General features: G+C 36.2%; 3 protein-coding genes and 5 non-coding genes across 9 annotated transcripts; 2 read left to right on the top strand and 6 right to left on the bottom strand.

The window, feature by feature from the left end:
* Positions 1-7,422: 7,422 nt before the first annotated feature.
* LOC127648934 (lactosylceramide 1,3-N-acetyl-beta-D-glucosaminyltransferase B-like) lies at positions 7,423-16,629 on the top strand. The gene is made up of 3 exons (XM_052133772.1): positions 7,423-7,636; positions 10,968-11,026; positions 13,647-16,629. Exon 3 carries the CDS (start codon positions 13,866-13,868, stop codon positions 15,006-15,008), a length of 1,143 nt encoding a protein of 380 aa, XP_051989732.1. The 5' UTR covers positions 7,423-7,636; positions 10,968-11,026; positions 13,647-13,865; the 3' UTR covers positions 15,009-16,629.
* An 87-nt stretch (positions 16,630-16,716) lies between these two features.
* Positions 16,717-30,801, bottom strand: LOC127648933 (eukaryotic initiation factor 4A-II). The gene is made up of 11 exons (XM_052133771.1): positions 30,706-30,801; positions 29,889-29,946; positions 26,708-26,840; positions 26,470-26,609; positions 21,725-21,893; positions 21,190-21,299; positions 19,832-19,975; positions 19,390-19,527; positions 18,915-19,004; positions 18,682-18,761; positions 16,717-18,600 (listed from the first exon to the last, which is right to left on the bottom strand). The coding sequence occupies exons 1-11, from the start codon at positions 30,732-30,734 to the stop codon at positions 18,456-18,458; spliced, it is 1,236 nt and encodes a 411-aa protein (XP_051989731.1). The 5' UTR covers positions 30,735-30,801; the 3' UTR covers positions 16,717-18,455.
* LOC127649881 (small nucleolar RNA SNORD2) lies at positions 19,078-19,147 on the bottom strand. Its single transcript, XR_007971367.1, has one exon. It is a non-coding gene; the product is annotated as a small nucleolar RNA SNORD2 (small nucleolar RNA).
* On the bottom strand, positions 19,604-19,789 carry LOC127649876 (small nucleolar RNA SNORA81). Its single transcript, XR_007971362.1, has one exon. It is a non-coding gene; the product is annotated as a small nucleolar RNA SNORA81 (small nucleolar RNA).
* Positions 20,975-21,152, bottom strand: LOC127649875 (small nucleolar RNA SNORA81). Its single transcript, XR_007971361.1, has one exon. It is a non-coding gene; the product is annotated as a small nucleolar RNA SNORA81 (small nucleolar RNA).
* LOC127649880 (small nucleolar RNA SNORD2) lies at positions 21,405-21,476 on the bottom strand. The gene has a single exon (XR_007971366.1). It is a non-coding gene; the product is annotated as a small nucleolar RNA SNORD2 (small nucleolar RNA).
* On the bottom strand, positions 21,985-22,056 carry LOC127649882 (small nucleolar RNA SNORD2). The gene has a single exon (XR_007971368.1). It is a non-coding gene; the product is annotated as a small nucleolar RNA SNORD2 (small nucleolar RNA).
* Positions 30,802-39,195: 8,394 nt separating the features above from the next.
* LOC127648709 (coiled-coil domain-containing protein 39-like) lies at positions 39,196-54,450 on the top strand. 2 transcript variants are annotated; one of them, XM_052133429.1, is made up of 19 exons: positions 39,196-39,404; positions 39,512-39,631; positions 40,051-40,197; positions 41,542-41,700; positions 42,248-42,340; positions 42,441-42,569; positions 42,858-43,049; positions 43,410-43,513; positions 44,478-44,610; positions 44,952-45,146; positions 45,283-45,447; positions 47,652-47,789; positions 48,530-48,738; positions 49,527-49,650; positions 50,612-50,771; positions 51,550-51,656; positions 52,349-52,489; positions 52,670-52,849; positions 54,027-54,450. In XM_052133429.1, the coding sequence occupies exons 1-19, from the start codon at positions 39,315-39,317 to the stop codon at positions 54,234-54,236; spliced, it is 2,796 nt and encodes a 931-aa protein (XP_051989389.1). In that variant the 5' UTR covers positions 39,196-39,314; the 3' UTR covers positions 54,237-54,450. The 2 variants fall into 2 exon arrangements, with proteins under 2 accessions (XP_051989389.1, XP_051989390.1); XM_052133430.1 differs by having other exon boundaries at positions 53,470-54,167.
* Positions 54,451-55,918: the final 1,468 nt, after the last annotated feature.

Below are 55,918 nucleotides of genomic sequence, written 5' to 3'. Positions count from 1 at the left end.
CAAAAATAGTTTTATAATTCTTTGTTGTTATCACCCCCAAGCAACAACACCTACATGGGCATATCAAAACATCCTTGACCATGTAAATAGTTGTTCGGTGTCTGTACCCTTGCTCTCTTTATCCTCCTGTTTAGCTCACTCTTTAGCATCACTTACTGCGATGTTGATTTGACTGTTGTGATTTGAGTCAAATCAAAAGTCCAGAATAAAATATATTTTGATAATAGTGTTGGTCTCTTCTCCATCTGCACAAATGATCGATGAGGCAGGTTTTTTTATTATTATTATTATTTTATTGCATTTAGATTTGTCTTGTGTCCGATTCTTTTTCGCGAACTAGTTCTTTCGGACAGTTTGTTTCAATGAACCGATTAAAAAATCCATTCACCAATTCGTTTACGTCATCACGCTATGACGTCACAAATAAGTATAGAGACAGAGCGCAACGCGTCATAATCTGAAGACCACGCCCACCGGGGGGGAAACAATCCAACAGTCTCCATTGACTTTGCATTGCGAGAGGCTGCCTCCTTGTCATTTATGGCATATAACAAAAGACAGAAAAATGCCTAAAAGCTGCTGTGTGACAAGGTGTACTGCAAACAAGCTAAAAAAAAAAACAGAAATAATTTTTTTATAAGCTTCCGAACCGTAAAAGCCAGCCTTTAAGGAGACAAAAGTGGATACAGGCAATAAGACGTGAAGCATCAGCAGGAAGAGTGGGTAAATTGTGGGATCCTGACAATAAAATGTAACTTCTCAATACATCTCCTCCTCTCAGCTTCACGTAGGGTGGTGAAATAATCAATCGACATCAATTATTACATCAATAAAATAATAATCAATTAAAATTATGAATGTTTTTTTTTTTTTTTTTACAATATCATGTCGCGTTCCAGTGAGCGTAGTTCTCAGAGTATTTCGAGAACTAGTTGCGCTCTGTCTCAGTTGATCCACTTTTATGTCCTGAAACAAACCGTTTTTTGGGGTCAACAGCTTATAAAAATGTATTTCTGGGTTATTTAGCTTGTTTGCTGTACACCTTGTCATATAGCAGCTTTTAGACATTGTTTTGTTTTTTGTTATATGTCATAAATACGGTGGCCGACAGAGCTCAACGTGCTGCAACCTAAAGAAGACGCATGCAAATAAAAAAACACCCGCAAATTAAGAAAACATCTTCATCAGTTTCACAGCACACGTGTGCTCCAAATACTCACAACAAAATACAGAAACGCGCTGCAAAAGCTCACAACACAACCAAATACAGAAACGCGCTGCAAAACTTCACAACACAACCAAATATAGAAACGCGCTGCAAGTAATACAGACCACAACGGAAATGTTTCCGGGGGAACCAAATAAGTGAGCATCCCTATGCCCTACTCCCTTCGAAGGGCAGAAGGCAGAGCTCTTCAAGTGGGACTTTGGAGTGAGCATGGCACTAGTGTGCCATTTATGTAGCCGTTTGGAACGCACTTGATGAAGGGAGCAATGAAAGACAACTTCCAACGTAATTATTTTCACCTGGGATGTTCCCATGACAACGCAGCACGTTGTCCATCAGCTGAATAGCTGTTCTGAGGACAGAAATATAATGCTGTTAACATAACGGTTGCAAATAAATTTATTTTTACTTTAAAAAAAAAACTGTTAAAATATGCGTTTTATATATCCGTTATATATATCTGTGTGTCAGTGTCTCAACTTTAAAACATTGGACCCTACGTTACCTAGACCTTCTTATGAAACTTTTCTTTATGAAAATTAAACATTAAACATAACATGAAACAATTTGTATAGTGTAACTCAGAGCCATGGAGAGAATGGCTCTGGTGTAACTGATGTAAAGATTAATATCTTTCCTTCATGTTCTTCTTCACTATCTTTTTTATTTATATTAGTTTTCAGCTCATTGTTCTTTTCTCATTTCTGATGACATTGAACATATTGTTAATACATTTTGTATATTGTATACAAGTTGTATGTCATAAAAAAATTAATCTCTGTATGTTTTGTGGAAAAAAAAAGTTAAAATAAATAAAATAAAATAAAGTAGAATTTTGAGCTGTAAGCAAAGAGTAGAAGAACTATAAAAAAGTATAATATTACAATATAATATTATAATATTATTTCTATATACAATATATTACAATATTATTTTAATATTATAGTTTATTTATAAAAAAAAAAAAAACTATATTTGGTTCCCCCGGAAACATTTCCGTTGTGGTCTGTGTTACTTGCAGCGCGTTTCTGCATTTGGTTGTGTTGTGAGTATTTGGAGTACACATGTGCTGTGAAACTGATGAAGATGTTTTCTTAATTTGCTGGTGTTTTTTTCTTTTTGCAAGCGTTTTTTTTTTTTCTATTTGCATGAGTCTTCTTTAGGTTGCAGCACATTGAGCTCTCTCGGCCACCGTACCATAAATGACAAGGAGGCAGCCTCTCGCAATGCAAAGTCAATGGAGACGGTTGGATTGTTCTGTCTCTATTGCTATTATCCCGACGGATGGAAATACACGGTGAAAACACATTCAAATAAAGCCGTGTGTACGCGCATATAGCTGAGTTACATTTTATTTAATTACATAATTATAATAATATTGGATAAGTTTCCTACATTACAGTTCTCAACTAAAGCACACAATAGGGCTATGATGTGCAAACGCGGATATTTTAGCTACATGACTAAAGTATATAAAGTAAAAAAAGTCTTCTTATTTAACTCATGGTTTCACAGAAATCACAAAGAAACTTACATTTCGCCCCCTCATTCAAGTCTATCGGTTCACGCATGCTCGTTATCATCAGCTCGTCGGTTATCAGCGGACATGTAGGCCCTACTCCGAGTCCGTACTGTTCTCAGTTCAGTGTGTACTGGCTCGCGAATGTCAATTAATTTTTGCGACCATATAATCGTAGATAAAACTGACAATTATGACAACTAATTTCAAGAATGTTTTAATATGTCTTCCTTATATGTGTCTGTGAGTGAGAGCGCGTGTACCTGTTTATTTTTTCATCAATTACAAACCCTACTTTAATAACTGACCCGAAACCCAGCTTGTTCTCGGTTCCCGGGTCGGGTTTCACACCTCTAGTATGGGTATCACCTCTTTCCTTGTAATCTGTTTTTACACCATGTTTATCAAAAAGGATTTACCATAGTCTAGAGTTACCATAGTCTTTCTGTCAGCTCAAACCAGTCTGCCCATTCTCTGTTGACCTCTCTCTTCTTTCTTGTACCCAATTAACAATTTAGCATGATTACTCAAGAATAAGGTGTTGGAGTGATGGCTGCTGGAAATGGGGCCTGTCTAGATTTGATCAAAAATGTATTTTTCAAATAGTGATGGTGCTGTTTTTTTACATCAGTAATGTCCTGACTATACTTTGTGATCAGTTGAATGACACTTTGGTGAATTTAAGTACCAATTTTCTTCCAAAACAGCGAAATCTGTACATTATTCCAAACTTTTGGCTGCCAGTGTAGATATAAAGACTAGCTACAATGACCTAACCACAGCAATATGGAGCAATCTATGGCCTTACCTTTCCTTGTATGGCATTGCATTGTAAATATAAGGGCAAATTTAAAGTCTGGACCTCCAGTACTTATGGACAAAGTGTTCCTCCCATTTAATATATTTTTTCTGTTTGAATGATTTTTGATATTAGGAAATAAACTGGATAGGCCTAATATATAAAGTAGAGAGAGAACATTTCCTGTTTTTTGTTGTTAACATCAACAACAAAATAAATGCACTTGATATATAACCTTATTCTTGAAAACCATGAAGAAAACTATCTTAAAAGGAAATTCCACCCAATATGTATGTTCTGTAAATATGTTTATATTATCTATTTGTATTTATGTTTAATACAAATAGTGCAATTTATTTCCTGCATTGAGGCATTTCATTATTTGACAGATATTACTACAACTATCCTGTTTCCAGAGCCCTTCAACTGTCAAAAGCACACACACGACAAGGCAAACATGAATAACCCATAATGCTTCAAAGGTCATTTTTAAGTTTTTCCTCCACCAACACTTGTAAATATGGGTCTGGCGTTGTAGGATTGTGGAGAAAAAAAATTCAAGGTGAACATTTTTTTTGTAAACATTTATTGGTGTTCCTTTGCTAAGAAAGATATTTTACCAAAAAAAAAAAAAAAAAAAAAATGCATTATTTTCTATTAAAACCAGTCTATAAAGTTTGAACTCAACCCCATTACACCAACCATTTTCTGTCCATAACATTTTTTGATCCACCATATGTGACATTATTAACCAGAAGTGACATCATTCAGATTTCTTCAACAGCGTGGTGCAGAAACAGGTATGACATTATTAAGTGTATTATGGGTGTAGTCAAGCTTAACTCAACCCTGTCACATGAAATTAAGATATTAAATCAGTACTTTTCAAAATAATATTTGAATCCATAAATATATATATAATTTATTCTTTTCATGCATGCTGTTTGTTCTTCTGTCCTACACCACACAAGGAACAGAGGTCATTCTGAGCACAACACACAACACAACACACACAACTCTGTCACAGATTTCACTATAAACCTGTGATGGAGTTATTCACTACATTTATGAATATTGGGACCGAAATATGGAATAATCAATATATATTATACATTACAAATTCTATATATTTATGTAAAACACGGTGTTCAAACGATGTGGGTGCAAGTGCTGTGAGTGTTGTGACGGTGTTGAGAGGAGAGTGACAATATTGAATAATTAATGGAAACAAAATGGAAACGCAATTAAAAATCGATGTATTTTTTGTTGTGCACAACCTGATGTTAACGGATAGCACATCAAGTGTGTGTTTTAGTTAAATCTATTTAAAAAATGCTTAGCATTTGAAATGATTTGTCAGATTTGTTTTTTAATATAGCCATGACAACTTCCTCTCCTGGTCTATAGATATGTATATCATTACAATTAAGCACATCAGATACAAAATGAATAAAATATGTTTGTCTTTTGTTGTTGTTTTTTTCTCCAAAAACTAATTTTATTGTATAACTTTTTTATATATATACACCAAACACTATAATGATGTTTAAAAAAGAAAAAATTGAAATTATGGCTGATTTTATTTATTTATTTATTTTTATTAGAAACAGAGGCAAATGGGCCCTATCACAGGGCCCTATAAAAGCTGCCTTGTATGCTGTGGAGCCCATATATTCAAGCATATACATATATACATTTGTTTTCAATGTTGATGCGACCTTGCAGCATAAGGCCCCCATGGGCCCCTAGTAATCAATGGCCCCTGAGCACTGGCCCCATTGGCACAGTGTGTAATTCACCTATGCTAATGGAGTACAATGGTGGGAGGAACACCTTAAGGAAAATTCGCTTTTTTTCTGGTCAAAGAAAAAAAGTTTGGTGTATATATATATATATATATATATATGTATAATTTTTTGTTTTGTTCAAGGTGATTAAATGAAAAGTTTTTTTTAATAACAGGTCCGATAAGTGAAAGGCTATTTGGTGTAATTTTTGTTTCTCCCCAAATTGGAATGCCCAATTCCCAATGCGCTCTAAATCCTCATGGTGGCGTAAGTGACTCGCCTGAATCCGGGTGACGGAGGATGAATCTGCGGCATCCACGCACATCTCACCACGTGCCCCATGGAGAGCGAGAACCACATTATTTTTTTATTTATTTTATTTGGTATCAAAATCACACAATAATCAAATACAGAATGACAATAACAATAATTGCAATAAGAACAGTATACAAATAAAAAATAAAACAAAATTAATACAAAATATTACAAGCAAATAAAATAAATTAACAACAAATACATAGGGGTATTAAAATCAAAAATATATCTCTAATTACAAAATAAATACAAAAATCCTTAAAAAGGATAATATTTCAAGGCTTTACAATAATCTATAGTCTTTTTAGCTTTAGTGTTCCTTACATCCTCCAATGCTTTAAGATACTGACAAAGCTCAAACTTAAATTGTACAAAACTAGGTGTACATTTTCACCAACGACATTTATGAATGTGATATTTCCCTAAAATAATAAACAAATTAAGAACAAAACAAACTTTCTTATAAAAAGTTCTTATACATATATTTGTCCTCCAAAGTAATATCAGATCCAGAAATCTCCTTAAAAAAGACCTTAAAATCACACCAGAACAATCTAGAGCAAATGCATTAAAAAAAAAAAAAGATGACAAATACTCTCTTCATTCAAATTACAGAACACACATTTCAAATCAATATCTTTCTTAAATCTTTGCATAACCTTATTTACTGGATCAATACAAAGAATAATTTTAAATGATATCTCTCTAATCTTATTGTTACCTTATCTCCTGGAAACCATAAAAGCCTCCTCCCACTCAATGTCATGGAAGCATGATTTCCTGAAACTTTTAGCTGGGGGTCCCGTAAAAGACTGACAGATCTGTCTAATGAATTTATTGTTGCATTTTTTATCAACAATACTTATACCATCCAATTTTAAGTTAAAGTGAATAGTTACATTCAAATCAACAACACCAGCAACATGCAACAATTGAAGGAGTCCAAAAGGTATGGCATCAAAAACAATTGCATAATCCTTTGCAGATATTGGAAGTTTAAATCTATCTAGAAATTCTCCATATGAAATTAAGTGACCATCATGCCGAAGCAACTGTGTCACCAATAAAATATGCTCCTTTAGCTTTATTTTCAAATATTTAATCCAATTCTAATTGTAATTGAACAAAGATGTCTTTATCTATCTGAGACAAATTATGTTTTCCATGTATAAAAATAATATGTTTAATGACGGAATCCTCCTTAACCCTTCTGCAAGCGAGAACCACATTATAGTGACCACGAGGAGGTTACCCCGTGTGACTCTACCCTCCCTAGCAACCGGGCCAATTATGGTTGCTTAGGAGACCTGACATGAGTCACTCAGCACGCCCTGGATTCGAACTCGCGACTCTAGGGGTGGTAGTCAAATACATATTTTTGGTAAAAAAAAAAAAAGGTTGTTAAATTTAGGGATTCTCATTAGCTACATACATTTGCAACATTTAAAAAATGTTTTCCTCTATTTTAAATCGCCGGATGCAAATCTTAGCGCTAAGATGAAAAAGTGATGTTTAATATGAGGATCAACATTCATTCCGTGTCCACGCCGACATCATGTAACTTTCTTTGCGAAAAGGTCAATATGTATACATTTGTTATTTAATGAAATCGTTTAGGAAGTTTACTACAGTCTGGGTGTAATTATGACGCTAAATGGAAGAATGGGAGTTTTACCGCGCTTTCTATGGTGTGTGAATGAATACACAATACGTGTGGTTTACCATCGATATGACGAATACCGTGTGTGAACCGATGGACACGTTCCTTCAAAACAAAACGGAAGTGTCACGAGTTACTCCACACATCCATTCTCGATTTCTGACTGTAGAGGAAGTCACAAGCACATCAGGGCAGTGTGTTGGGTTTTCTGATTGGTAACAGATGTCCAAACCTAAAGTTGTGAGTTTAGTCACTGTTTACGCACTTGGAAACATGATTGAATTTGGGACTGTAACAACATTATTTTCTGAATCGACGCGGTCAGTGGGTAAGAGCTTCCTTATTTTTTTTCTTTCTTTCTATATTTCTTTCTTTTTTTGATGTTCGCTGTTCAATAACAAATTTGTGTTACCAACTCGTTGGCACAATTACCTTGCCATTCCATAAAAATACACGTCAATACGTGCTAAGTACAAGTGAGAACCTCAGCGAATAATAGCCTAAATACAATCATATATGAATAAGTTACAGCTTTTCTCAGTTTTTCTTTTCTGAAACCGTCTTAATGGTCACAAATGTTTAATGGGACATCACAACTCTATTGCATATCTGCAGTGCAATGTAGTAACTCACCCAAAACATTTAATTCATGCTTCAAACTCTATTGTGTCAGTAAATTGGCCAATGCTACCTAAATTAATAGTTTTGTCATCGTGTGAGCCGTACTGGTCAAAATGTATATTTAGATGTTTTTTCACCATGGCAGTCAACCCTGGAAATGTTTGTATGTATACAAATGTAAATTTTTGGTTGACATTGACTGCTCACTGTACTATACAGTAATGTTAGTTTGTCTAGCTGAATGCTATTGTGTATCACACTGAGGTTTTTAGATACAGATTTCAACAGTAGGTAAAAGTTTACTGGGAAAAGTCAATACTGTGGTACACAGGAAAAGGATATGAACATTTGTATGTATACAGTAAATGCATTTTTGTAGCAATCTTTGTAGCATATAAAGTCATATATAGTGAACAGAAAATTGCGACATAATGACATCCATGCAAAGAAAATGTAAAAAAATCCTACAGCAATGTAAAAACATTTAATGTCATAGATATTTATGGAATATAATTTATTTGTATATGGAGTATACAGTTTTTGATAATTGAATGGATCATTTTGCATGTGATGGCTCACGCGATCAAATAATATTTAGAAGCTGTGAAGAGTATGACAATTTCACTGAGAATCAACTCATCAGTTTTGATCAGCAAGCCATGTGCATTTAGTTATTGTGCAAATTGTAGACAATGGTAATCACTGTTTTGCACACATGTGCCATAACACATGCAATTTGCTTGAATAATAAATTCAAATCTGGTGTGAACAAAAACAAATTGTTCAGAGATTTGAACTTAATGTTTTGAAAAAAAATAATTCTCATTCAAGAATTGAGCCAAAGTGATTGAGAAAAACTGAAATATTATACATTAATATTTATTATATTTTAACCCGTTATTAAATTAATTTAAAAAAGAAACTCAGGGGAATATGCTTTGGCCACAATTAAATTATCCATAAGAAATTGACACGTCATTACACGCTAAACTCAAGTGATCATGAACTAATAAATTGCCTGAAAATGTATAAATGAATATAAGATTAATATTATTGCATTTCATGAAAATACATAATGCTTTAAAATGCTAAAACAATTGAAAGTACTGTTCAAAATGAATATGAAATGTATTTCATAAACCATTTATGATGAATAATGACTATGACACTAGCCATTGCACTCAATGAGCAGCAACAGAGCCAAAACGGTCACAGACCGGTAACTTAATACAATGAAACTAGCCAACAGGGTGATAAAACATTGAACACACACCCCTTCACATTCAACATAATGTGATGCGAGCAAAGGACAAGATGGTCACAAGACCAACAGTTTGAACAAACAATGACACTAGCCAACAAGGATGTAAAACATTGACAATAAACTGGGAAGAGTTAAAAGACAGCATGGTCAAGAGGCTAGGCAATCATATAGACAATGCCCACTAGCCAACAGGGTAGTGAACCATTGAAATTAAGTACTTGTCACAAACATAGTGTGGACGAGAGATGACATGGTCACAGGGCTGGCTCCATGGCGGGACGATTGTGGGCCTAGCCCACCCAATCAAGAAACAAGCCCACCCTAGTGGACCGGACTCCAAATAGGGTTCATTCGGCCAGTGCCTTGGAGAAGTAAGCATGCAGGACATGCCACAGTGCCGGCACTCCTGTTATAATGAGCAGAGTTTGTGTGAGAATGCATGGAATTGATTTATTGGTATTTTCATGTATTCTCTTGTCCTGTCATTGTCTGTAGACATGAGTGCATGTTGCTTGTGTTTTCCTGATGGCATGTGCTTGTGTCAGTTGACTGTGTAGGTACATGTCTTTGTTTGGTTTCCCCATTTGCCACAATCTTTTACAATCTACCCCACCCTCTCGTATGACTTGTTACCTGTTTTACCTGTTCTCCCTCATTAGTCTGCTTATTTAAAGGGATAGTTCACCCAAAAATGAAAATTATCCCATAATTTACTCACCTTCCAAGCCATCCTAGTTGTATATGACTTTCTTCTTTCTGTTTTTTATATAAAAAAAATATCCTGGCTCTTCCAAGCTTTATAATGGGAGTGAATGGTACCTTAGATTTTGAAGCCCAAAAAAGCACATCTATCCATCAAAAAAGTAATCCATACAGATTCCAGGGGGTTAATAAAGGCCTTCTGAAGGCGAGCGATGCATTTTTGAAAGAAAAATATCCATATTTATAACTTTAATCAACTATAATCTCTGGCTTCCGGTAACGGCCATCCACGCGTTCATGAGAGAGTCCAGTTCTAGCGTATGACGTAGGCGTAGTGTAAACTCCGGTGAGAAGTGACGAATGTGGAACTTTTCATTTTAAATGGATGGGGCAAATTCTTCAACAGTGTAAGTATTCAACTCATGGTATGGTTTTACAAATAGTTGATCATTTTTGGTTTCCCATTTAAGACCTACTTAATGTTCAAATCTCACAAATTGTGGTTTCTCTTCAGACTCTTTAACACACATTAATTAATTTTAATGGTTTGATCTGCCATTTGGTGAAAATGCTGACTCATGAAAGTCTGGCTCAGCATATGAATTAGTACAATATTATTATACTGATTTAGTCTATTGTTGCAGAGTATGCAAATACTTATGCAAATGTTTATATATATATTTATGTGAGAAGTCATTTTTAACACGATTCATGTGTTGATGATAATTTTCTCTCATGAAGTTTTGCATTTTGTCAAACTGTATTGATTTAAAATAAACCTCTTCATTATTAAGGAGGTTCTATTTTACGCATGTGATTGTTGCTGGCAAACAAGTTAAGCAAATTAAATCTCAGGATCTGAGCCAGGGACATCAAAGTTACTACAAAGAAAAATAATGAAACATTAAGTCAAGTCTCAGAAATTAATGAAAAGCTTTCTTTTTCTCTCTTATTTAGATTTTTTGATTCAACATACTCAATCACACTAGCTATATTTGGCAAGACCAGTTAATCAGTGTTTTGAAATCCAAAACAACCTTTAAGTCTAAGTCTTCTTTTATGCTTTTCACAGGTATCAGGGATTTCATTAGGGCTGTGTACGGAAATCCCAATGCTATAAAGACCCTTCAGGTGTGTTGTCTTCTATCATTTGCATTTACATTGCATAACATTTGCATTGCTGTTCCTTGGATTCAAGAATATGGTGTGTTTTCTTTTAGCATTGCATAGAGGAATTGTCGGTCAGAGAAATTGTTTAGTCAGAATCAGAATGATCGTTCAGCTTATTATTTCATTCAGATTGATGTGATGTTATTTACTGGTGCAAATGAAACCATGGCTGACAGTTTGACAGACAAGTCCATGCAAAACCTTTGGGGTTTCAAAATGAGATGCAATAGAAATAACCAGTAAAGCTTGAAAGACTGTGTACTTTGAATGAGAACTGAAGGTTAACCCCCTTTGTTGGACAATGTTGCACTACAATGTTATTGGAACACAGTCGTTTTTTTTTTTTCCACCTCCAGTTTCTTTGTTTTTCTTTACTCTTTTAAGATTAATTTAATTTATATTTAATTAAATGTAAGTAATATTCATTTATAAATTTGAATATTAAGCAAAAACAGGATTGGCTATTCCAGAAATTCCAGTGAAGACCAAGTTAAAATACTTTCACCTATCCCAGTTTAACATGCAGAGACAACTAAACGTAAGGAGGGGCGTTGAATTCCATTCGGTGGCACTAGTGGACAGAAGTTAAACACTTCATCTTTAATATTACAGTATTCAATGCGTGAAAATATGTAGCACATTTCCCGGGTATTCTTGTCATTTACAGAAAGCTAGGCCTAATGGGCACTTCCTAAATGTGTTCACATAAGATAGATATGTGGCTCGGCTTACCCACAGACCATGGTGGTGGCCCTGGAGTAGGATATGTTCCTGGTTCAACATCCTTACTGATTAGGGTTAGGCTATGTTTTTTGGTTAGGTTTACGGTTAAGCCCAAAGTGTAGTTTGTTTTTTTACTCGTGCGTTAGCATATGCTTGCAGTCGAACGTTCTAACCTTTCAAAGTGTATCACATTTGACCATGCGGCTTACACAGGTGGTCAGCACAGGCACACTAAGATTGCTATGCAATACTTGACCATTTCTCTACTAGTTTAGACACAAAAAGATGTATTTATAGTGATTTAGACTTGAGTTATACAAATGCAGGTATCTCCTGACCTCCTCACACACACGGTCTTGACATGCACATACCCTCGTTGTCGTTGTTTCCACTTTTGTCTCCGGATGTGCACCAGCTTTAATGTCATCTTCTTGCACTACTTCTTTAAAGCAATGGCCCAGCTGTGTCTGTTGCCACATTGTGGGCCAACTTATTAGTGAAAACAGTTCCAGGCAAATGCGCAGACTATTCCACCAACTTGGCCACAAGAACCATTGGTCTGAATCAAATTGTTCATTAAATATTTGAGATTCTTTACAAACCCTTCTTTTCCTAACTAGTCCTAGGTTGTTGGCCCATTTGGAACCAAATAATTGAAGAGAGATTCTCTGGAGTCTCAATATCAATAATTATCAATACAAGTTTGAAGTTTTGATTTGTTGCAACAGTATGCCAAAACATACAAAGCGGGCATGGCCACTTTTACTTAAATGGTTATACATTTTGAACGTAATTAGATATAGTCACAAATCTGGAAGTCTTATGTAAGTGGTCAATCTGAGGGCAAATTTCCCGCCTCTTAGTGGCTCTATAATAATTAAAAATATAAAAATGGCTCTAACTATGGAACCGTTGATACTATCTACTTGAAATTTAGCTTGCAGTGTCTTTGTCCAAGGTGCCATCAAGGTCTATGTGGACGCTCACAAATCTTGAAAAACATGGCCGCTATTGACCAATCACTTTTAGCAGCTGAAAAAAAAAAATTTTTGAGCTAGTCCTTGGCCATTCACCCGATTGGAATCAAACCAGTGCAGAAAGGTTCTCTGGAGTCCTGATATCTATAATTATCAAAACAATTGGAACTTTCAATGCACCGCTGTAACAGTATGACAAAACGTACAAAGTGGGCATGGCCACTTTTTCTTGAATAGTTAAAACTCTTGAACAGAATGAGATATTATCACCAAATTTTAAACCCATACATAGGAGATCAATCTGAGGACACATGAAAACAATGCCTATCTATGCCTCTTGGACTTTAATAATATTTTTATAAACCAACCATTTCCCTCTGATTTTAGAGGTAGTTTATGGTTATAGTTGGAGTTAAGGCCAATGTATACTTCGTTTTCCGTCTAATGCTACATCTCGCGCAATCTGTGTGTGATGCAAATTTCATCATTAGCATAGTACTGTCTGCATGCAACTCAGTTTTTTAAGACCTAATTCAATGCGTGTCGTCTGCCCATGCATCTGGCATTGACAGTACTTAAGCGTATCACAAATCAGTCTAAGTGTTCATGCGCTGAAAGCATCCATATGGGCTAACCGAGTGCTCGACTGTGTGCGCGAGGCAAATTGGCACATGGAAAAACTAAGTATACCCTCCTAGACTTTAGGCATTGTTGGACAGGAATGTTGTTCCAGGACCAACAACAGATCTTGAACTAGGAACACATCCTAATTGGCAAAGTCATGGTCACCCTTGCGGATCTTACCCTACTTTCTCACAAGCACCTATCTGATTAAGGACTGTTACATAACCACTAAAGTTGTCTTTACATTTCTCTTTCAGGCATTTTACAAGAAGATATCCATTGGTCTATAGTTATGATGAAGACCTCAACATCAATGGCAGCTATATCTGAACAATCATCAGAGACCCAGATCAGTTTTTCTCGTCTCATAATGTAACTCAGACTCTAATAAGTTTTAAAGGCTTTAAACTAAACATAGCCAGGAATCTCACATTAACCAGGAATCTAACCAGGAGACAAAGTTCTGAGTCATCATAATGTTTGTAAACATGCGTAGAATCAGAAAATACCAAGTTCTACAGATAATGATAATGTGCTTTGCTACCTTGATGATCATGGTTCACTGGGAACAGCTTGACAATAAAATTGTGTCCCATGTAAAGTCTATCACATACCGCTACCTTCTCAATAACTTCAAGTTCATTAATGCAAGCTTTAGAATCAGCCCTGAAGAGGCTACAAAGTATAGCAATCATAAATACATAATAAACCAAGAAAAGAAATGTGGCACAAGAGACATTCTGCTCTTGCTATTTGTTAAAAGTTCCTCTGAGAACTTTGAGAGAAGGCAGGCAATTCGTTCTACTTGGGGAAATGAGGTGTACATTGAAAGGACAGTGGGTGTTACGGTAAAGGTGTTGTTTGCTCTTGGCCTTCATCCTGAACCACAGCAGAGGACAAAACTTCAGCAGCAATTGTTCTTTGAGGACCAAACATATCATGACCTTATCCAGCAGGACTTCATAGACTCTTTCCACAATCTGACTATCAAGCTTCTTCTGCAGCTTGGCTGGAAAGATACCTACTGCCGTCATGCCCATTTCCTCATGTCTGCGGATGATGATGTCTTTGTCCATATTTTCAACTTAATTCACTATTTGCAAGGGATTTCCCACAGTAACGTCGAAGACCTTTGGGTAGGAAGGGTGCACCGTGGATCCCCACCGGCACGAGACAAAGAGAGTAAGTACTATGTGTCCCGAGACATGTACCCATGGTGTTCTTACCCAGATTACACCCCTGGGTCTGGCTATGTCCTCTCCAAAGATGTGGCTACCAAAATCTATCAGGCTTCACTCACCTTAAATGCTTCCCTTTACATTGATGATGTCTTTCTTGGTATCTGTGCCAAAGTGTTGGGCATCTCTCCCAAGGACCATCTGTTTTTCTCGGGGGAGGGAAAAGCCGCTCATCACCGTTGTATCTACAACCAGATGATGACTTCACATGGACATGTAAGGGACATCTATGAATTGTGGAAGCTTGCAACAGAATATGATGTTGGTCAAATGTCCTCAGGACTATTTTGGAGGCTCTACTGTACCATGGTGAAAGTGAGGCTCCTATGTATACCATTTTCTTCAGCCTCATACCCATGCATGGCAGCTTTTTTGACATGACAATTTATTGAAACTTAAATGTTTTCTATTTTACCCTTAATGTGTTGTACTGTATATGTATCCAAAAAGTCCTATTTTACTTCAAAATTAAAAGAAACAAATAAGAAATTATATTTTGTTAATAGAAATGAAGGCCTATTTAATGAAGGCCATTAATTTATTTTTACATTGTGACATTATTTTCATGACAGTTGAGAGCATTTTACCCTCCAATTCTCATTACCGCGTGAAAAAAGATGGTCATTACAATATTCTCATCACTGCAACATGATAAAAATTGTAACGTATATATACATCATAGTACGCTTTTGGTACTGCTTTACATTTTTGCTGATTTTAATTATAATAAAAACATTGTACAACAGCATATTTTTTAACTGTTATTTTGACATAGAACTGGCTAATCCAACGGGAAACTGGCTCCCCCAGCTGAACCCGATTTCTTCCAAGATATATATTTTTATTTTTCTCCATTAACATATTGAGTTTTCACTTCCTTGCCACAGTTGTCTATGGTCGCTCACTGGGGGCCTAAAGACAAATAATTTTTAATCATGTTTTTTATTTCATCAATTCTCAGTGAGGACTTCAAGACATTACAGCATCATTTTCTGTAAAGCTGCTTTGAAACTACTTGTTGCAAAAAGCGCTAAACAAATAAAAGTTTACTTGACTATTACAGTAAAAAAAGTGCAATGTTATGTAATGAGAATAATCATTGCAAAAAAAATAGGAACAATAAAAGTACAGTAAAGAGAACTGGGGGCTACGTGTGCTTAAGTGTCCTGAAAATAATGCAATATATATATATATATATATATTCTCAATATTTCTTTTACAGTTTCTGTGTTATCACCCCTTTGATAAGTTTTGAATGGTAATACTACAGTAAATGTTCACTCATTAATCTAAATGAAATAACTTTCTTGGTTGGCAAAATCTAATGACATATTTAAGGCTTCATTTTCCTTGGGTCCTTTTGTTCAAATATACACTTTCTGACTTACAAAATTCATATGTATATGCAATTAGCAGGAAATCATATTTTAATGCCTTATAATGACATTTAAAAACATAAGAGATCATGTGGTGCTTCCAGTAAGAATTTTTGCCAGAATAAATATACTCTAGATATCAGACATTTTTTTATTTTTACAAAGCTGTAGAGTGATTTTGCGAATCAAGACCAGCAACTACACATAATTTCTGCCTTTGAAATTAGCCTGTCAAAAACAACACCCGAGCATGCCAAACTTTCTTCTCCCTCGAGGATGATGCAGGTCAAGACAATGTGTCAAGCTATCAAGAGACATTCACTGTCAGTTCTATGGTTTGATTGCAATGTGCTGCAAAATTTTAACTTTACAAACTGTATTGCTGCGTGCCTATTAAAATTGTTTGCTTTGTTGAATGTCTTTGTATTTGCTTCCTTTACAGTAGAGTAATATGAATTATAGATTAGCTTACTAATGTTGTCTTGTTGACATTAACTAGTGGGGCGTATATGCCCCAGGTTGTGCACGGTTAAAGGGAGGGTTGTTTGTATAATTCATTACATAACTGAATACAATGATATGAATTAATGTTTAGCTATGAAAATTTCTAGTAGGCCTATTAAATATTTAGGGTTCATGTTACATCCTGATGCACCAAAACACTCTCAAACAGACCATCAAATCAGCACAATTAAAAACACCAATCTCAAAAGTATAAAAAACTTGGGAGTTTAATTTGAATGAATTGAGGCAACAGGCAAATTGAGTGTCAACATAACATTTGATTAACCCTTGTGCTGTTTAAATTTTTTACCTAATTTGATGTTCCCAGTCATGACCGGTCAAAAAAAAAAAAAAAAGCTTATAAATCTCTCATTATGCTACATCACAAAATACTGGATACATTTTTTTTTTGCCAACTTGTTTTCTTTCAATTAGTAGTTTTGGTATTTATTTTTGGAGCTTATAGTAGGCTTCTTTGACCTGAACTCATGCGGTTTGTTGTAAAAAAAAAAAAAAGCATGTGTGGATAATTTTGGCAATAATAAATAATGAAAATATTCTTTATGATATATCACACTAGCGAGCTTTAATGTTTAACCAGGAAGTTTTTAAATGCTTTTATTTTGAAAACATTTGAACAGCCATTGAAAATGAATGGGGGGAAATCCTGATTGTTCATGGTTCAGGTTCACATGTTTGCATACAGAAACAGATTAGAAAATATAACAGAAATATTAAGTGTTGGTATTTTTGTTCCATGATATGTTCTTTGTATGACAATGTCAATGAGCTGAAGCCAGTTTTCTATCACAAAGGTCAGATTTAACAGGAAACACAAGTGTTACTTGGTGCCCCTTTTAAGAAAAAAAAAAACAAGTCCTGTTGTGTGTGATCTTCCCCAATCATTTTCAATTGTTGGTCATCTTTGTCAGGAATACCACAATTCTATTGGAGAGGGATTACTGTGGGGGCAATGTTCGATGGATGAACGTTCGATGCATTTCAGGGTGAGAATGTTCAGCCCAGTACATTTTCATATTTAATTTAATACTGCCAAAATTATCACAATGCTTTTTCACTCAAAAACAGAGGGAAAAGAGAAATACCAAATCTGTGCAAATTGAAAAATGTATTTGACCAGGAACACTAAAAGGTGTCAATTCCTATATGGTCATTTGGGAAATGGGTGCTGATTATTCCACACACACACACACACACACATTATTGTACTGAATCTACAATTATAATATAAATAAATCTCTCTTTTAATTTATATGGACCATATTCAACTATTTAATATGTAAATTTAAACATTTAGCAGACACTTCTATACAAAGGAAACACATTTAAAATATACATTTTCATGACCTTGGGTGTTGCTAGTGGCCTGCTCTACCAAAAGATCAACTCTGTATCAAAGACACAAGACACAATCCTCTGTCAAATGGGCCCAAAGCTGGAACGTTTAAGTTAAGAGCCAACTTTGAAGATTTCACTTGAAATTACTTTAAATAACAATTTACAATTAAATTAGCACATTCCACAAACAAAAAAGTGCCTTTATCTTACGGAAAAATGGGTGAAGTGAACCAAGTTAAACTACACACATACGTTAGCATAACATAATTGGCAGACTTGATGCAGCACTTGTATCGTTTAGTCCACAAGTAAATTACTAAACGATGAAGAACATCGAAGACACACATTTTGTACAAACTAGTGAAATACCTGATAAAGAATATATGTAAAGAACCCATGTTTTGTAGCCACCACCAGCAAAATAGTGATACGGTTGGAGTCTACAACAGTCCACACAGTCACGTATTGATTTCCCAAGTCAGATCCGAGGTCAGCATTTAGGGGAGTAGTTTTTTCCTCCCTTCCAATAAAATAAGCACAAATGGTATGGATCATACAACGGCTATCCCCGTGTAAAAATCTCAGAAGTTTAAATCAGGTCGGCAACATTCATGGGCATCTCCTCAACAGTTGTGTTGTAAAACGTCTCAATGTCTCGAAGAATCCTTTTGTCTTCTTCAGTCACAAAATTGATGGCAACACCTTTTCTGCCAAACCGACCCCCACGGCCAATCCTGGGAAGGAAAAATGATAATGGTCGGCATTAAATTAATCACCATCGGAGATAAAGTTACATTGTCTACAATTTTACTCACCTATGGATATAGTTCTCTCGATTTGTAGGCAAGTCATAATTGATGACAAGTGAAACTTGTTGCACATCAATTCCACGTGCCTGAGGAAGAAGTTTCAGGTGAGTAATGCTTAAGAAAATGTCCATATATGGGTATATATGCATTTAACGCCCTAAAAGCAACTATGAAGAAACAAGTCTAAACAAAATTGCACAACTGTTGTGACAGATTGCTAACTAGCGTGGCCTACTTACCAACAAATCTGTGGTTATGAGAACTCTGCTGGAACCAGACCTAAACTCTCTCATGATCACGTCTCGCTCCTTCTGGTCCATGTCTCCATGCTGAAAAGCAGTTGCATTACTTTAATTTATAAAAGCCAGCTTTAAGCCATTCTCACTGATAAACTCTGGACAAGTATGATCAGTAATTTTAAATCTCTCCATGAAAAGTCAGTCCCGAAAGATAGTAGACCATCATTTCATACTTGATCCAAGCTAGGCCATAATACACATTTCATGTCATATTTTCATTATTAAAATCAAACATCACTGATTTGGTCAAGGAACAAATGCCCTGATATTAATATTCATAATCTTGAAACTGTCTCTAGAACAGGCCTACCAATAAAAAAAAAAAAAAAAAAAAAATCACTAAATTATAAAACTACAGTTTACATTGAATCTCTTGACAAACATTTACAGATCTGCATGTACTAATATGGATTACCAGAGCAGACACAGTAAAATCTCTTGCATGCATCTTCTCAGTCAGCCAGTCGACCTTTCTCCTTGTGTTCAAGAAGATAACAGCCTGGGTTATTGTAAGGGTCTCGTAGAGGTCACAAAGTGTGTCCAATTTCCACTCCTAAAGGATAAGACATTTAATTAGCATCAGTTAAGCAACAGCGCAAGTCATCCTACATAAACACTGTTGGTTCATTTAGTGTGGCACAGAATCTTGAGACCCAGGACACTGGACATTAAGAAAGAGGTCCTTCCTGAACTCATTTCCGACGTGTGCTTTTGCTCTTCCTTCTTTGAGATATACCAGTACTAGCATTAACACCAACGCTAGACCCGAAGGTCTTGAGCTGATGATTTTAGCATGGTGCTTTTAAAAAGAAGGGACTGGGATTAACATGCATGAGAAATCTTAACCAGTGCCTCACCTCTCGTTCCACATTTATGTAAAACTGCTTGATACCCTCCAAAGTCAGCTCCTCCTTTTTCACCAGGATGCGAATGGGTTCACGCATAAATTTGGTGGTCACCTCCAACACGTCGGCAGGCATGGTGGCCGAAAGCAGCACAACCTGATCAAGCAATCATTTAAGCCTGATTACCTCAAATACAAGCATGCATAATAAAATACATGCCACATGTATATTAGGGCTGACAATCAATTTAAGAGTCCATTACATATGCCAATTAGCAAATCAATTATTTGCATACATAAAATTTGCTGAGAAGGGTACTCAAAATAACTAAGGTTTCAAGATTAAATAACTAGTTATTCAAATAATTAACTACACACACACACACATATATATATAATATAAAGATAATTAGGATGCATTACAGTGGCAGTTGAGTAAAGCATTATGGCAATTCAAAAAGTGGCTTTAGAAGATAATACACATTGTATACTTCTATATTATTGAACATAAGACTATCATTGGCCTACAGTCCACAGCAAGGCACATTGCTGTGGACTGTAGGCCAATGAAAGGGCATTTCTAAGGATGTCAATGTACACATGCCTCAAAAGGACATTTTAGGAGCATAGATCTTATTTTGGTCGAGTCATAAACAATGCATTTAGACTGCCATGTCAAATTAAACGTAATTTATAAACAGGTCAAGAACTTGATGCATTGTCTGCCATAAAGTGTTGTTTGTTGCAAGGAGCTCCAAAATAGGTTTGAGTGTACAGCTGGAGTTGAACTTACTGCGCCCGCTGAAAGGTGTACTTAAGCTTGAAATGCTCCGATGATAATATTTTTTATTTCAAGACTAGGAACATGCTCAATTTTGTCATTGAGTAGAATTGAGTCAATTCTTATTTACATTCCATTCCTTTGGGTATTTCAGTTATAACACCCATTTTACTAACATATAAAATAAATAATCTCTCAGCTAATGCTGTTAATTATACAGGGGACCTTCCAACTTTGCAGATTACAAGAATATTCATTTGACATTATCATTAGTTTTTCATTCTGGTCACATTTAGCTCTTTACAAAATGTTAAAATCCATATATTCCATCAATAAATAGAATTTTGTAAATATTGGAGAAAATATGCATTGAATTAATGTTGCTCTGGACCTTGAAACACAAGCCACTGGACATTAAGAAAGAGGTCCAACCCGGTTTCTCTTCCGGTGCAGTGCTAGTGCTCTTCTTCCACATTATACTCTGCTAGCATGATTGCATATACCAGGAGGACCTGGACTCTGCAATTTTAGCACAGTTCTTTTAAGTGGAAGACAAATCAATAAATTCACATCAGGATCTTCCAACTTACTTGAATGTTTGTGCTTAATTTTTGGAAAATCTCATAAATTTGATCCTTGAATCCACGGCTCAGCATTTCATCAGCTTCATCAAGGACAAACATCTTGATCCATTTGGGAGCTGTATCGAGAGAGAGAGAGAGATATATAAAAAAAGGGTTTTCTGTATATAAAATTATAAGACCAGCTATTCTTGGCAAGCAGCTTGCAATCAATTTGGTCAAATGTATGATCAGTTAAGTTATAAATATCTCCATAACAGGTCAGTCCCGAAAGATGATATAGCATCACTTCATACTTGATACCAACAATTACACTTTAAAGCTGAAGTCTGTCATTTTTTCTAGTTAAACATTCTCCTACCCAAACTAATTTAGTAGAAAAAAATATTTAAAAAAGGAAGCAATCTGTAGATTAATTTCCACAAACTATAAAAATCTGGTTTGAAAAATCACATCTCACCATTCTTTTCAGGGAAATGGCACACTTCAGCCTAAAATGCAAGCTTGCATGTTTCAGCCTAAACCATTTGTATGGTCTACTTACACAGGTACCTCCTGTTTAGCATGTCAAACACACGACCAGGTGTGCCGACGACAATGTGCGGAGCTTCGGCCTGCAGTTTTTGCATTTCGTTCCGCACATTGGTTCCTCCAATGCAAGCATGGCAAGAAGCACCCATGTAGTCACCCAAGGCCAGAATAACCTTCTGAATCTACAGAGAAATGACAAGGTAGATGGGGTTAAAAAGCTCTGTATCCTCATATACAAAACTGCTTGCTGCCAAGTTATGCAAAAGTGGACAAGTATGATCAGTTGAAAAACGGTCATCTCCATAACAGGTCAGTCCCGAAAGATGGAATAACATCATATCACATTTGTCCACAAATCCATGTAGTTAATCAGCCTCTGCAAGTCATTAAGCTACCCAACACCAAACCATTCAATTCTAATTTCCAACCACTTACACTAAATAATCCTGGCAATTACAGAAAGATTAATGAATCTTCCCAGCAGAAGTGCCAGCTAGATCAGTGGTTACCAAACTTTAAACTACAGATTAAGCTTTTGAAGAAAAAAAAAAAAAAATAAGCAAAAACTTGCAACACTAAACAGTCCAATTTGTATTTTCTTTTACAATAAACTCTCCTAAATCGCACTTGGGGCTACATTGCTCAATTCCTATATAGGTCAAATGGAATCAGGGTCAGAAATAAACTTTGATTTTGGGGAAATATTTGATTTCCAGGGGCATTCCCCCCCCATTCTAACCTTATAAAATGACAGTTATCTTTTTATTTTAGAATTTATACAATTAATTAAATTTGAAAAATTGCATGTTTTAATCGTTACAATATTACATGATCTGTACATTGCATAATTCAAGTTTTATTTCACATCAAATATGTTTATTTGTATTGTATGCGGTAATTTTTGTATTGTACATTTTACTGGGTGGCTGCCAATACATCGTTATTTCCTACACAAGAACAATAAATTCAATCCATCAACAGGATCAGCTGTTGATCCATCGAAGGAAGATCTTGTTAACAAAAATGCTTCTAATTGTGATATTTGGCCATCATCCTCAAAACCATAATCAATTACAGATAGGTGGGGAAGAACAATAATTGCCTTGCCATAATTCTGTGATCATTAGTTCCGAAGCTTGTCATTTTTAAATGCTGTTATAGTACATAATGAATGTTTATGCTTAACCGAAGTTCCACCCACAAAGTATCATGGGACTCAGGAATATTGGGGCTAGAGCAGGTGCAGACATACACATGAGCATTTGAAAGCAGCCAGCAGTAGTAGCCCAGTTACCAATGTGAGTCAATGAGTGCATTGCATGCTCGTTCTTACAGTGATTATGCTTAATTGGCAGACAGCATGTGTGGTCATGTAAATGCAACACTGTAAAGTTATAAACGACAAAAGAATAAACCGGTCATGGGTAGATTTTTGCCCATTTCACATGGCTTGTAAACACTGCTGTATAACAAATTTATAAAATGTTAAATCTAGGTTCAATACAATCGTATATAAACTGAGAAAGCAGAATAGATTGCATTTAGCATTTGAGGTATAGATGCTGATTTTATCAGCCGTTTAAACAGTTTTCCAGCAAGAGATTCCTGCCAGTCCTGTTCTCTCTACTGTTAAGAGTCAGATTACTGAAACTCTCACCCATTGTCTTTAATGGCTCTTGGAACCCCAGCCCCAGTTGTTGAATAGTTAGGATGATTGGATTAGGATTGTTAACACTCTAGAGTCTAGGGCGGGTTCCTAAACCTGTATACTTAATTTGTATGCTTTAAGGTCGTCACCTAGGTGCTTTGTCTCCATTTCCAAGCACTGCCCTCTAAATGTATATAAACTACAAATGTCAAGTTCCCTTGCTCAGACGTGACAGCCGGTTGCTCATTTTCTACACCGCTAATAAAAAGACGACCAGTCAGTCTCAGTTTAGGGAGCAGACCGACACTGAAATGGTGGCCAGAAAAAATAACACTGATAATACCGCGGCGATATATCTTTATTTTATCCTTAAAGTTCATATAATATGGGAGCGTGCCATGTAAATAAACAAACTCAAAACACATTCTCTGTGCAGTCAGAGCCGCTTCTACCAGTCGCGGGAGACTCCATCTGAGCTGCGAAACCGGGAGAGATATAAAGTTCTGCCGGGTGATGCGCACTAACACAGAGACGCTCGTCTCTGACCGCCGCTTGCAACATGTAGCATCATTGATGAGATCATAAGACCAATCTTATGTGAAAAATAACACTAAAATGACAATAAAATGTCTGATATATATATATATATATATATATATATATGACATGAATGACAAAAGCTTAATAATACTCTTATGGATAAAATATCAATATGACTAAATTTTACTAAAATATCAAGTTTTCATTGACTAAAACTACATTAAAAAGCCCAGTAAACAAAACACTGTTGACAAGTCTTCACAGAGATATAGAAAATGCACTGTTAGCAAAGTGGGATTTCAGAAAATGATCCACACACTGGACAAGAGGTACCAGCTATAAGTAGAACTTTTTAGAAAGAGGATTTGGAAATACCAGTGTCATTTATAGAAGGAAAAAAAAAAAAAAACAGCAACAGTTTTAGTGAAGCACACTTTTATATCCAGTTACCTTTTCAAAAGAGTTTATAGAAAGTTCCTTACATCTTCATTAAATGTCCCTGTTTGTTTGGACAATCTTATTTATTGTTCCATTTTATTTCGGTGTAAGTTTGAGAAAATAAGTTTGCAGTAATGCAAATATGTTATTTAATTTAGTATTAATTTGAAAACACTGCATTTATAGTTGTTGTTAGTTTGTATGAGTTGAGAAATACACATTTCAGCATTATCAGTAATCTACAGGTCCTTCTCAAAATTAGCATATTGTGATAGTTCATTATTTTCCATAATGTTATGATAAAAATTAAACTTTAATATATTTTAGATTCATTGCACACCAACTGAAATATTTCAGGTCTTTTATCGTTTTAATACTGATGATTTTGGCATACAGCTCATGAAAACCCAAAATTCCTCTCAAAAAAATTAGCATATCATGAAAAGGGTCTCTAAACGAGCTATTAACCTAATCATCTGAATCAACTAATTAACTCTAAACACCTGCAAAAGATTCCTGAGGCTTTTAAAAACTCCCAGCCTGTTTCATTACTCAAAACCGCAATCATGGGTAAAGACTGCCGACCTGACTGCTGTCCAGAAGGTCATCATTGACACCCTCAAGCAAGACACAGAAAGAAATTTCTGAACAAATAGGCTGTTCCCAGAGTGCTGTATCAAGGCTCCTCAGTGGGAAGGAAAAAGTGTGGCAAAAAACGCTGCACAACGAGAAGAGGTGACCGGACCCTGAGGAAGATTGTGGAGAAGGACCGATTCCAGACCTTGGGGGACCTGCGGAAGCAGTGGACTGAGTCTGGAGTAGAAACATCCAGAGCCACCGTGCACAGGCACCAGAAACAGCGGCAGAAGCGCCTGACCTGGGCTACAGAGAAGCAGCACTGGACTGTTGCTCAGTGGTCCAAAGTACTTTTTTCGGATGAAAAAAGGGAAGACTGGGGAGAAGGAAATGCCAAAATGCCTGAAGTCCAGTGTCAAGTACCCACAGTCAGTGATGGTCTGGGGTGCCATGTCGGCTGCTGGTGTTGGTCCACTGTGTTTTATCAAGGGCAGGGTCAATGCAGCTAGCTATCAGGAGATTTTGGAGCACTTCATGCTTCCATCTGCTGAAAAGCTTTATGGAGATGAAGATTTCATTTTTCAGCACGACCTGGCACCTGCTCACAGTGCCAAAACCACTGGTAAATTGTTTACTGACCATGGTATTACTGTGCTCAATTGGCCTGCCAACTCTCCTGACCTGAACCCCATAGAGAATCTGTGGGATATTGTGAACAGAAAGTTTAGACGCAAGACCCAACAGTCTGGATGAGCTTAAGGCCGCTATCGAAGCATCCTGGACCTCCATAACACCTCAGCAGTGCCACAGGCTGATTGCCTCCATGCCACGCCGCATTGAAGCAGTCATTTCTGCAAAAGGATTCCCGACCAAGTATTGAGTGCATAACCGAACATAATTATTTGAAGGTTGACTTTTTTGTATTAAAAACACTTTTATTGGTCGGATGAAATATGCTAATTTTTTGAGATAGGAATTTTGGGTTTTCATGAGCTGTATGCCAAAATCATCAGTATTAAAACAATAAAAGACCTGAAATATTTCAGTTGGTGTGCAATGAATCTAAAATATATGAAAGTTTAATTTTTATCATTACATTATGGAAAATAATGACCTTTATCACAATATGCTAATTTTTTGAGAAGGACCTGTATTTGTGCATTTTCCTTGATAACCAAGCAAGTTGACTCATGATCCCATTTGTTTATAATATTGCAAATCACAATATTAGCCCCAATAATCGCAATATGACATTTCCTCCAAATCGTGCAGCCCTAGTGTGCATGTAAACATGCTAAATACTTGGTACTTTTAACATCGCTGGGTATTTAAATAATCAGAGTAGAGAGATTCCACAGCATCCAGTTTGGGAAACACTGAGCTAGATAAAGACTTCCTGCCAAATAGTTCATGAAATTATATAAATAAAGTCCACATTTAGAGATTGATGAAGCAGGAAGAATAGCAAAAAAGTACCTTGAATTGATCTACTTCCAGAATATGCTGCCTTGGTCTGAGACACACCTAAGTTTATCATGACCTCAGGTACAGCATACCTGCTGAGCAAGCTCTCGGGTTGGTGCCAAGACCAGAGCCTGAGTTTCTTTCTGATCAATCTCCAGATGCTGCAGGATGGAAATGGCAAATGTGGCCGTTTTTCCAGTTCCCGACTGGGCCTGAGCGATAACATCATAACCTATGGAGAAATTAAGGACAGTTTCACACTACTGCACCATGCTATTGGTTCCAAAACAGTAGACTATAAACAGACAAGAACACCCAGGCAATCTGTACCTTTTATGCAAGGAATTATAGCTCTCTGCTGGATTGCAGAGGGTTTCTCAAAACCATAGGCATAAATTCCACGAAGGAGAGTTTCCTTCAAGTTCATATCATCAAAATTGTCTGTAATCTCATTCCAGTTGCTCTGTAAAACAAGATGTATACGTTTTGGTTCATCAGTCATTTAAGCTCTTTTCTAAAGTGGTAACATGTCACTACATTCCCCTGAAGGTTCCCAACCCTGTTCATGGAGGCCTCCCAACACTACACATTTTGGATATCCCCATAATCACACCTGATTCTACTCATCAGCTCGTTAGTGGAGACCTGAATTGGGTGTCAGGAAAGGGAGATATACTAAAAATCAGCAAATTAGTTGTTAGATTACTGGACTAATCAGAAGAATTGTTAGATTAATCTATGGAGTCAATTCCACACCACATATATTTGCAAAAAGAAAGTTTTGCAAAAGAAAATAAGTATTGAGCAAAAAAAACACAAAAGTAAAATAAAGTATGGAGAGAAAAAGAAAGTTTTGTAAACAAAAATAAAGAATTGCAAAATATAAATAAAATAGCAAAAACCAAGATATAATTAATTGCAAAAATCAAATGACTGTTGTAAAAGAAACTAAAATAACTTATCCTTTTTATCTCTGCAACAGATTTTTAGGCAGCAATGATTTTGCCACAGCTTTATCTTTGCAATGCCTACTAATTATTTTGAAACGCTCTTTTTAATCTGCATTTCCATGTGTGAGCTCATGATACAGTTTTGCGCTTCACTTTTCTGTGCATTTCACTTTGTGGCACTGTTTTGACGTGGGGGTGGAGTCAGGGGATTGGGGCGTGTACAACGGGCTCAGTGATGCCTCTCTGGAAGTTACGTCATTAGCTTGAGACACAGATCAAACATCATGGCCGAGCAGAGGCATGAAGGTGGATCTCAGGTATGTAAAGCTGATTGTTTTCTTTTATTTAAATAGTATTAAATGTGTTTTAACAGCGTTTGCTTCGGATAAAGAAGTTGGAGATCAGTTAAAGCGGTGGATTTATTAGCCATACTCGCTAACGCGTCTGAAATAGCAGTTAAAAAACAGCATCTGCAGTTTTTTTTCTCTCTCGATTGGACTATTGATTGAGTCTTATGATTATTTTATAATTGTCTATACCATAGTATGTTGTCTTCTAAAAATTTTTTAAACTGCATATTTAAAAATATATAAATAGATGTTACATTATCACTGTTAAAGGAGACAATGAATAGATTACAAAAAAAGAATAAGTTATTTTGTTTCTTTTACAACAGTCATTGATTTTTGCAATTAGATCTTAGTTTTTGCTATATTTATTTATATTTTGCAATTCTTTATTTTTGTTTGCAAAACTCTTTTCTCACAATACTTTACTTTTGTGATACTTCATTTTTGTTTAAACTTTTTTGCTCAATACTTTTTTCTTTTGCAAATATATGTGGCGTGGAATTGACTCCATAGATTAATTGATAATACATTTTTTTTTTTTTAAAAAGAGCAGCCCTAAATTGAAGCTTCTATAGATCTCATACCATTGCCATTTTAGTCAAAGGTCTGGCTACAAGAGACTAGTTTGACGGTACCTATACACATCCAGACAAGTGGTTCGCTATGCAGTTTTGTGCCCATTAAACTGCGAAAGGTTGCGATTTAATTATAAATACAGTCTGCATGTGATTCAATGTTAATCAGTGCCTCGCTCTCTGTAATCTTCCACACACACTTCTCATGTTCAGAGACTATCTAGCCTTGAAAGGGACCAATGCGGTGTTGTCAATGTATGAGCGGCTGGCTTAATTATTTTGAAGCATGCAGCACATGCAGACAGTATATTTAATTGAATCACAGGCTTTCGTGGTTTAATCATTACACTAGGAGGACATAATACAATTAAAATTTATTTTCGCAATACCAAAAACGTCAAATTCCGTGAATTACGCTTTTATGGCTGGATTCCACAATTCCATATGAGTTTTCCTCATGTGGAAATAATAGGGCCCTGCTGAGGTTTAGGGCAAAATGCTGCCTCCACCTGTCCAAATGATTGCATTTTGAGCGCATATGAATGCCACCACTAATGTGGTCACGGTACCAAAATTTCTGTAGTCTGTGCCAATACCAGTGAAATTTCACAGTTCTCTATACCAATTTCAGTACCACAGCATAAATATGCTAATATGACAATGTGCTATTGAACACACCTGCCAATTTAAAAAGTTAAATTTCAATGTAAATAATAAATAAAAAGAAATCCATGTTTCCTTAGTGTTTCTCAATAAAGGATGCATTGCTTAAGTGGCGCCCTACTGAAATCGGTTTTATTTTTCACCAAATCACGTATTCCTTTACTATTTTCCAGAACTACATGTTTTAGTTCAATCAAAATGTCTTAATTGTATTTTCACTTGTTAAAAGATTTTATTAAGAATGAATTAAGATTTTTTTTTTGCCAAACTTTACCATCTTAAATTGCAGGGCTCTAGCTTATATTTTGAAATGCGCTATTATTTGCATCTTTTGCCTGAATCTTCACTCCCCAGATAAACAGACTAAAGTCATGTCTGAAGTCTCATCTCTTTACACTGGCCTTAAGTCTGACAAATGAAATGTTGGACAATTTTAACTTTGACCATTTCAGTGTAAGGAGAAAGAGCAAAAATGAGCATTTTACAGTCATACTACACGCTGGTATCGGATTGGGTCGGTGCTCGTACTACCGGTACTGCAGAAACACTGGTATCATTACATTTTTTATTTTAGTATCGACTTGTACCGAATTACTGGTACTTTTGACAACACTCACCACCACAATGTTGTAATTACCATTAAGAAATTTGAAATATTCTTTGTACAATGACTTTACTATTCCCTTAAATGTGCATACTTTGCTAGCTGTTCATATTGTTGCATCAGTGCAAAAAAAATAATAAATAAAAAAAACAAAAAGCTTCCACACTTTAGAAGTGTGCAAAAGACAAAATTTAAAAGAAACAAAACTGACCAACACACTAATTCTTTCACACTTGTATGGAAAAAGATTGGAGGATCTAAATGGGTTGCAATATTTCATGTATAATTTTTGTGTGGGTTGAACCAGCAATAATTTTTAGCGCAGGTATTATGAATGAACCACATTACTAACGGTTTTGATTTACAAACCTCGATGATACCATCAGGCTCCATTCCTTCAGGCCCTCCATGGTCTCGATCTCGTGAGCTAAAAGAAAAAGTACTAAGTTTCAATAAACATTGAGTATGGCAATAACTCTCATATGGAGTAATTACACACAGAGTATTGCATAATTCAACCTTCCAAAAGACTCGGTCGCCGGTGAGTCCGGATTTTAAAAAACACCACGTGGATGACCATAATGATCAGAGCGGGAAGTTAAGAATTTGAATAACGGATGAATGCATTATAAATGTTTGAAGCGTAACTTCAAGTGCAGTGTACACCCAATGTCGAAATTTACTCCGAAATATTCACCGTGCAATGGTTTTCCACTTAATATGCTAAGAGCTAGCTCGATCGCAATTTTACTGAATTCATTAACACATCTCTAATAAAATCAAACAACTTCTGACTTTAAAACAACTCACAAAAGAGTTTAAAAGGTACATGTAATGAGGGCGTTGACCGCAAGGCCTCAAGCATGGAGGCCACGCGTTAGATTTCAGGGTGGTCGTTCATATTTCCAGTCATTAAGAATACCAATTGTCTTGAGCATACGAAATGGTGTATAAATTAGCCAGTTTATTAGATGTACGCGAGCACTAAAAGCTTCGTAATAACCATTAACAGAGACGCGGATAACGGGCGTTTGCCAGCTCTGCGGCCTGGCTAATATCACACGCGCCAGGTCAAAATCCACAACAACTGTTACAATCAGCCCGACTAAACACTAACTCAACGACACACATATATGAACGGTACCCGAAATAAAATTAATCTTTGTTGCGTCACAGACGATTTTACCTGTTGTAGTCAGCAGAACCGCTAGACATGGTACTTTCGCGACTTCAGCGTTCACTTGAAAAGGAAGAGCACGTGAATCTCTGGCGCTTTTATCTAACCGGAACTACTTCTGGACAGTTCTAGTGAAACTGCGAAAACATTCAGATCTCTCCGTATGATGTCATCTTTAAGCGTTGAAGTTTAATTTAAATACGTAAATACATATACATTTAAATATGTTCATGTTAGGAGTGTTTATTTTAGTTATGTCGAAGTTAACTAGAACTGTTTGCAGTGGTGTGGATTTATATGTAGAAGCGCAAGGATATTGCAGCATTGGCAGGAAGTTGTGAGGTCGCTACGGGGTCTCCACATTTCTGGCAATGAAATTTGCCTTTAATACTTGAGGGATTTCTTTCCTTTTAACCTCTTTTTCTCTCCATTGTTGTTTAGGATAATTTGTTGGCGTGATTTCTTGTAAATTAATGTTGAAAATAGTGCATTCACATAGTGTGTTTGCCATTCTGAAAAACAGTTAAATTATTTATTTTGGCCAAGTTTCACTCACGGTTTAGTGATTTCAGTGAAGTGTAAATGTTCCTATCAAAATGGCATTTGTCAACGAAATTAAGTAATAATTTTTAAAACTCCCTCTGTCTGAAAACAAGTAAGCTAGGAAAACACTTTTTAATGCATTTCAAGTTTTTTTAAATACATTTATCGCCATACTCAAACTAGCCCACCTGGCACCAACAAACATCCATTATTATCTAATCAACAAAGCATGTGCCAGCAGTGCATAAACATTTTTTTTTTAAAAAACGCAGATGCGGGACAGGAGCATCGGTTAATGTTCACATCAACCATCAGAATGGGGGAAAAATGTGATCTCAGTGATTTGGACAGTAGCATGGTTGTTAGTGCCAGACGGGCTGGTTTGAGTATTTCTGTAACTGCTGATCTCCTGGGATTTCACACACACAGTCTCTACAATGTATACTTAATGGTGCCAAAAACAAAAAACATCCAGTGAGCACCAGTTCTACAAACAGAAATGATTTGTTGATGGAGGTCAACAGAGAATGGCCAGACTGGTTTGAACTCACAAAGTCCGCCCTGTACAATTGTGCTGAGAAGAATGTTACGCGGGTTGGCGCTGTTTTGGCGGCACGAGGAGGACCTACACTATAGGCAGGTGGTTTTAATGTTGTGGATGATCGGTGTATAAAATCAGTTTAATGCGCAAGTGCAACAACAACCAAAAAAATAAAGATTTAGTGCATAATGACTTTAATACACTTGGGACTCTTATTTTAAAATGACAGAGACATACTCTGTATGTAAGTATTTACCAAATTAAGCTTTTTATAGCCTATATACAGTATATATATATATATTCACCAGATAAAGAGTTTAAATGTATATATTTCAACAGATGAGGTTTATTGATGAGGAATAAAAAGGAAAAAAAAAACATTGGTATAACATTTTGCTGATAATTAGTAGTTCCAAAAATGCAACTATCGGCACTGATTAATCCAACCCGATCTCATGAAAATTCTTACATATTTTACAAGTTGTCTATTTCTTATGATTTCTTTGTATAAATTTGAACGATTTCAACAACATGAGCAAATTCCCGGATCTCTAATGTGGAAGTAAGCGGAAGTTCCGCACACGAGGTGATAAGGATATTATTAACAATATTGTACCCTAACCCAGTGGTGTAGTAGTGTCTGAAGAGGTGGGCATGTTGGCTGATGTAATTATAGTCCCACATGAAGTTTCTTGCTGGAATGGTACAGTACCATACTAAGAACCATGGTATGGTAACTTGATGTTAATTCAGAAGTTTACATCCACCTTCTCCAAATAGATTTGAACTCAGTTTTTCACAATTCATGACATTTGATCATAGAAAACATTCCCTGTCTAAGGTCATTTAGGATCACTACTTTATTATTATTTTCATTTCACATTCTTAAAATAGAGAGCATTATTTATTTCAGCTTTTATATCTTTCATCACATTCCCAGTGGGTCAGAAGTTTACATACACATTGACAGTATTTTGTAGCATTGCCTTTAAATTGTTTAACTTGGGTCAAATGTTTTTGGTAGCCTTACACCAGTTTTGCTGAGCAGCCTTTCAGGTTATCTCGACATAGGGCTTGTTTTACTGTGGATATAGATACAGAGGCTAATTGCCTAAAGGCTTTAGGTCATTTTCCAAAGCTGCTTAAAGGCACAGTTAACTTGTAAACATGTACACTTCTGACCACTGGAATTGTGATATAGTCAATTAAAAGTGAAACAATCTGTCTGTAAACAATTGTTGGAAAAACTACTTGTGTCATGCAAAACTCTTGCCAAAACTATAGTTTTCTAAAATGAAATCTGTGGAGTGGTTAAAAAATGTGTTTTAATGACTTCAACCTAAGTGTATGTAAACTTCTGACTTCAACTGTATATTTACATTTAGCTGGAAAATAAATTTACAGTGCAAATTATGGTTACTCCAGGGATGCTTGTTAGATGCTGTCCCGGCCCTTACTAAAACTATAAAATATTATTGGTTTGCAAATATCCAATCGCATCTGAAATTAACGTTCTGATTTGTGGATCCATGCACATTTAGAGAGAAGCTCTGTACACACACAAAAAAAACAACAACATACAATTCACTCAACGGTGCTGCAGCATCGCATTAGAAGATTGAAAAAGTTCTGGGTCAAAAGACTATTTGTTGTTCTGGTGGCCATACATATCATCACTTATTTTAGGTGGACCTACACAAAATGCTAAGAAAGATAGGTGGGCATATGGCGTATGCCCTAGGCTACACTACTGCCCTTACCCAAACCCCTTATCTAAACCTAATGAGAATGAATTGCAATTTTGAGGGTACATTGGCAAGTCTATTGACAAAGTCTGATCTGATAATGTAGTCTCCACAAAATGCTGAATATAACGGAAAGGTACAGGTTGTATATTAGTATTTTATTGCAAAATATGAAATATTTACACACATGAGGAACTGCACATGCATGAAGGATTTACATTCAAAACAACATCACCAAAAAAGTTAAGTGTTATAAGAGATAGAGCTTCTAATGCTCTATTAGGTGAGTTGTGCTCATCTCAATTCTATTTTATATTGGAGAATGTAAGGCTAATTACTACTACTCAAGTTTTGTTTATGGCTCTTTTCATTTACCTTTTCCTTGCAGTAGAGTTGGCTTATTGATTTATGAATTGTTAGACAGCTACACAGAGCAGGTAGTTTTGAGCTTGTGAGGTCAAAGCTGTGAGTGAGCAGGATTCACTAGTAGTTCATGTTACAAATAGCAAGCAAGAGTAATGGGCCATAGTGAAGGGATGTTTGTATGTTTATCTGTTAAAAGACCTTATGCAAACAGTGTGAAATGGTGCTGTTAAGCAGTTGAACAAGCAAGGCATCCATTTTGTGTGCAGTATTCGTATTATATAACTTGTATTTATACATGAACAAGTTTATTATTTGAATTGCTTCTAATTAAATAAAAAATATTCATGCCACTGTCAAATGTTTTAACACAGCCAGTGAATGTACACAATAATGCTTTATTAGTTGGACACTTGCTGTTCTTTCTTTACTTCATAAAATGCATTTATTTAACTGAAAGTCTCTTTATGCTATTTCCATCCAGAACAAGCTGAAATCATCTCAGAAGGATGAAGTTCGCCAGTTAATGATCTTTACCCAGTCAAATGAGAAAACGGCATTGAATTGTTTGTCTCAAAATGATTGGAAACTAGATGTTGCTACAAACATCTTTTTCCAAAATCCTGACCTATATGGACAGAATTTATATGGAACGTTAGAACGGAAAAAGTTGGAACAGCTCTACAATCGGTACAGAGGTAAGACTTGTTTTGGACAAACAATCTTTTGTGTTTTTATTTTTTTAAATATGCCTACCCATATTAGTAGGTACTCATTATAAACACACCATACTATACTTCATATGTTTCCTCTATAAATTAGATTTTCTTCTGTATGATGCAGTGTGAGAAAATGTGATTATTTTTACATGTACACCATACATATTTTCATTCATAAGGTTTACGATTTAGAAATATTGGCTGCACAGATTTAGTAATATTGATGTAATTTTGTAATGTTTATTTAAAATATTGTTTTATCCTTGTGTTTCTTGGATTATCAGTCAAACGGATATTTTTATATTATTTGGATGAATCCGTTATTCATTTTAATGTAATTATTTGGGCTTTTCTGAATAGGGTATTTGGCCTCATGAACATCCCTAGTGCACACATCAAATAATGTGCTATCTGGCTATAACATAGTAGCTTTCCTGGATCAGATGACTTCATCGGAAATCATGTAGTACGTTGTACAACGTCATGGAACTCTAATCCAATCGTGTTAGGATTCAGATGGGTAAGTCATCCAAATATGAGCAGAGAGGACCATTCATTGCATATGGACACCGGGTGATTGCACCAAGTACATGACACAATGATGGTTCAAATGACACAGAATGGAACTGAATAAAATCTCATTATTAATGCCTGCATGCTTTGGAGAGAGAGCATACCTTTAGTCATTCTGTTTGCATGGGTAATTAGTTCTTATGTACAATTATTATGTTTTATTTGTTTGGAGAGGCTTTTGGACACTGAGAAGTTTTTGGACACTTGGATAAATTATTTTTGTAATGCTATAACTTTTGATTTCTTTGTTGTATCAATCAACACAAAAATGTACTCGGTTACAGGTGACAATTGGGAACAACACAAAAGCAGTTTTTTTGGAGCCACAGTATTTACACCCTGAGAATATATAATGTAAAATCAGGAAAAATTAGAAAAAAGTACATTTTTTGCTCAAGTTTTAGTAGTTTCTTAGGCTGAGAGTCTAAGGATTTATCATAATCTATATCATTAAAAAAAACTGAATTAAATTTGGGCATCATGCCACTGAAACAGGAATTCTTTAAAAACATATTCAGATCTTAAAGGGTTAGTTCACCCAAAAATGAAAATTCTCTCATCATTTACTCACCCTCATGCCATCCCAGGTGTGTATGACTTTCTTAATTCATCAGAACATGTTTGAAAAAAAAATTGAGAAATAGCTCAGTAGGTCCTTAAAATGCAATTGGATGGTAATACAACCTTTGAAGCTCCAAAAAGAACAGGCATTCATTTAACCAGTGGAGTCACATGGATGATGTTTATACTGTCTGTTGTTTTTGGAGCTTCATCATCTATATGACACCACTGGTTAAATTCATGCATTCTAAAGCAAAACAACCACTTTTGCTGTGAAAAATATAAATATTTAAGGCCTTTTTTTAACTATAAATCATTGCAGCAGTATGTGCGTGTGATACAAACATGTTGGCATGTTCACTTGAGAACTGATGCACATGCAACAAACCCAGAAGAACTGCACTGAGTAGGAGGAACGCTGTACAGAAGCTTAATTGGTTTTGGATTAGATCTGTTTGTTTACTCAAAATGAGGCATTTGTGTGCTCATCCTGGATGTCTCATCCAAGAGAAAAACATGACATTACACCCATAACATGTCAACACGAATACGTCACAAGAGGCCAGTAGAACTCAGCCCTCTTGTGAATGGGCATACGACTGCTGACAGGAAGCAATGATTTATTATTAAACATGACTTGTACATGGGCGACTGTGGCTCAGATGGGAGAGGCCACTAATCGCAGGGCAGATCCCGGCCCACACGACTCCACATGCCGAAGTGTCCTTGGGCAAGAAACTGAACCCCAAGTTGCTCCCAATGGCAGGCTAGCACCTTGCATGGCAGCTCTGCCACCATTGGTGTATGAATGTGTGAGTGAATGGGTGAATGAGTCACAATATAAAGTGCTTTGAATACCGTTAAGGTTAAAAAGGCGCTATATAAGTGCAGACCATTTACCATTTATCTTTTTGCAGCAAAGACGATCGTTTCACTTTAGAAGACATTAATTTAACCAACGGAGTCAAATGTTGTTTATGCTGACTCTGTTCTTTTTGGAGCTTCAAAGTCTGTATCACCATCCACTGACATTTTTAAGGACCTGCTGAGCAAGATATGTTTCTATTTTTCTTCAAATGTGTTCTGATGAAGAAAGGAAGTCATACACATTTGGGATGGCATGAGCGTGAGTAAATGATGAGAGAATTTTCATCGCTGGGTGAACTTACCCTTTAAAGGGTTAAGTTTTATTTTTATTAATTTTTTTATTTGCAAAAATTACTGGAAATGAAACAACTCTAATGTAACTATGAAAGATATGAATTCATACACTGGATTCATTGTTTGAAAAAAATTGCATTTTACAGAGCAAATTTACCAAAAAAACAAATGTACCGAAACACATCATAACAGTATGTGAAAGGGTTCATACATCAAAAAAATCCAAATGTTTGGGTAAAAACGCATGTACGTGATCAATGAAAGGGAGATGTAGCATTAGTCCGCTAGAGCAACTGGCCATTCTGGCGACTGACCTGAAACTCTCACACTGGCTGCTGGCCATTGGACTGTCCTTATTGTTGAGCCTTGCTTAGTCATTTTTAACAATCATTTCTCATCTAATGATTTACAGCATGCACTGCTTGAATAAACTTTCATTAAATGTTTACAAGGTGTGACGGTATAGAGAATCTCAAAGCAGTTCAAAGTTCAGTTTTGCTAAGAATCCAGGACAAAAGGGCTTAGGCATGTGTTAAGTTTGTTCTACATTTACATTTATGCATTTGGCAGATGCTTTTATCCAAAGCAACCTACAGAGCACTTATTACAGGGACAATCCCCCAGAGCAACCTGGAGTTAAGTGCCTTGCTCAAGGACACAATGGTTGTGGCTGTGGGGATCAAACCAGCAACCTTCTGATTAACAGTTATGTGCTTTAGCCCACTACGCCACCACCACTCTGTTCTAGTTGTACTGTTCTGTGTTTTTTTTTCTTTTTTTTTATCAGGTTTTATTTCGTTTTTTCTTCTTCTCTCCACCAGACCTAGAAATGGCAATTGCATACTGGAATTTAATATTAGCTGAGCATTTTACATTTCTAGATCTATAGAACCAATGTTATTGGTGAGTATCATGGTGGTAAGTTATACATAAATGTCATCTAATTGGTTAAAATAGTGTTTAAACACAATATGTTTTCTTCCAGTTTTACAGTACGTTTTACTTGTACATTGCAGGATCATCATAAGCGATCCATTATGTTGAATGAATAGGCTTATACCTGGTGTTAAGACAAATGTTGTTCATGTTTAATTTAGTGGGTAGAACCAAGTTCAATGAGACTCTCCTATTTATGAACGGTGTTTGATTCTTTTTTAGGTGCGAGGCCAGTTTTAATTGATGACTTTGTGGACTTTGCGTGGCCATATATTGGCCGTACCAAGAGTACAGCTGTATAAGTACATTCCTTCTGAGGGATGTCTGGACCTCAAAGATAAGACACAAAAACATACACAGCTTCTGCTGAATTGCCTGTATTGCCTTTTCCAAGCCCTCAGGACTGAGACATTTATACAAGCCAGAGACATTGCAAAGGCTTTTTTTTCTCTTCAGTCATTAAATGGTGGTTTGGGCTTTTTATCTTTTATGTTTTGACTTCATGCAGCAGCCGAATCAATCTCCGGGACTTCAGTGATCACACATCCAGCTAAAAGAGTTTGACATGAGCAAGCTGTCACAGAGACTCTTGACATGTACAATGGCATCTTAAGGAAATCCAAAATCTTCATTTTAATACTCCATGTGCATTCTTGCTTTGAATGTTTGTCTGTTTCATTTGGTTTTTATGGAAATTATGAGTCGATGGATTTTGATTGTACTCTCTTTTATGAAAAATTGGTGCTGGTTTCTTGCAAGCCATTGGCATTTTCTTTCTTTTTTGTGTTTTATTGTGATTTCTTGTGCATTTTTTCTGTTGATACCCAGACAAGGATTTCATATTGCTTGTTTGGGAAGTCATAATAACTGAGAATATTGTATTTTACAATCTGAGAAATAATATTAATTTGAACATTTCCTCAGTTTTCCTTTAACTTAACATTTGATGTATGGTGCATTGTGTTTGCAGCCCATTCGGCACTTTGATCCATACAATCACACAATCTGTACAATAAAATCAGGTTATAGTTGATGAATAAAGTCAGCTGGATTCTCAGCATTGTAGATGTTGTCAGAAAAGGTTTACCCACACAGTGCTCCAAAAGACAGAGTTCACATTGAATATCTAGATGACTAATGAAATAAACATATTTGTGACAGTGTTCAATCCTTTGTAAAAGGTCAGGATTTCATTAAAGCTCACAAGAACCACGTTTGAACATTTTGTTTCGCTGTTGTTATGCTGGTAATGAAAACACTGGAAAAATAGTAGTATTTTCGAAAGTAGCATTTGGCGCCACCTATCGGTTAAATCAAGCCCTGTATTGGTTACAGGATCGTCGTTAAAGTCGTTGCTGGGAAACCAAACCTGACAACATTGAGCTCATAAGCGACGGTATTCGTTAATGTAATCTCAAACAGCCTTTTTATATTCTTATATTCCACCTGAACTTTTTTGAAACATAAAGAGCAAAAATGTCCAACGCATTGTTAGCCGAAGTTGGCTGGGACGAGGGTTTTTCCATCCCTGTAGCTAATGCGGAGAATAAGGCATTAGAGGAGGAGGTGAGCAGAATTGTATCTCATAAATAAATGACATTGCATGTCAGATTAACTTTCTGTTAAAGACAGTTGTGTATACCTAAATCAGTCTACATTTCTTGTCTCCACAGCTCAAACGAAAGCAAAAAGAGCGGTTAATTCTTGAGAACAAGCTGAATAAATACAAGGACATTATAAATGCAGTGACTGAACATCTAAAAAATCTAAGACAAGAGGTTTCTCATACTCAGGTACTTCTCTGCAATCTATGGAGTAGTCTACCTCTACATATTAGATTAGCTCCCTCAACTTCAACCTTCAAGTCTAATCTGAAGACATATTTATTCTCTTTGGCTTTCAATACTCTTATTATTCTAATAATTGTTAGCTGTTTTATCTTCTTATTATTGTATTTTTATCTACTATCTATTTTCCTGCAATAATCATTTTACCTTGTACAGCGCTTTGGCCAACTATGGTTGTTTTTAAATGTGCTTTTATTATTGTATTTTTATCTACTATCTATTTTCCTGCAATAACCATTTTACCTTGTACAGCAATTTGGCCAACTGTGGTTGTTTTTAAATGTGCTTTATAAATGAATATTGATTGATTGATTGAAGATTTCAGGGAAATATTTATGATGATATGGATGTTTGCATGTGTTCAGGCATTGTGCAGAGCCAGAGAGAAAGAGACTGAATCAGAGGTTCACTTCAGGGCGCTGGCGGAGCGAGAGACAGGCCGTCTGAAGCAGGAGATCACTCAACTGGATAATGAACTGAAAACTTTAAATGAGAAGAAGAATGCACACGAGGTTCCAGCTGCCCCGGCAACATCCATTTGACATGTGCACTGAGGGTTACACATTTATAGTGACCCAATATGTCAATTGATGCCAATGTTACACATATTGGTGCATCACAAACTGTAAATACTAATTATATAAAAAAAGAAGAAAAAGTAATAATAATTGACTCAACTTAAAGACTTAACATTTTTATAAAATCATGAGCACTCGCATTAAGAGGAAGACTCCAGTCATATCAGTAAACAAATAAAAGCTGTTTTATTCTACACGGAGAGGGTCCGCACACGGGGGCTGCCATGTTAGAATCACATGACCAGCCGAATACTACTCGCTTAATATCATTACCCATCCTGTTAGTTGACACTTTCACTCATTGATTAAACAGGGTTCCTGTGGAATCTTAAAAAGTCTTAAATTCAGTTTTCCAAAATTTAAGGTCATAAAATGTTTTAAATATCTTAAATGATACAACAAAAGTCTTAATATTTATTTAAAGAGGTCTTGGGGCCTGGGTAGTTCAGCAAGTAAAGACGCTGACTACCAAACCTGGAGTTCCAAGTTTGAATCCAGGGTGTGCTGAGAAACTCAAGTCAGGCTTCCTAAGCAACCAATTGGCTCGGTTGCTTGGGTGGGTAGAATCACGTTGGGTTAACCTCCTCATGGTCGCCATAATGTTGTTCTCGCTCTTGGTGGGGCACGTGGTGAGTTGTGTGTGGATGCAGTGGAGAATTGCGTGAAGCCTCCACACGTGCTATGTCTCTGCGGTAACGGGCTCAACAAGACAATAATAAGATGCACGGATTGACGGTCTCAGATGTGGAGGCAACCGAGATTCGTCCTCCACCACCTAGATTGAGTCACTATGCCACCAGGAGGACTTAAGAGCGCATTGGGAATTGGCCATTCCAAATTGGGGAGAAAAGGGGAGAAAGTCTTAAGTTTGCAGGCAGAAAAACAGGAATCGTGATATGACCTAATGTGATTATCAAAGTTCAAATAAATTTGATTTAATTAAATAAATGTATGCGCTGTGTCATTCAAAGTGAATACGCGCCACTGTTGTATTATCTCTGTGTGTTCCGCTGTTGTAGAGCAGTTCACAATCATTAAGTCATATCAGAAATCTATCACTAAAGATCAACTGTTGATGATGATATAGTGTTGAAATTTGACAATGTTTACTTTTTATGGTCAAATGGTTGTAGATTATTGTAGGTGTGCACATTTTATATCCCTTAATTGTTTGAATGAGCGGCTGGAAGCAGTTGAAGCGCATACATTTCAAAATAAGAGTCCCTGGTGTATGTTAAAGTACATTTAAAATTATAAGTTGTTATGTAATCCTCACAGAACAGTATATTCAAAGCCACTCAGAAGCTGGATGAGTTAAAGAATCAGCTGAACTGGGATCAGCAGACTTTGGAGGCCTGGCTGCAGGAATCAGAACACAAGGACGAAGACACTATGGCCATCATCAAATACGCCAAGCAAGACGAGAGCAGGATTCGAGTGAGTCCTTTTGACATCTACTTTCGATTTTATAGTTCACCCAAAACTAAAAATTCTCTCATCATTCACTCACCCTCATGCCATTCCAGATGTGTATGACTTTCTTTCTTCTGCTGAACACAAATAACTGAAACTAAACTAAAATACATTTTCAAAAATGACAAATTAGCTTTAGTTTTACTTTCTCATACATGGTATGTTCCAAAATTTGACATTTTTACAATATACCCTGAGAAAAATGAAAATGGAGATAACACTAAAGGGCCCAGAGAATTCTAACAGTGTTAAACATTTTTAAATAATATCAGCCCTTAAATGCTAAAACTATACCTAAATTAAAACAAATCATACTGAATAAGTCAAACTAATCTGAAACTAGAATTAAAAAAAAAAACTAAAACAAGACAAATTGTGAATAAAATGAATGAACTAAAAACTGTAATAAAACTGAAACACTGAATATTTTATAAACACTTTATGCTATATGCATATTGCAATATAACTGACATGAATAGACTGACTTAAGTTCAACTTTCTTTTGAAACAGGAGCTGATGCTGAAAATTGAGAAGCTGACACTTGAAGCCAAACAGAAGAGAAAGACCTTAGACACTGAACTTACTGAGACAGTTACTGCACAGGTGATTCATAGTTTTAATTACCAGACTTACTTAGATTTTCAAGAGATTTTAATTTCATGCATTATGGTCTTAACTGATGTGTTTGTGATTTGGAGTCCAGATTGGTTTGGACAAGACAGCCGAGAGCTTTCGTCGGGCCCACATTGAAAGACAGGAGATGATCAGCCAGTGGGAGAACACCATTGAACAAATGAAGAAAAGAGACCAGGAGATGGAGCAATGTGCCATGGTAACCTGAAGATGGCACTCTGAGACATCATTAAATCCACAGCATTTTAATAGCCTCAAATGAAAGGAAGGCTATATTGCAAAATTAACATCTGTTAAACTTTACAAATCTTTGAAGGTATGTCATGTAGATATTGAAAGAAAGAAAGAAAAAGTAAGAATAAGCAGTTGGACAGTTCCACAATTGAAAAAGATGACTTTAACACTGAGCAAACTTTATCTATATTTAATATATAATTCAGAAGATTGCTTTATTTAACTGTTAACCTTAAACCACTGAATCTCTTAGTTGCTGGCAGAGGTGAACCAAGTGATAAGAGAGAAGAATGATTTGATCAAGGAGAGGAAGGACTTCATGGAGTGTGAGAAAGAGAACAATAAAGAGCTGGAGAGGAAGATAGACTCAGCTGAACGTCAGGTGGTTCGACTCAGACAGCAGCTCCAGGAACAGGAGAGTAATAGCAGACGTCTGCAGGATGAGGTTAGTCTACTGAACCCATGCACCTGCTTCAACTATTAAACTGATCAACAATCAGCAAAGCCAATATTACATAGTTTATATATATATATATATAACAGTTTATTGTTCTTGTACTAAAAGTTCCATGGCACTACCAAGGTTATTTGGAGATGTACTGTTGTAGTGTCATGGTATTCTATGAAGTAGGAGTACCAGGTAAATGCCATGGTATAAATATGGTAATTATTAATTTCTATGTTAAATATCAAAATACCAAGGTATTACCATCTGATATAATCACAGTACCATGGTCATACTACAATATTACCGCTACAAAATGAATTGGTGAAATTAATCAATCTATTGTTTTTTTCCCCACAGCTTGAAAGTTTGAAGGGAACTTTAAACCGAACAGCCACAGATGTGGAGACCACAAGATCTCACTTAACCAGCATGAAAAAGGACATTCAAGGCAAAACAGCCAAGTAATACATTCTCTTTTCTCACAGACATAACATACCTCAATCTACCTCAGTACAACTCAATCTTAAAGATAAGGTACCTCCAATGTGTCATGCTTTTCCCAGTTCTCCTTCTTCTTTTTCTAAATATATGTAAAATATATTTACCTATAAAGGACTCAGTGCTCACATGGAAGCAGGTTTGAGTCTGGCAATCGAGTGTATCATATCCTGAACCCCATTCCCCTCTTTCTTCCCCATAATTTGCTGTGCTTTCCTAATGAAACTCGCAAAAATGTCAATACAAGCCCTACAATTTCCAGTATTTAGTAAATATTTGCTTCCGAGAATCATGTTGAAGGGATAGTTCACCTAAAAATGAAAATTCTCCCATAATTTGTTCACCCTCATGCCATTCAAGATGTGTATGACTTTCTTTCTTCTGCTAAACACAAATGTGGATTTTTAAAAGAAGATTATAAGTAATCCATACAATTCCAGTGGTTTAATATCTGTCTTCTGAAGTGATGCAACTGCTTTGGGTGAGTAACGGATCCATATTTAAATCCTTTTTTTTTTTTACTATAAATCTCCACTTTCACATTCTGAAAGTGAAAGTGGATATTTATAGTACATAAGGACTTAAATATTTATCTTTTTCTCACCCACACCTATCATATCACTTCTAAAGGCATAGAATTAACCACTGGAGACATATGGATTACTATGGGATTTTTTTGAGCTTCAAAGTTCTGATCACCATTCACTTGCATTGTATGGACCTACTGAGCTGAAATGTTCTTCTATAAAATCTTTGTTTGTATTCTGCTCAAGAAAGAAATTTATACACATCTGGGATGGCATGAGGGTGAGTGGCATGAGGGAATTTTCATATTTGGGTGAACTGTCTCTTTAAGGTCAGAACAGACGTATCATTACAATATTTGTATTTATAACATTGTAGCAACTTATAATATTTTCCTGCTAGAATTGAGGAGGCAAAGCTGCATAATGCTGCTCTGAAGGAGAAGCTGCAGCAGGTGACAGAGTCAGCACTGAATGGTGAAGAGCAGGCAGCACAGATGGAGCAGATGCTTAGAGAACAAGAGCAGAACATCAAAGTGAGTTTGACTCTTTCCTCTTCTGAGTGACACACTTCAAAGCATTTACTGGCAGGAGAACACTTAAAAACCGATATACTGTATAAGTTTAACCTGTCATGAGCCCAGGTGTTAAAAACAGAAAGAATGTGATGGGTAAAACTTTATAATAACTTGCATTTTAAGTCATAAAAAATATTTTATTAGACATCAATATTTCATAGATTCATATATGAATGTAATTGAAAAACATATTTTATTTGATTAATTTTGACGTCTTTAAATATTTGATAAGTACATTTGGCTCAACTGTAATAAAAGCCATTGCTTGTGTGTGTGTGTGTGTGTGTGTGTGTATGTAGGAGATCGATGCTCAGCTTCTCCGGCAGAGAGAGCTCATGTTCAAGAAGAGTCAGCAATTGCAAGGGCTTTGCGTTGAGGAGAAGAATGCAGCAGCTGAGATCTACGGCACCCGGTCCGCTCTTTCCAACCTTGACAGCAAACTCCGCAAACTGGACCAGAACTCCCTCAAACAGCAGATGATCATCTTCAACCAGGTAACACAGAACATCTTGTTATCACCCATTTACTGGGCAGTAATGTCAGCTCAATAGCAATGTGGAGTTGGATGGTTGTTTTCTTGAAACAGATGTTTTTCTCAAACGTAACGTATTGTACTTTCACTTGGTCTAGGACTTTCAGATCCAAATGCTGGAGAGGAAGATGTCACGCTTGCAGGGGGAAGTGAACAACGACGAGAAAGAGGCTCTGGAGAAGAGGGCCTCGGATATGGCTGAGGCTTTGGAGGAGAAGAAGAGGACGGCCACCACCCTCACCACACAGCTGAAGAAACTCCAGGTGAGAACACATGTCACTGTTGACACATTAAATATTGATTCTCACAATTCTTTCAGGTTTGGAGAGCAGCTACTCTCAGTAGGGACACAGGTCCCTTTTTACATGTCATAAACGTGATTGATGATTGATTTCAGCATGTCTTTGTTCGCTGCCTTTGAAGAACTATACCTAAAAATAAAACAATGTAGTTCTTTTTGTTGCTATCTAAATTTCACTCTAAACATTTCTTGCTTTTCATGGAGCGCAACCATGATTAATTCAGTGACCTTGGATTTTGCAAGTATTTTTACAATGAATTTTCCATATGGGATTTCAAAGCATTCTTCAATAAAGAGTACAAAGCAATGAACCAACTCCAGGGTGCATCACAACATTACCTCATTACTCATTGAACCAAAATTATATGAAAATCAGAAAAATACATTTCGGTGTAGTAAATTATTTTATTAGTGAATGAATGAATGAAGCTTTGTGAATAATGTAATCAAATAAAAAAACAACGATAAATATATAAAACTAGCTCAGTGAGTAAAGACGCTGACATCCACCCCTGGAGTCATGAGTTCGTATCCAGGGCGTGCTGAGTGACTCCAGACAGGTCTCCTAATCAACCAAATTGGCCCGGTTGCTAGGAAGGGTAGAGTCACATGTGGTAACCTCCTCGTGGTCGCTGGCTCTCGGTGGGGCACGTGGTGAGTTGTACGTGGTTGCCGCGGAGAATAGCATGAAGCCTCCACATGTGCTAGGTCTCTGCGGTAACGCGCTCAACAAGCCATATGATAAGGTGTGCAGATTGACTGTCTCAGAAGTGGAGGCAACTGAGATTTGTCCTTCACCACCCGGATTGAGGCAAGTCAATACACCACCATGAGGACTTAGAGTGCATTGGGAATTGGTCATTCCAAATTGGGAAAAAAACACACACACACACACACACACACACACACACATAAAAAACTGTATTTAACTGTATTTAAGTGTGTTGCAAAAATGTCAGTTCTTTGAGAGTATAAGGAGACCGTGTCGATTATGTAATTTGCAATGCTTCATGGAAGTGTGAAGTTGCTGTTGAGCTCTTTTGCTGTGATTTTTGTTTCAATCACTGACATCTTTGATTGTTGGATCTTCAGGATTATGGGTGTTGTAGTGCTTAACTGGAAATTTTGCTATTAAATTATTTTTTTTAAAACATGAAGTTTAGATCACACTGACTTGTTGCTTCTACAGCAGCATATACCATTGCTTAAAGGGATAGCTCACCCAAAAATGAAAATTATTTCATATTTTACTCACCCTAATGCCATCCCAGACGTGTGACGTTCTTTCCTCTGCAGAACACAAACAAATATTTTTAGAAGAATATCTCAGATCTGTAGGTCCATTCAATGCATACAAAGGCAGCATAAAAGCAAGTCATACGACTCCAGTGGTTGAAACCATACCTTTAGAAGTGATATGATGGGTGTGGATGAGAAATAGATCAATATTAAAGTCCTTTTTACTCTAAATCTCCACTTTCACATTTGTCTTTAGTTTTTAGTGAATTCTTTGTGCATATCGCAACCTATAGGGAAGGGAGGAGAATTTATATATAAAAAAATTCTGAAAAAAATCATATTGATCTGTTTCTCACCCACACCTATTATATTGATTCTGAGGACATGGAATTAAAAACGGGGTGTCTTATAGATTACTTTTATGCTGCCTTTATGTGCTTTCTGGACATACAAAGTTCTGGCCACAATTCACTTGTATTGTACAAAGCTGAGATATTCTTAAAAAGTTTGTGTTCAGCAAAAGAAAGACCATACACATCTGGGATTATATGAGGGTGCGTCAATGATGAGAGAATGTTAATTGTTGGGTGAACTATCCCTTAATCACAGAGCTCAGGTAGGTTTCTCTTTAAAGGTGTATACGAAATATTTCTACAGAGAAAATAAATGGGATTTTTACTGCTGGAACCCTCAAATCAAAAGTCATATTTGCCCTTAAACAGGTATTTAGCTTTGGAAATGTATAAATAAAACATAAAATCCATACATTTTACTGTCAACATTAAATCTGATTCTTAAAACACACTTTTTCATTATTACTATGGCAAAGTATGTGTTTATTTAAACAGAGTGTTTTCTGTTGTAGAGATTATCTGGTTTGTATGTATGAAATCAGTGGTTTATTATAGTTTCTGTGAATATTGGCAGGATGATATCCGGTGTATTAGAAAGGAAACAGAGAAAACTGGTGCAGAGAAGAGAGATCTGACCTCCAAGATCCAGGAAATGCAGCTCTTCATTGAAACCTCTGAGAAAGAACAGAAAAAACTCAGGCTTAAAAAACAGGTGAATTACTTGATTGACGTTCATTGATACAGTGGCTCCAATAAGGATGTGTCATTGCATAGTTAACAAAATATCAAACCAATTGGCTGCAAACAAATGATGCTAGACCTTTTGTCAGAACTAACTTCCTTTTTCTTATTTTTTTATTTTTTTAATGGCTTTTAACCAACTCGTCTCAGGGTGATTTTTATTGGATGTATGAAGATAGTTCCTCTCGATTTCACACAGGTGTTGCAGTAGAGAAACCACAGATAACGTTTGACAACTAGAAAGTGTCCAAACACTTTTTGCCTTAATTTTGAACAGTACATCTATGTTGTTTTAGCATTTAACAAACACCAAACTTTTTCTGAAGTGTGTTCCTGTTCTATCTTTCTTTAAAATAAATACCACTTGAATGGATATTTTGATAAGACATTTAAACATGTGTTTCCAAATACTGTTTGGGGCCACTATAAGTAAAAACTATTTAATGGACCCTTCTGAGCAGGATACCTTGATCTAGCAAAGCATTTTGAAGCACATAAATGGTAACCAATGGGAGAAAACATATAAAACACAAAATGTATTAAAAAACAAATGAGGAATTTCTGTGTAAATCGTAATTGCCTCATTGAATGAAATATATAAATTTACCTAAGGAGACATAACATACAATTTACACAGAAATCCGTTATGCTCATGTTTCATGCATAATGCCCATTGTCTCTTGCATATGCGGGTGTTTGTCTTTTCATCAGGACAGTATGGTGGAGAAAAGCCTGCTGAAAATGGAGGTGCAGCGTCTGAGAAATCTGCTGTATGACAAAGCAGACGGAGTGATGACTCTGGAGAAGAGACGCTTGCAGCTGCAGGCAGCCATGAAGGAGCGAGAAGAAGAGATCCGTTTGCATAGAGAGATGCTCAATAAACAGGTCAAATTCTCCGAGCAGGAGCGACAGGGACTCAGGTATAATCCTGCCTTTGAGAAATCAGCCCTTTGTTCCAAAATGAAAGTGGTTTTGTTTCTAGTAATCAAACATTAAAGAGGATTTATTGTGTCAGCATAGAAATATTAGTTACTATATAAACACTTTATATAGTGACACATTTTTCTATGCTGACACAATAAATCCTCTTTAATGTTTGATTACTAGAAGTTCCATTTCGATCTAGATAATTCAGAATGTCAATTTAAAAGTCTTGTCAGATTTACTTCTTTCCTTGATAAAATGCCAACATGTGTTTTTTTTTGTAAAAAACAGAATCCTGGCCCCCCATGTGCCTCCCCACTCACAGACCAAGACTGATCACATACCTTGCCTGCCCCCCCGTGAAAAAATCCTGGCACCACCCCTTTTTGTAACACCTGCCTCTATCCAAAACAACGATTGGCTAGTTTACGCAAAAATGAAAATGTTGTCATCTTTTGCTTACCCTCATGATGTTCCAAAACCGTATTACGTTTTTCATCCATGGAAAACAAAAATAAATGCTAGGTAAAAAAAACTCAGTCACCATTCACTTTCACTGCACAGAAAAAGTTTAAATGAAAGTGAATGATGACAGAGGCAAACATTCAGCCTAACATCTCCTTTTGTTGTACACAAATAGAATTATATAATACAATGTAAAAAAATTACACAAATAGCAAACCTTTTATCTATTTATAAAAATTGTAATTAGAAGACAATCTGATTGCAATTATGTCATATATTCTAACTTTTTTGCACTGTCTGTTGTGATAAATGGTGTCAGTGCTGAAGTGCATGAAAGACTATCCAAAATCGACAAGATGAGGAAGCGGTACGAGATCTTGACTGATTCCATGGCTGCACCGGAGGGAGAGGAGGATAAATCACAGGCCTACTTCATCATAAAGGTATCACATACAGCAGACAACTTAATTTTTAAATGCATTGAGCTGCTTTATTAATTATAGTCAGATCAGTTTTCTAGACTGTAAGAGCTAGATCAGCCTAGATCTGTACTCATTCACAAGTGAAAAAATGCTCAGTTGAGAATATTACTCTCTTATACTCTGTTATGAAAGCAGATGATAAGGTTTGGTGAGAAACAAACCGAAATCTAAATTATTATTTAGTAAAAATGTTCTCTGATCGTTGATCTCCTGTGCGTGTTCATGATAGGGCACAAGAGCAAAAATTCACGAAGCCCCTTCGCGTCATTGTGGCGTTCAAGCGAAAACTTGTTTTGTTTATCTAAAAACCGGTCCTCCACAGCGATAGTGACAACAGAACACAACACAGCTGCACATAAACCAGAGAACAGAACTTGCTAAATATGTCTGAAGATTTTGAAGTCAAAGAATTTCAAACTTCTAAATGACACTTTTCTGTTCTTTTGAAGCTTGAAGAGGTGGTCATCATAAACTGCTATTGTATGACATCACTGAGCACAAAATTAGTTTCACAGCTTCTCCCATATTATTTTTTATTATAACAACATGGGGGTGAGTAAACAATTACTGAATAAAATTTTTTGGGTGAACTATCCCTTTAAGATAAAACTTTTTTGTTTTGCATTAACCATATTAACCATAAATTACAGGTTTAAACTAGTTCTAGTTCTGTGATCAGCCAACGCGGAAGTCAAATGCCCTCAGGTCACTAGAAATTACATATGGTATTTTCTTAAAGAACAAGAAGTCAAATTTGAGCATTAAAGTTTCCTTCCATCCAGCATCTGTGGCGGACAAATGCAGAAATGTATACAACAGCACCTTTAAGCAGTATTCTCGTTTCTTGTCTGTGTACCAGTTTCCCCCCAACATCAGAATTAACAGCAAATTATCTAATCTAAAACATTGCCTTATTTGTTAGGCAGCTCAAGAGAAAGAGGAACTCCAGCGTCAGGGGGATGAATTGGACTCTAAAATCCACAAGACAGAGAAAGAGATTCAAGCTTTGGAGAACACCCTGCAAGTCGTCAATAATCGCAATACAACCTACCGCAAAGCCCTAACCAAAGTGAAAGAGTCAAGTATGTGCCATCAGATATATAAGCCATGACACATTGCCATTGTTTTAAACATTCCCCACCTGTAATTTCACCACATGCACACAATGACTTGACATATGCTTGACAGCTTAGCATCAACTGCTTCATTATCTGATTCTAATAATAAAGCAGACTGGTACGTTTGTTGATGTAAAGAATGAGGGAAAACAGCTGTTAAATTAAAAGTGAGTGGCTTTGCATCAGTACCACTGAAATTAAAACTCATGTACATTTTTTTAAATTCTCAGCGTAATATGCTGTGTCAACTGTTAGAATACAAATAGTAAGCTATTTGTAGGCTGGATTCACCTAAAGGTGTAATTAAAACATAGCTGTTTGTTGGAGCGGCCACCAAGCCCAACACAGAAACATTGAAGAAACCAATGGCGTAAGTTTGGGATGTAAGTTTGTATTGTTTGTACAACCAATCAAAGACATGGGGAGTTTTCTGGAATCTGTTTAAAACAGTAATATTTTCTACAATTTAGTTTGTAGATGCTAGTGGAGCACAAATGACACATTTCAACGTTAATCAGAGACAGTGATATATTTATTTATGTTACTTATATTCATGCCGAAACCTTGTCTACAACAAGCTACGCAATGCGACAAAACTAGAATGCTCCCATTATAATCAATGATGGACTCTGAATGATGGCATGTAAACAATATTTGGAACATTGAAGTGGATATATTCAAAGAGAATATAGTCAAGCGCTTGTACAGATGTAAATTTGAACAAAAATCCATATTGCTGTAGGTCCTGAGCACCAGGAGAAACTAAAGCTGGAAGAACAGAGACGAGCAGCTGAGGAGAAGTGCAAATACAAGAAACGGCAAATCCAAGAACTGCAGGAGGACATTGAGGTAACTATTTGTGTGTTGAAGTAAAGACTTCTACACATAAGAAGGGCTTCAAGTAATTGTTGTCACCTGCGACTGAAGCGTTTGCTATCCTTCAGTAAAACGTAAACATATCTCGCATATTGTTGTGTATGTCATCTTTTTAAACAGTAATAGTGAGCAGGCTTTTTGTGTATGCATTTTCTAATTGGATTTTTGTGGCCTACACACCTGTAATCTGTTTTGGGTTTTTTTAAAAGGCGTGGTGACTTCCTTTTCATCTTTTGCAATAATATGAAATTATTCTTATTTTTTTTTTGTTGCAATAAATCATCAAGCTCAACTATGCTAAATTTACCTGTAAAGCAGTTAATGGGCAAGGAGGAGGCGAGAACCGGCTTCACAATATAAATAATTGTTTAATGAAAAACTTAAACAAAAGACACAAACACACTCATGACTGTCAGCTGTCCATAAACGACCTCTCTCTCTTGCACCACCGTCCGCAATCGGCCTTTATCTCTCTCGGAGGCTTAATTAGCCTGATAAGGGACCGGGTGTGTATAACCACCCTCCACCCTGTCACACTACCCAAAGGATTTGAATGAATCACAGACACTAACATTGTTTTACAACAGTTAAACTACCAGAACAATGTTTGAAAACCCTCAGTCACCACAGGTAAAACCGGTTTCTGTTTTGTCCTCAAATTTCAGGGAATGAACAGCACATTGGAGGGTCTTCTTCAAGAGCAGACAATCCAGAACGAGAACACTGAGAGGACTGAATCACATGTACTCTCTCTCAATAAAGAGCTCATCTCTCAGGAGGAAAAACTGAATAGAGTTGTCAAACAGGTCTGGCACTGTCCTTCACAAGACCTACAGTACATTTTCAGATTATTTAGATTTTTCAAACAATGTTTGCATGTAAATGTGGCCAGTAATGATGAAACCTCTGGTTTTGTGATTATACCACTAGATTGTCATCTGTTTTAGCAAATTACCTAATAATCTCAATCTGCTCTTTTCTTACAGTGTTCTAAATATACCAGGGAAATTCGGTCGGCTAAAAACACCAAAGAGAAGACCTTTGAGGAACATGACATAGACCTACGAGAACTCCGAGATGTCAATAAAAACATAAATAAAATGCTCCTAGAAGCCATGGAAAAGAATCCTGACCTGTCAGCTACATTACAGATATATTTTATGCAGGTACAGCTTAACATAAAAATAAAATCAACCTGGTCTCATAGAATCACATTGCCATACCTATTATTTGCAAAAGGATTTTTGCCTAGCATGCTCTACCTAAACACTAGAGGTGGTGTTGAAACACTAGCACAATGCTGTCATATGTAATCTAAACAGTTTTACTATATTACACGACTTGTCATAGAAAGGCAATACATTTTAACATTTACATTATACATTTACAAGCTTTTCGAGTGCAATCAAATTGCCAGTAGCTCAACTGATAGGGGTACAAATCCTAATGAGCACGCAAGTTGACTCATGTCCCCTAGAAGCACCTCAAAAAGACATGGTTTCTTTAGCAATTGCGTTTTCATCTCACATTTGCTTTTCTGACACTATCGCTTAGGTTTAGGCTATAGGTTAAGGAGGTATATATAAAATATATTTTTACAAAAATGTCGCCACAATCACATCATTTTCATGATATCAGGCTTGATAAAATTGCTCATTGTGGACCCGTATGTAGTATGTGCACTTATCAGTGTATTCAGCAACTATGTTAAATGACTGCATCTTGAAAACATCTTAACATAATGTGTTTAATAGACAATAAAAAGGAGTTATTTTCCTCATTGAAGGCTGGTCTATCCCTGCCCTCTCCTTCATCCACGCCATCTAGTCGTCTGAGCTCAAAAATCAACTCGGCTCGGAGCTCTGCTTCACTTCAGGAAGTGCTTCAGTTTGCCCATGCTCTTGCCCCCAGCTGAGTGTATTACCCCAATTTCTGTCATTTATTCACCCTTGTGTTGTTCTAACCCGTTATGCTGTTATTTTTTTCCATGGAACACAAAAGGAGAATTTTTGAAGAATCTTCACACAGCTTTTTTCCATACAACATCAGTTCATGGTGACCACATCTGTCAAGCTTCAAAAAGGACAAAAGTCCACGCTCAACTTCTGCACTATATTCCAAGTCTTCTGAAGTCATATGATAGTTTTGCGAGAGGAACAGACCGAAATTTAAGTAATTATTTACTGAAAATCTTCCCCACAGCTGCAGCTGTCCGTTTTGGAATTTGACAGATATGGTCACTATGAAATGTCATAATGGCTTAACAGCATACAGGTTTGGTACATCACAAGGGTGAATAAATAACAGAAAATCATAACTATTGTCTTGTGTGTCCAACATCAGATCCTCACGTCAATCAGCCAGCAGCAGTCCCAGAAGCCAATCTGCATCGTCCCCTCCAGTGAAGATAGTGGATCTGGGCTTGGGCCTCTCCGTCACGTCTCCTCCTCTCTCCACTACATCCCTGCAAGGGTCCCATCCGCCCAGCAGTGGCAGCAGCAGAAGCAGCAAGTGCAAGAGTCCTTAAACAGATACAGACCCCAATCTCTCTAAAGAACAGTGTTTGTCTGTTAATTTTACCCCCTTTAAATGAACAACTTCTGTCACTGTTCATTTTCTTCCAGTTATTGAACAGTATTTTTCTTGTCATAAGTCTTATTACTTAAGGGGTGTGTTCTTTAAGTGGTTTAAAGATTAATTGCCTGTTTTTTACATAGTAACTGAATGTTTCATTTATTCAATTAAACATTAAAGTAAATAAATAATTTACTGAAAAATTTAAATTCTGTTGTCATTTACTCTCCCTCATGTCTAAAAAAAATCTTTTAAGATTTAAACTGATGCCTTAGGTGAAGAGTGGTTTCCAGGAAAAAGTCGTTTGCAATTCCAAAAGAACTAAAACAAAAAAACATTGCAATATGTTTTCCATTTCCTAGGAATGTATTTAACCAATATCAGTGATTAAGTATTACATCAGACATTTACTGTAAACAAAAAAAGTTCATGTTTTTAAATGTTGGCCCTTTTCATGTTCATTTAGAATGACAGCTGACCACGGGTGTCACTTTGTTTAAAAAGCTGTGGGGACCGTTTATTGTGCGCTAATTGTGATGTCACAAAACACATTCATTTATATAGGCTATGCACAGGTCATTTCAAATAATCTTTTTAATGTAAACACATCTTGTAATAAATGAAATGGAAACTCCTGCTCAAGAACTGTTAATGTTTATTCTGCATTAGACTCTTACCTAATGAAAGCTATTTCAAAAAGTGGTGGGGACAAAACTGGCCAAGGCAAAAAAGTGGTGGGGACATGTAGGCCTACTACTCGTCCCACCCTTAAATTACATCTATGCAGCTGACTGATTATTAATTCCACCTTGAATTAAAAAATTAAAACTTTAATTTCAGATCATTTAAATTTCTAATTCTAAACCTTGAATGTGTTGTGTGGGAGCAGAAGGACAGTAAACAATAAAACCCAACATGCATGAAATGCTGATCTCCGGAGAACTGAAAGAATCAAATAAAAGAAAAATCTAGAATTGCTTCCGCCTGGGCCCCATTGTTCTTGTGCCTGCAATGCTAGGGAGTGTCCTATAACATCACTATGCATATAGACACACGAGACAGAGTAACGCCCTCACACTGCGCAACATCTAAACCTGATAAATGACTATCAAGGAACATTTGTACATAAACATACCTACACCTGCCTAAGAGACCATTTGCAGAACAGAGAAAATGTTCCACTTAATCTTGTTTGTTGGATTTCTCTGTTTTTCTTTGGGAGAATCAAATAGTACTGGTGAGTGATTAATAAAACTCTTATTGTTACTCAAAATGAATAAAATACAAGAGATTTAGTCGTAATGAATCATTCTGGAAGAGACTAAATTGAGCTGCTTTGTCTGGTAACTGGTCTTTTAGCTGTAGACATGATATTTTAAACCTTTCTCAATCATTGTACATGGATTATTTATGACCTTATATTAAATAGACTGTGTACTTAAAAATATATATGTGTCATTTTGCAGGACTGTTTGATTAAACTGTAGAAATGGTGACCAGTTACAGCATCTTAAATGTACAATTCCCTTATACAAATAAATATTCATCTTGATAAGGAATATCAAGTGAAATAATGTGATTAGTTGGCAAGAATGTAAAAGTGTTTCTATTGCTGAATCATTGACTTGTAAATTGACCTAATTTTAAAAACCTGCTTTTGT

Source organism: Xyrauchen texanus, chromosome 9 (assembly GCF_025860055.1).
Source record: "Xyrauchen texanus isolate HMW12.3.18 chromosome 9, RBS_HiC_50CHRs, whole genome shotgun sequence".
Classification (NCBI taxonomy): domain Eukaryota; kingdom Metazoa; phylum Chordata; class Actinopteri; order Cypriniformes; family Catostomidae; genus Xyrauchen; species Xyrauchen texanus.
This window is presented reverse-complemented; position numbering and strand designations above follow the sequence as displayed.

What these genes read in the sequence shown, in the direction of transcription:
- LOC127648934 (XM_052133772.1), top strand. Translation starts at nt 13,866, where the DNA reads ATGTTTGTAAACATGCGTAGAATCAGAAAATACCAAGTTCTACAGATA.
- LOC127648933 (XM_052133771.1), bottom strand. Translation starts at nt 30,734, where the DNA reads ATGTCTAGCGGTTCTGCTGACTACAACAG. An exon ending in GCTAAACAGGAGGTACCTGT is followed by an intron (nt 21,300 to 21,724) that starts GTAAGTAGACCA and finishes CTCTCGATACAG; the next exon opens with CTCCCAAATGGATCAAGATG. An exon ending in AATTAAGCACAAACATTCAA is followed by an intron (nt 19,976 to 21,189) that starts GTAAGTTGGAAG and finishes TTGCTTGATCAG; the next exon opens with GTTGTGCTGCTTTCGGCCAC.
- LOC127648709 (XM_052133429.1), top strand. Translation starts at nt 39,315, where the DNA reads ATGTCCAACGCATTGTTAGCCGAAGTTGGCTGGGACGAGGGTTTTTCC. An exon ending in AACAAGAGCAGAACATCAAA is followed by an intron (nt 44,611 to 44,951) that starts GTGAGTTTGACT and finishes GTGTGTATGTAG; the next exon opens with GAGATCGATGCTCAGCTTCT. An exon ending in CACAGCTGAAGAAACTCCAG is followed by an intron (nt 45,448 to 47,651) that starts GTGAGAACACAT and finishes GAATATTGGCAG; the next exon opens with GATGATATCCGGTGTATTAG.